We start from the raw sequence: 72089 nt of genomic DNA, 5'->3' as shown, positions 1-72089 counted from the left end.
GCAAGGCCCTTAACCTCACCTTCTCCAGGGGCACTGCACGATGGCTGACCCTGCGCTCTGACCCCAAGCTCATAATAGCCTGGGATATGTGAAAATCTGGGGGAAGTTGTGGCCTAATGGTTAAAGAGTTTGACTCCTAAACCTAAGGTTGTTGGTTCGAGTCTCGGGCCGGCAATACCATTACTGAGGTGCCCTTGAGCAAAGCACCGAACCCCCCCAACTGCTCCCCGGGAGCCACAGCATAAATGGCTGTCCACTGCTCCATGTGTGTTCATGGTGTGTGTGTGTTCACTGCTGTGTGTGTGCACTTTGAAAGGGTTAAATACTTGTTAAATACATGGGTCATCATACTTAGCTGTATGTCACGTCACGTAAATCTGGAACCTCTTCAGCCTGAACAGAACTAAGATATGGAGACAGATCGAATTTTAGACATTTTCAAATGTTTATTGAAGCTGTTATCACGGTGCACTTTTGCATAAATGCAAATTTTAAGATTCTGCCTTGTTACTATATTTAGAAATATGGCATTTGATACATGCCCTTTATCAGAGTGACTTACATTTACTTCATTCATGCAACTGAGCAGTTGAGGGCAGTTAAGTGTCTTGCTCAAGGACCCAGCCGTGGCAGCTTGGTAGGCCTGGGATTGAAACTCATCCTATAATTAACCACATATTTTTGAGATATTACACTAACAGGAAGTTCCTTTTGGCTGATTGACAGAAAGACAACTATCAGGTCATTGACATGAAAGAAGAATTCCATATCAATCCCACAAATATTCAACCACTCAACCAGAGAATGAGGAGGAGCTTCTCCCTGCAGGTCATTCAGGCCCTTAACCAGGAGAACACCAAGAGCCTGGACCCTTTCTGGACTTTTCAAGATTGCCTCAACACTGACTACAAATGACCATAGTCACACACATCACTCCACCATATTCAATACTATCTCTATTTCTAATTATATTTTCTGATATATATTTTGATAAATTTATTTCTTCTTTTTATTGTAGTTACTTTGTGCCTTATTTTAGTACTTTATGCCGTACTTTATTCCTTTATTTTATTTTTATTCTCTATTAATAGGCTATTTTTACATCAAGGACAGTCATAAAAAGCATTTCACCACTACTGTGCATGACTGTTTATGCGACAAATTAAATTTAAACTGAAATTTGTTCATAGAAAATGAAATGAACTGGATGCAAAAAATGGAGCATTATTGGGCTTGTAGCGACATTATCTCGCGAAGCAAGGTAAATATTTATAAGTAATTATAACGTGTTATAGTGACTCCTAAATATTTTAAGTTAAGTTGTAATTGATGGTAATGGAATTAACGTTACACTTATTTGGTCTGTTCGTCCGCCGAACAGACCGTATAATCTTTATTAATTCTATGAAGGAGGTATCTTCCCCGGCCGAGAAAGACGCACTCCCCTTTTACTTTATACCGTAATTTAAATTAAATTAACTTAATAGAGCATGTAGTTCAGACCAGGTGTTGCAGGTACCTTAAGTTTGTGAGCAATACTCAGAGACAATCACTTGTGGAACAAAAATATGGCGTTTAATGAATGAGACAAACACAACATGAAGCTAACTACACAAACAAACAAAAGAAGTAGAGAAAACAAAGATGAAAATAACATACACAAAAGAAATTAAAATTGGGGAAAGGGAGGAAGAGACTGGAAAAGAAGAAATTAGAGAAAGGAAGGAAAGGAATGGCAAGCTTAGACTTCAAAATTAATCACACCCTAACGGGGAAATCACTCACTCACTCATTTTCTACCGCTTATCTGAACTACCTCGGGTCACGGGGAGCCTGTGCCTATCTCAGGCGTCATCGGGCATCAAGGCAGGATACACCCTGGACGGAGTGCCAACCCATCTCAGGGCACACACACACACTCTCATTCACTCATGCAATCACACACTACGGACAATTTTCCAGAGATGCCAGTCAACCTACCATGCATGTCTTTGGACCGGGGGAGGAAACCAGAGTACCCGGAGGAATCCACCGAGGCACGGGGAGAACATGCAAACTCCACACACACAAGGCGGAGGCGGGAATCGAACCCACAACCCTGGAGGTGTGAGGCGAACGTGCTAACCACTAAGCCACCATGCTCCAATGGGGAAATCATCACCGGAAATTTAAATTCACCTTAAGATTCAATACAAGGTTCATACTTAAAATACGCATCTAAATTGGTTGGTAAAGGAAACGGTTACTTGCATTGGCTTGCCACACACAAGAGTCCGGATGCAACAGAAAAATCTCTGACGAGTCAGTTAGGGTGGGGTCAGATGTTCTTCCAAGTTCTCCTGAAGATCAGAGCAGTTGTCGTTCTTGGAAGTGAAGCTTGCCGGAAGTTCTTTGAAGGAAGATGGAGTCATCTCCAAGCTGTTCCGAAAGTCTGACCACGGATTGGTGGTGTTTGTGACATTTTAAAGGTCCCGAACTCCACCCATCTTTGGGGAGATGGCCAATACTATGGCCTGAAACTTAGGAGGGAAAAACTCCCTTTGTTTCATGTGTCTGTGGGCGTGGTTTGGGCTATAAGACTTTAGGGGACTTTAAAGTTTTATCCAAGGTGTATTAAGACGGTATGGCGCCTTTTGTGTTCAAATAAAATGCACCATTGTTTGAAAAATAAGTAACATAATTTTGTGGTCATTTGGATACTAAACATGAAGAGGAATGACGGTATAAAGGCAGCGGTACATTACATACACAGATCAGTAATCAATGTGTAACTGATGTTACTACGATATTGTGTTCTGATAAAGGAAAAGAAAACAAGAATGAAAACACAAAACAAAAATGCAAAAAAAACAGAAAAGTGAAAACAGATAATTTTGTATACATTCTGACATCAGACCTTAAAAGGACATACAGCATTAGAACAGGTATACATTAACATGCCAGGGTCGGTAATTAAAGTATAACTGATGTTAATACAGTGTTGTGTTCTGATACATAAATAAAATACACCCTTGTCAGGAAAGTAAGGAGTAAATAATTTTAAGTCTGTCAAGCCTTAACAGAAGAGACACATTACAACAGGGTTACAAGAATAAGACTCTTATGCCCCTTTTCCACCAAAAAGAACCGGGTGCTGGTTCAGAGCTAGTGCTGGTGCTGGTTCAAAGTTGGTTCCACTGGTGAACCGGTTTGTCTTTCCACCGGCTAGAGAGCATCACAGAGCCAAGTCTGATGTCACTGTATACGTGTCACGTGTCCCAGCAACGTTAGCACAGCAGCGGCAAACACAAACACATCAACAATGGCGGATGTTGCTTTACTGTTAATGCTCATGGCTTTGTGAACCTACATTAACACCCAAACGCGGCGAATCCAACGTGTACGTGCAGCTCCATGTAATCTGTATAAATGGAGGTTGTAATCGAGAAAGTACATAACGTTATTTTATCATTAACACAGAAAAAAGTTAGCCTTAGCATGTAGCTACTTACTATCATGTGTGCTGATAATGTATCATATTATATCGTAAAGTAAAAGTGTATTAAACATTAGTATACTTAAGGTACATTATCAAATGCGCTAACAGTAGCCCCGCCCACAACTCCTGACACAAGCGGTTCTTAAGTCTAGACCAGCAACGTTTTGGTGCTACTTAAAAAACACTTTTCCTGGTTTAGAGCCGGGGCTTTGGCTGTCGAAAAAGAAAGAACTGGTTCTAAATTAGGCTCCGAACTAGCACTCAAACTGCCTCGGTGGAAAAGGGGCATTAGAGTATCACTATAATTGGGGAGGAGATACCTACGAGTATAGGTTAATGTTGTGGGATGTGGAGCATCTTATTTACTTGTTTAATTAGTAAAAGCAATGTCCCATTGTGTGTGTGTGTGTGTGTGTGTGTGTGTGTGTGTGTTTTGGTTGAGGGTCCCTATGAGTTCAACCAGAGAAGCGACATGGGGTTATCTGGTTTTGTTGTAGGATCCAGACATTCTGGAGCCAGTTGTGTGTGTGTGTGTTATGGATTGAGGGTCCCTGTGAATTCACCCAGGGAGGCCAGGGGGTTATCTGGCTCTCAGGGTGGTGTATGTGTGTGTGGGTGTGACACTGTGGAACGCAGACTCTCAATAAAATTGTAAACTGGGTTGCTCATTGGCTGATTGAAGAGCAGATGTCGAAGGTTAAGAGGGATGCCTGGGACATGAACTCTAAATGACCTCACCCTGCATATATCAGTGCATATTTTAGTGCAAATTCTAGAAACCAGCGAGAAAAACTGAAAGGATTAACACAACTACTTGCTCCTCAGTGCATTTTGAACTTACTCTGAACTTTACACTTTGATAAGAAAATACTTTAGTCTATATCAGCGGTCTCCAATCTTATCCACAAAGGGCCGGTGTGGGTGTAGGTTTTTATACCAACCAAGCAGAAGCCACACCTGATTCCATTTGTTTAATCAGTCGTTCTTGGCTTTTAGTAGACTCTGGTGTGGTTGGTTCTGCTTGGTTGGAATGAAAACCTGCACCCACAGCGGCCCTTTCCGGATAAGATTGGAGACCCTTGGTCTATACAAATGAGGGCAGCATGAATCACACCTCCAGGTGCTGTTCTTGCCTGGAAATGAAGAACATTTGAGGAGCTCTTTTCCAAAATGCTATAAATCCATTTTAATAGTTTTTATGAAAATGACTTTTTTTTAACTAGACCCACACATTTTGTTTATATTCAATTTATCCTCTTAAAATGGTCTGTTGGCTCAGTCTGAACATGTTAAACATTCATTCATTCATTCATTCATCTTCTACCGCTTATCCGAACTACCTCGGGTCACGGGGAGCCTGTGCCTATCTCAGGCATCATCGGGCATCAAGGCAGGATACACCCTGGACGGAGTGCCAACCCATCGCAGGGCACATGTTAAACAGTGATTGTTAAATGAAACAACAATTTTGTTGAATATAAATTCAAAGTTTCTTTTTATTTTTTCCAAAACGCTATAAGTCCATCCTTTATTTTAAAATTTATTTATTTATTTATTTATTTATTTATTTTTATAAAAAGAGACATAAACCAACAAGAGAACATGCAACATATGACATCAGGGAAATAAATAACTTTATTAAGAATAGAAATAATCTCCTACACTCATTTTGAAGACTGCGCACAAACAAACATCTCTCGCCTCAGACCGCTGCCATGTTGGATTGCGTCGAACGCTCACCGAATTCTGACTGGTCGAGAGAGGACATATAGCGTTTTGGCAAAAAACAGGTTTGGCGCTTATCGCGGTTTGGAAAGGAACTGCATCTTGCAGTACATTTTAAATAAGGAAATATAGCGTTTTGGAATGAAACATTGATGGAGCAGTATATAGGTTCACAACACAGCAAAATGACATGACAAACTCGTTTTTTTTTTTTATTTTGGCGTTTATCGCGTTTTGGAAAAGAGCTCTTCATTTATTTCCAAACAGGGTAGTTAATGTTGTCCTTCATCTGCTGTTTGTTTAGGGTTTCCACAGTGGATCATCCAATCCACATGTTTGATTTCAGTACAGGTTTTATGCTGGATACGTTTCCTGATGCCACCCTCACGTTTTATCCAGACTTGGGACTGGGACTGAGAAGTAACTCCTCATTGGCTCGGTCGGTTCCTTGCCTCAGAATCGAACCCGTGCTGCAGTGGTGAGAGTGTGGGACCCGGCCGCTGGGCCATCAGGGAAAAACAGCATAGTTAACAATAACTACGTCACCACCACCCCAAACAAACAAACAAAAAAAAGGTGATATAAATACAAAGCATTATATCCGTGTTGGTGATTCTTTTTCCAAAGCCAAAGATTTCTCTCTGAAAGCCAAATAATTATGTCGCTTTGTAGAAGCCAACATTCTGTTTTCCTATTTAAGCTTAGACAAAAATATATAAAATTTAATGTGGCCTAGGGCTTTCGAGCCACATGCACCAAATTCGGATATGTTGTAGAACCTGGTCTGAAGTTTGTTGCTATTACTTTTCTAAGCGATCCGAGTACCGGTACTTCCGGTACCAGGTCTCAAATTGGCCTTTTTTCCCATAGATTCCCATTATAAACTTTGGAGGTTTATAACTCGGCAAACTTTCAAACTATCTACACCAAACTCGGCCAGCTCCTTTAGGGTGATACTCTGAACAAACTTTTAAATTGGTGTACCGACTGGTCTTCCAGTTGTGCCGCAGCCCCGCCCCCAATATATGCAAAATCAAAAAACTTTTTACAACATTGACATGTGACATATCAAAACACTCAGAACAATGAGGGGAACTTCCTCACGTGTATTCTGATGATGTCACATGATGTCACGTGAAAATAAAAAATTAGCACAACATGGGCATGTGATATATCAAAACACTCAGCCCGATGGAGGGGAACTTCCTCAGGAGTATTTGGATGACGTCACATGCTCGTCTCCACTTGCCTCCAAATGTTTTGGCACCCTAGCTTTCTGTCCTCTTGCCTCCAAAAGTAACACTGAACCTTATATCCACTCGCCTCCAAAAAGCACTGGCCTTTGCGAATACTTACCTCGTCAAAGCCAACATCAAAGTTTGTCGCGAGGAACTTTACAAATCTAGTTCATCTTGTTGTCTTTCTCCAAAATGTCTTGTTGTCTTTCTCCTACATCTTTTTTTTTTCAAAAGAAAGAAATGCCATATGTTCCCTATTCAGTGTAATTCTGTTTCTTTCCAAAACTAATAGTTTGAGCCAAGAGAATGTTAATTGTTACATCTGACTAAACTGCTGATAACCTGAAACAATCCCAAAGCTCTTTTTGCTTGTACAGCTGAGATTTGCTCTTACGTTTACTCTCAATCTGTTTAAACACGGAAGACAGAATGTGCTAAGCACTGTAACTGCTCCAAAATGCCAGAACAGCAAGTAAGAAGAAATTTGGCAGTGCAGTGTTTGCTTGGAGTCGAGTAAATGGTGCTTAGTGAACATATGGATTGCAGGAAGCGATGTTCACACAAACAGACTGCACATTTACCTGAATAAATGTCCTGTAAGTGTAGCTACTAGATAAATGGACCTATAAAGTTGTTTATTCTTGGTAGAGTCCTACAACAGACCTTTAGATTTACTAATCTGAGGAAAAGCAACAACTCCAAACTGATTACAAGTCAGATAACAAGTCAGATAAAGCTCCTCTGGAACTCATTACTGCTCTCCATCAGATAACTCAAATAGCTACCAGCACAGCATTTAGCTTAAGAAAGGACTAAAGCATGACAGGGCATTCTGGGAAAATAATTTACATTTACATTTGCAACATTTGGCAGATCATCATTATGAAAACCACAGAATTCCATTTCTTTGCTTCCTTCCTTCGTTCCTTCGTTCCTTCCTTCCTTCCTTCCTTCCTTCCTTCCTTCCTCCCACCTTTCTTTACTTTTATCCTTATAACCTTTTTCATAACATTTATTTTCCTTCCTTCTTTCCTTCCTCCCTTCCTTCCTTCCTGCCCCCCTTCTTCCCTTCCTCCCTCCCTTTCTCATTTCCCTCCTTTCTTCCTCCCTCCATCCCAACTAACCTTTCCTTCCTTCCTTCCTTCTTTCTTTCTTTCTTTCTTTCTTTCTTTCTTTCTTTCTTTCTTTCTTTCTTTCTTCCCTTTCTCCCTCCCTTTCTCATTTCCCTCCTTTTTTCCTCCCTCCCTCCCAACTAACCCTTCCTTCCTTCCTTCTTTCCTTCCTTCTTTCTTTCTTTCTTTCTTTCTTTCTTTCTTTCTTTCTTTCTTTCTTTCTTTCTTTCTTTCTTTCTTTCTTTCTTTCTTTCTTTCATTTCTCCCTCCCTTTCTCATTTCCCTCCTTTTTTCCTCCATCCTAACTGACCCTTCCTTCCTTCCTTCCTTCCTTCCTTCCTCCCTCCCATCTTTCTTTACTTATATCCTTTTAACTTTTTTCATAACGCTTATTTTCCTTCCTTGATTCCTTCCTTCCATACTTCCTCCATACCTCCTACTTCCTTCCTTCGGGTAGTGGAAGGTCTGTTGTCTCTACCAAGAATAAACAACTGGTCTGAATGTGGTCTGAATGTGGTGGTGGTGGTGATGGTGGTGTTATTGTTGTTGTTTTTTCCACATTACTATTTATTTATTAAATATGACATTTTATCTTTTTGGGGTTAGATTTAATTTTGCATCTATGAAACAAGTTCTTGTTCTCAGATCACACATCTGTCGCCACACATCTGTCGCCACGTCATGTGAATGTTTGTTATTCCTGCTTTCCAAAATTGCAGGATTTCTGATGTATATACTTTCCCCTGACTTATGGACTTTGCCTAAATTACACAGCCTGACTCGGTCACAGAGGCAGCAGTGTGAGTTGTGCAAGACGTGTAATCTACAAAAAAAAACTGCTTTTCAGGAAACTGCTTAATGGTGACTAAGTTTATTCCAGTAAATCTGAGAGAAAAGATTTCATCATGTTTGCTGATACAATGGATTCATCTGGATCCATGACAACTATTCTGTAAAAGTGACTCAATGCTTAAGAAAAGCTTCAGCAAACATCTGTGCAAACACACCCCAGGAGGCAGGGAGGTGAAGCCTATTGACATGCAGCATTTGCTCAATTTATAACACTCTTCCTGTATCTAGGAGTTAGGTGTGTGGTTCTGCAGAAGTTCTATACAGTTAATGTAAACATTTTGAGAGTGTGTGCTGTGATCGGAAAATACTCTACGACAGAGCGGTGTAACGAAGCTACATATTCTTGATGTCTTCACGGTGGCTTTTAAGATGATCAATGTTCTGGATGTTCTTTTATACTCATCTCCTGAATGATATGTCAAACTTTCAATATATGAGATTCCACACTTTGTGGAGATCATCAGCCCTCAGATGAAACCAATAAGATCCAGAGAAAAAGCTGATCTTAATTTGAGGTTAAACAGAATTGTTTCATTGATGAATGAAGTATTGATGTATTCGTCTAATCCTATTAATCTAATTCCTATTTTTTCTATCACAAAACCTGTAATTTTAGAAATAGGTTATTAGCTTTGGAACATCTATGTGACAAATCATTTCATGTTATTACTTATTATAGCTGTTAAAGCTGGCAAACAGTAACAGAAGTTTATAATATCAGAAATCCAGCTCGACAACTCTAAAGCATAAAAGCTTCGGACTTGAAGATATCACTGTGTCCGAAAATATAAGCGCTACCCAGTCATACTGTAACTTAGGAGCGTCTTAACTGCTCAATGTCTCAATTGTTAGCGCAGGTTTTATGTCTGTAGCTTCAACCAAAGTTATGGCAAGTTGCAAAAAAAGCTGATACTCAGTTTCACATCACAGCTTTTACATCCTCACTGAAAAGTTCATTCATTCATTCATTCATTCATTCATTCATTCACTAATCGATTTCTCTTTCTAACAACCCTTCAAATCCAGGATTTGATGATCCAGCATTTGACGCCTGCTGTAGCTATGTGTAAGTTTTACGCCTGCTGTTAAGGAAACTTTAGTTTATGACCTGTTAGTACAAGGGTCTTAAAGTTCCCTGAGAAATTTACAGCTGTTGTAAGGCCCCAGGGCATCTGAGGCAATGTTTGGGGATTAGTCTGTGTTCAGTTGAGCATCTGAAAAGCCTTTTTGTTGAGCAGGTCATAAACCAATGTTCTTCTCACCAGGGGTCATCAATTTGATCTTCACCAAGGCCTGACCTCCCTGACCCCATCCCAACCCCCTAGGTAACACTTCTCACTTTCCTACCCCTGACACTTATCCAGTCTCCCACTGTGCTGACAATGCTAATCACCATTATGATCGACTGCAGCACAAAGTACGAAACAACTGCAGATGTTTCTATATGTTATCAATGCATAATGAATAACAGCATGCCCAGGATGTTGAACACAATGACACGGTGTCTGGTTCTTATTCTGCCTTGGATTCACAGGAGCATTAAAACACATGACTATTGTCCCTCAGTCCTGGACTATGATCCTATACCACTGGTCTCTGTAATTCTCTTTTCTCCTAACAGACCAACCGCAGAGGTTCCAGCTGTGGTCACGGGTGGGTCAGGTCCAGCCCAGGCAAAGGAACCGAAAAAAGAAAGAGACAGGAGAGTCCTTGATCGATCCCAGCTTGTAATTAAAGCGGCACAATCAAAACTAAGGACTGAAAATGAAAAGGGACAATTCTATTTCTGGGCAACAGTTATGACAAAAGCTCCTTCAGGGTTTTGGTACCTTGGCATGTTGAAGGAATTACTCAGTAGTGTAATCGGGAAACCATTCAACCCTAAACCACTGTATATTTTAAATAGAAAAAGCCAGATGGACCATCTTGGATTGTCATCTGGGACAAAAAAAAAGTCCAAATTGACGTTTGAGCCCTAATTTATTCAGTGGAATAAATGAATTACAATCTGCTAACCGATGCTCACTCTTATTTTGATAGATTCAGTCTGTATTCAGTATTTATGACTAATATCTACATGAACGGTAGACAGGAATAGAAGAATATTTAGATCTTAGACGGTCCAGCTTGTGGAAATAGGTTATAATTTCTTTAATAATATCTTACAACTGGACGTGTATGGTGGATGCGCCAATGGTTTTAATGTCAGCGATATGGTGACATTTCCTGTAAGGAGACAGAGTACTTCAGAATGAGACGACCACAACTTGATTTAATTCTGTGGTTGTTAAGCACTTTGTGTTAATTATGCAACATAATATATTTATTACATGGTTATAAACAACATGGTAATACGATATTAACATTGCTTTATTTATTCTATTAGCACTACTCGACTGGTCCCACCAGGTTCTGTGTTATTGTCATGGTTTATTCATATACTCATTTTTATTTTAGCATATCCATTTCTTGACATGTGTTTGAGAAGCAGGAGATAGGAGTTGGGAAGTAAGCAGAAAACTAGTGGTTAAGGTGTTGGAATACTGATTGGAAGGTTGTTAGTTCAAATCCCATGTCCACCAAGCTGCCACTGCTGGGGCCTCTGAGCAGGGCCTTAAACCATCAATTGCTCAGTTGTATAAAATGAGATATAAAAAAAAATGTAAGGCACAACAGTGCATCCTGTTTTTTTCTTTTTATTATTATTATTATTATTATTATTATTATTATTATTATTATTATTATTATTATTTATTTTTTGCGTACTGTAAATAATGCTTTAATTTACCATTATTTAATAGAGATGGTGATTTTTATTTCTTGCTAAATCATTTTCCTTCTGTCTGTTTGACAGCTCTGTAGAATGCACAGATAAAATTTAATGATCTGGCTGTAAACTAGACTTTTATTTGTTTTATGGGAAGTTTCTCTGAAATTCCCTTTATGTAAAAAAAAAATGAAAACGAAGTAAGCCTTTGTTTTCTCCAGCTTTTTACCAGGTTGAAAAAGAAGATTAAAATAACATTTTAATACTATTTTTTTATATATATAATATTATATTGCAATATATAACAAACACTTTAATCTTTTATTAAGTCTCTGATCTCTGTACAGTAAAATATAAATGCCGGCTTATGTTAACCACCCACTGACCACCAGTGTGATTTGCACAAATTTGGCGCATGTACCCAAATAATTGTATACAGATGTTGAACATGAACATCAGGCTTGTGTCTTATTGTCTAAGCCAACAGTGAATCCAGATGCAGAAAGTCCCCCAGCTGCTGCTTTTCCCCCATGATCGAACCGAATGGATAAATAAATTCAGGCATGGGATGTCTAAAAGCACATTTTTAACATTGTGGTACTATTTTAAACTTGATTCTTAAACTTAACAGTCAGTAAACAGGAACAAGTGGACGTACAGTGTCTCACAAAACAACATGAATCTGAAACAGCCTGAAACTGAAATGGCTTCAAAGTCCAGAATGAGGAAAATATGTGATATCACCTGGTTGAGTATATCAGAAACTGCTGATCTGCTGTGATTTTCATGCACAATGGTCTATAGTGTTCACAAAAAGTTGGACGGTTAACCAAAAACGTCCAGTGAGAGGAAGTTCTGCAGGCAGAACAATGACGAGAGGTTCGAGGAGAATGACCAGGCTGATTCGAGCTGACGTGAAGATTATGGAACCTAAAACATCTACTTGCAGCTTTTGTGAGTAGAAAATCATCTCAGAAAGCACTGTATGTCAATTTTTTAGGTGGGTGAGCTTCAACAGCAGAAAACCACATCAGCTTCCTCTCCTGTCAGTCAAGAACAGGAATCTGAGGCTACAGTGGGCACCAAAATGGACTGTTTGAATGGATTTGCTTGTACTCGTGAATATTGATTTCTGCTGCATATAGTAGGGTCAGAATTTGGCATAAACGTCATGAATCCATTGAATCCATCTGTCATGTGTCAACAGTTCAGGCTGCTGGTGGTGTAATGGTGTGAGGAATGATTTCTTGGCCCTTATTTAATCCCATGAATACACCCAAATGTTTATTATCCCATCCTATCAGAGTATTGTACCTGACCACGCGCATCCCTTTAAGAACACAATTTGCCCGTCTTCTAACGACTACTTCCAGTATGTGCAAAGTCACAAAGAATAAGTCATCTCTAACTAGTTCCATGAACAAGACAATAAGTTCAGTGTACTCGGTTACAGTTGCCAACAGATCTGAAATCAATAGAGCACCTTTTGAGATGTTGTAGTTAACAGTTAGCTGATTCACAGCATGAACGTGTAAGCCATGGAACAAGACTATTATTTTAAAAAAAAAAAAAAAAAGGAAAATATATCTTCCAAAATTCATCGGACAGGGAAGGAGACGATTAGTCAGAGAATCAACCGAAAGGCCAAGCATAACTCTGACCAAGCTGGAGAAATCCACAGCTTGGATCGGTGAAGGAGAACCGGAGCCCCGGACACACCACAAAGCTGTGCTTTATGAAATAATGGAAAGGTTTGGAGTTTACCAGAAGCCATATTGAGGAATAGAAAATGTGGGGAAAAGATGTGGAAAGATGTTTTTGGGTTTCCAAAAACTACGTTTGCTGGAAACCCAACAATGATCATGATCTTGAGAAAACCAACCGTTCAATGAAGCATGGCGATGGTAGCATCACGTTAAGAGTTACTTTGCCACTGGTTTTTCTTGGATGGCCTCTTTTTAGGTGTCATGGTTGTTGTGCCATATTCTTTTTGTTTTAATAATGGATTTTTTATGGTGCTCTGTTTGATATTGTGGGGATATTTCTATAAACAACTGCTGATACTTTTCCAAAACTAGACTTAACTCATTCAGTAAATGAGGAAGCGAGGTATTTATATTGCAATCATGTGATAGTTTAATTGCTCACAGATGGAATCCATTCAACTAATTATTGTGACTTCTGATGGCAATTGGCAGCACTGGGAATAATTTAACAGCAACAGGCAGGAAAATGCATGCGATCACAAAGGCTATACTTTATTTTTATTTGTAAATAATATGTTAACTATAGGGGGGCACGGTGGCTTAGTGGTTAGCACGTTTGCCTCACACCTCCAGGGTTGGGGGTTCGATTCCCGCCTCCACCTTGTGTGTGTGGAGTTTGCATGTTCTCCCCGTGCCTCGGGGGTTTCCTCCGGGTACTCCGGTTTCCTCCCCCGGTTCAAAGACATGCATGGTAGGTTGACTGGCATCTCTGGAAAAATTGTCCGTAGTGTGTGATTGCGTGAGTGAATGAGAGTGTGTGTGTGCCCTGCGATGGGTTGGCACTCCATCCAGGGTGTATCCTGCCTTGATGCCCGATGACGCCTGAGATAGGCACAGGCTCCCTGTGACCCGAGGTAGTTCGGATAAGCGGTAGAAAATGAATGAATGAATGAATGTTAACTATATCGATGTCCCACATTTCAAGATTATGGGGTAATTAGTGGATTCATTCCTTTCATTCCTTGACACTTAAAAAGTTCAAGAAAGCCATGAGATTTGGTGTAATCCAAATATTACTAAATATTATGATGAGCAAGTGTAATGCTGTTGATTTTGAATAATCACTTATGTAAGTGAATAATGAAAATAATAATAAAAATATATGTACACAATCGCAACCCCAACTGTAACTTTAATGCTCTTTCTTCCACAAGACTTTATTTGTAGGTTTGTAGAAATTATCTGGCTCCTAAATCTTTTTATTTATTCTTTTTATTTGTTTATGTGGTTAAAAATTGCTTGTTCTTGATGCAGCTTTTTATTTTGCAGAAAACTACTTGAATTTGTGAAATTGCAAGCACATAATTCACAATTAATCCAATTGAAGACACATCTGTAATGACTTTCTATGACTTGATGAACTGTACTTGTGTTCGCCGCCCGTGAATTGAATTGGACTCTGCTGAATATACACTGTGGTAATGACACACGAAACGTCTTGGACCCTAAATCTTTGGGATATCTGTGGAAATTTTGAAAAATTAAATGCAAGTGGCTCTGAATATTATTAATATCCTAAGTGTCTGAAGGAGCGATACAGACGGTCTTTTCTCCCTGCTGCTATTAGACTGTACAATCAAAGCTGCTCCCAGTGAACTAGTCACATTAGTTTTATGTCTTTTGTGTTCATTTCTACAATTGCAAAATCTCAAATTCCTGGAGAGACTGCCTTAATAATACATGTAAACATACCATATAGTAATTTGGGAAAAAAGTATTGTGAGGTATGATTACTTCTAGGATAAACCTCCATCTGTTGTCAAGACTGTTGTTAGTTTAAAAGACACCATATAATATTGCTAATGAACTGTTCACTGAGTATATAGAGACTCGCAGTTTATCTGCTTACCACTTCAAATTTCCTTAGAAGTGCAGTTGAGCTTGACTCTAAATCTAATCATATGGAAAAGGCCTCCAGGGATTTCTGAAGACTTGGCTCAGCATTATTTCACAGATAAACAGATGGTTTAGGCATTAAACAAATCCATAACGAAGGAATCTGTAGACATCTATCATACTAGATACAACTACATAACCACTTGAACATTCAGATATGTGTGCTATAAATTTCAAAGCAGAAAATTGCAAAAATTTATGTTTTGTTTAGAAGAAATTTGTTAAATTGCTCCAAATTTCTGCAGTAAGCTGAAATTCAAGGGTCAAGATTCAAGAGTTTATTGTCATATTTACAGGAAGCATTCTGTTACACAGGACCTCTGAATTCATGTTAAACATATGGAAGACACAAAAACATACATTTGTAAGAAAAAGTATATATGTACACATTGGATGTTCATGTGTAACGGGCTGGCTCTGAAGTGATGAGGTTGACCATGATGTTATTCTCATTTATAATAGTGTGTAGGAAATTTGTAAAGCTTGGCATCTTGCAAAATCAAAAGGTAGTGGTGGAGGATGAGGCAGTGGATAAGAGTCATTCACAAGCCTGATGGCTTTTGGGTAAAGCCTGTCCATGTGTCTACCTGACAGTAGGAGTGTGAATAGACTGGGTTGGGGGAAGCTATAGAATGATGTGGCCTTCATGATGTGGCCTGGCCTGGTATAACATCATAAAAGTGTTGATAAAGCTGTTCTGAGCAGCTGTTCCATTGATGGTTTGTCCTGCTGAAAAGCCTTTTGTCCTGAGCTCTGCAGAATCTGCTGAAGATGCTCTCGATTGTACAACTGTAGACAACGTGCAGGGCCAGTGGCAACTCAGTGCTTAAGGTGTTGGACGACTGATCAGAAGGTTGTGAAACCCATGACCCATGAAAGAAAGGAATGAATGAATGAATGAATGAATGAATTAATGAATGAATGAATTAATGAATGAAGCAGAAAAATCAAACATTTTGGCCACAAGCATTATAAAAACCTCAGTAAAATCCTGGAGGGACTTTTTTAAACATGGTGTAACGTCTTTTACAAAAATCCACTGGTTTTGGCTTTTAAGGTTCTAGAAGTTAATACGTTTAAAACTTATTTCTGAAAACAAGCCTCCATGATTTGCACATCCATAACCACTTCTCACCTTTACAGCACTGATACAGAGATCATACATCTGTGTGAGTCCTAGTGTTGAATTTGTATATAAACTGTTGAATAAACATACAAATTAACACATGAATTCACTCTTACTGTGCAAACGAGACGCTCCAAACGGTCTGTTTATTCAGCTGGACCACCAATCACAAACAGTGGAAAGTGATAGGTTTAAATTTCACGCCTGCCAAATAGTGCTGTGCTTAAACGTGAACACTCTCAGTGTAGAGTGTGGGGATGTCTGGGCTGTCCAGATAGCACAGTCAGAAGGTCTATATGTTTGTTTCTTACAGTGAGGAAGATTTACTGAACTAAGACATAAAATATATGAGTAATATAATGGAAAAATAAGGGTTTAAAGTGTTTAAGCACCTCTTAATCAATCACAATTGAATATCAATCACATTTTTATAGTAATTACACACAGTAAATCATTTTTTTTAATGAATTTATAGTTCATTTTATGTTGTGGAATGTCCATGAAATTACTTCACTTACATCAAAGCAGGTATATATATATAACATTCTTTTCTGCAACAGACTTTCTATTTTTTATGAGCTTCAATGAGTCCAAATAAATAAATAAATAAATAAATAAATAAATAAATAAAAACAGTAAAACGTAGATGGCGATTCTTTATGAGTTTTTATTAGTTCTGATTATCAAACAGAACGAATTTCAGTAACATAAACCTACTTTATATGTAGTAATATATAAAGGAGCTGCTGTTATTGGAAATGAATCAACTCTTTTTGACCAATCAGGATCATGAATCATAAAACAGGGTAATGCTTTGAATCAGTGTGTTGGATTCTATATGTGGAAAGTTGGGCTATAGTTCTTAAGGTCTCTCTCTCTCTCTCTCTCTCTCTCTCTCTCTCTCTCTCTCTCTCTCACTCACTCACTCATTCGCTCTCTCTCTCTCATTTTTTGTGTTAGGGAGGAGGGGGATTGATGTGTAATGGGTCAAAGTGATCACTCCGCCTTTTGCGCACTCGAGCTACTCTTCATTCTCACTCCCTACTCCTCTGTAGGTGCACCTCGTCTTCAGCTCTGTGTATGCACTTGTGTGTTCGTAGTGTGTGTTCTCTGCTTCGGGATTGTGGCACTCCTGCGGGACTGAATGGACAGTGTGCGCACTGACCCGCACTGCTGAGCCAAACAAGAAAAAAAAGAAGAAAAAGCGCACAGGCTGACTGGTCGGACTTGCGCTTGTTCTCTCACCCTGTTCTCTGGCTTCTGGGCTTGTTCAAGCACTCTGTCCTCTTGTCCTGTATCTACAATCGGATCATGGAGCTCCCGCCGGGGATTTATGCACTCACCCTTGCGCTCTTGTTTGGTTACGCTCAATGCGCCCGCGAGCAAATACCGACAGGTAAGAAAGTCATGTTACTAACGATACTATTTTAAAACAGAATTTAATGCATGGTCCTGACTGTCCTGCAAGTTGCATGGAATTTTACTGGACGTGCCTTACAAGTTCATCTTCCTCCAAGCCACGACTTGTGTTACCACACAGTAAAAGTCGCACGTCCAATATGACCTGGGTGTGTTTCACTGTAACAACAAAAAAAAATAGCCAAGTCGTTATTTAAAATTAAATTTAAAAAGGTTAAAGATTTTGCAGCCTTTTTTTTTTTAACAACAATCCATCATATGCTGAAGTGTATGAGAGCAAAGTGTATATGCTCAGATGCGAAAATAAATAAATAAATTATATATATATATATATATATATATATATATATATATATATATATATATATATATATATATATATATATATATATATACGTGTACATATATACATATATATATATATATATATATATATATATATATATATATATATATATATATATATATACAAGTGCGCTTTATAAGCTGACAAACATTACTGTATAGCATTTCCTCTGATAGAGGTCAAGTCCCTTAAAACATTAAGATGGTTCAAAAAAAAAAAAAAAAGAAAAGAGGATGATCATTTTATTTTGAAATCCCCGATATATTCTCCTTTATTCACGACTAAATTTCTACCACTCTCTAAACACATTAATATTATGAAGTGAGAATTGTTTACTCTGAGTCTGCCCTGTACTACACGCTTGTCTTAAAAGGAGAAATCCAGACCAGAGTGAATGGATGTGATCCAAGTAGAACCTAGAGACTCAGCTGGAGCAAATCTGTGATATTTAGTGCATGAAATGTTAAAGGAGGCTTTAACCGTCTTACCTTGTGGAAAGCCGTCACTTTGGAAACATGTTTGTCTTTTTTTTTTTCACTTTCTCTGCTTAACTAAACACAGCTTGGGCGGACAGGAGAGACTTGTATTAAAGCCATAGCTGAACACCACAAAAGCGGTGCCTTATGTTGGCGCGAGAGTGCCTGATTGCTACAGTTGACATGAAGATGTACACCACGTGTGCATTGGGTCAACAGATACCACTGGGTGTAACTAATATGACTTAAGTGTTTGAGGTGCAACATTTGCCCAGCTACGTGCATTTTATACACTTGATATAGTGCATTTATAGCTTAAATTTCTAATAAATAAATAAATAAATAAATAAATAAATAAAATAAAAATAAAAGACAGAAAGTTATTTTAGGCAATTATTGCTAAAGAATAATATTCATTAAACGTTTTTATACATTTTTTTTTTCATCGTTGTCATACCGTGAAAAACAGTACAGCTTAAAAATATAAATAAACATGCTTAGAGAATAAGACTACATAATAATCAGAAGACTAAATCCTAATGATACCACAAGCATCCATGGAACCTATGGGGCAAAACTGTGAGTGTCTCTGGTTTGGATAGGCAAACTCCCATGAAACCCCACCCACTCCAATCAATCACAGTGACACTAGTCTGTGAGCTCATGTATAAGAAAAAGAGCAGATAGCCTGTATAAAGCAGTAAAAAAAAAAAAATGCAATTAGCATGAGTCATACTTCACACTCTCTTCTTGGTTGCTAAAAGTTGCTAGACCATGTACACAATGTGCAATGAAAGCATGAAGTTTTGGTGTTCTTTAAATTGAAGGAAATATTTTTTTTCTTCTTTTGTTTGTTAACATGTCTTACATGCATTATGGTTTTTGGAACCAATTTAAAATGCAGACTTTGTGATGTCATGCATCACTCAATAGATCAATAGCTACTATGTTGAGAGACCGATAATAATTATATCCAGCCATCGCTTAATATATGACATCATCATTTACATTTCCTACACATGCGCTGAAAAACTGAAGCACTGCCAAATGGCTCAGGATATGATCCTGACCTTATGACCATGGGAAAGCTGAATCTCCATCACCCTCTCTGTGTTCGCATACAGTTTTCATAGGATTTACAGACTGTTTGCAGCAGTAAACCGTATGCCTTCAAACCCCAGAGAAGAGCCAGAATATAACACTCTGGGCTCAGCACGCTGCGGCTGCTGGCATCTGAACCCTGCAATTGGCCTTCGGGGGGAATGGGGTGATGGGTTGCCACGTCCTTTATTGAACTCCTACTTGAGTAAATAGCTTTTAGTTCAGAGCGTGTCAGTGTTAGTGTTTGTTGGTTATGTAGAATTCTACAGAAACCATTACAGTTACAGAGTAATGATCTTGTAATAAGATATTTTTCACCATGGTTTTGAGCCAACGATCAGACGACAGATGATGGAGTAGGACCACGAGGCACTACTCTTGGCTCTGTGTTTAGTTTCTTACTTCTCATCTTTGCAGTCTGTCTATCCCATTCTGTACAGAGTGCTCAGATTTTCCAAAAACAATCCCTTATGAGTTTTCCTCTGGATGTCACTTTTAGACTATCCGTAAAGTGTATCAGTGGAGGCAGAAATAAATATCTAAATTATTATACAACACTATACTAACGCTTCCAAAGAACCTGGTAATAATGATATACTGTTTTGGAAATCGAATCCAAACCAATGCAACTTCTCTGTATAGAGTTAAAATTAATTAACAAGTAAATCTGAGCAGGCAGAAAAGAAAAAAAACACTTTATTACCGCTCTCAACATTACACTTTAAGTTGAGAGCTATTATTTTCAAGTTAATTGTAAAGAACTCTATTTCATAACACACAGCTCTTATTGCATTTATAAGCAATTGAACATAAATTGAACCTTTCCTTTTCTTTCTATTTGGCATACAAGAGAAAAGTTCGCACGTGAAAGAAAGTTAGCATTAACTGAAAGTTCCACTACCAGTCAAACGTACCGCCTTTAACCTTCAAATAACTGCCTGTTCCACCTTTTTTTGGTCTGACCACTGCTATAAAAAAATGAATCATTTTCAGCTGTCCACTGTATCACTATTGCAAGGAATCAAAAATAGTTCAATGTTAGAACGCTACAAAACAAGTGCATGTTCTGCTTGAATGCTAGTGAATATCAGTAGGTGAAGCTTTATGAATTGACTCCCAACAATGGCACAAATGAGGCAAGATATAAACTCTTGTACTGCTTGTTCCATTGGCTGGAGGTCTGTGATTTACGTTTGTTTGGGGCGTGTGGTAGTCTAGAGGTTAAGGTGTTGGGCTACCACCGGGAAGTTGTGAGTTCCATACCAGGTTCACCAAGCTGCCACTGTTGGGCCCCTGAGCAAGGCCCTTAACCCTCAATTGCTCAGTTGTATTAAAAAAAAGTAATGAAAAAGTAAAAAAAAGTAAGCAAAATTTGGAATTTTAAAGTTCTCGCATCCACTAAAGACAAACTCCCTCCTCATCACATCCTAATAAATCTAATCCATAAATCAAGACTAGGCTTGGATACTAGCTAGCATATTTCCGGTTGCATATTACACATCACTCAAGCTATGATGTTATTTTTTTCCACATTAGAACAAAATGCTTAGGCTATATAAACTTTCCTGAAAATAAATAAATAAATAAATAAGTGTGAAAGCATCCTTATACAGTGGATCAGGATTAGCTAATGATTTGCTAAAGTAAAACATGGAGCGTCTCGTTAGCAAAAGTACATTATCTTTATATGAATTTTTACAAAGTTTAAGATCCGAATCTTTTTGAAATTGTTAAAATCAATGAGTCGATTCAGTGCAATTAAAATAAAGGAGAAATTAACAGGAAGTATTTCCTCTGCATTGACTATGTAAGGAATATAACTTGTCCTGGTTTGCGTTACAGGAAGTGCTGGACTAATGAACCCTGACACAAAACGGACAAGTTCCTGTTATCACTTATGTTATAGCAGCTATAAGCAGACATTCCTTCACCAGTCCACCAGACAATCGGATGCAGCTTGTCATGTATTTAAATGTTAGGAAGCAATAAGACTATTTAATATGTGTTTCTGATCATTTATCTGTTCATAGATGTGACTAAAATATCTTTTGCAATTCAATTCAATTCAAGTTTATTTGTATAGCGCTTTTTACAATGGACATTGTCTCAAAGCAGCTTTACAGAACATAAACATAGAACAAAAGGTTAATATAAAGAATAATATAAAGATTAATAGAATGCAAAATTCAATATTAATATCAGATGGCTTTAGTTCACAATGTGTATGTATTTATCCCTAATGAACAAGTCTGAGGTGACTCAGGTGACTGTGGTGAGGAAAAACTCCCTTAGATGGTAAAGGAAGAAACCTTGAGAGGAACCAGACTCAAAGGGGAACCTCATCCTCATATGGGTGACACTGGAGGGTGTGATTATAAATATACAGTCAAACAAATATTGTATAGATGTAAAAGACCATATAGAGTTCACATCTCCTCTTTAGTATCGCAGAGTCTGACTGGAGCTGGTAGATCTCTAGATGCCTCAGGATTCTCAGAGTCCTCAGAGTCGGCCTCATCTCAGTGGAGGTCCAAAATCTTCATTGCATGGAAGATGATCGGAGCTGGTACAGTCTCTGGATGCCTCGGGATGGGTAGGAAGAGAGAAGCAATGCAGAGGGATTAACATATCTGCTGTTCATAAAATGTGCAAGTCTGATATAATAGTGCACAATATTCAACAATATCTTGTTGAATTCATTCATTTTATATTTGTACATCAGTTACAATCCGGTGGGGGCACGGTGGCTTAGTGGTTAGCATGTTCGCCTCACACCTCCAGGGTTGGGGGTTCGATTCCTGCCTCCGCCTTGTGTGTGTGGAGTTTGCATGTTCTCCCCGTGCCTCGGGGGTTTCCTCCGGGTACTCCGGTTTCCTCCCCCGGTCCAAAGACATGCATGGTAGGTTGATTGGCATCTCTGGAAAATTGTCCGTTGTGTGTGAGTGAATGAGAGAGTGTGTGTGTGTGCCCTGTGATGGGTTGGCACTCCGTCCAGGGTGTATCCTGCCCTGATGCCCGATGACGCCTGAGATAGGCACAGGCTCCCCGTGACCCGAGGTAGTTCGGATAAGCGGTAGAAAATGAGAGAGAGAGAGAGTTACAATCCGGTCATTAGAAACATGTTTAAAACTATGAAATCACTCAATGTTGAAAGACATATTTTTTTATGTAAACTTTATCTAATATTCTTTATAAATCTCACAAAAAAAAAATTCAAGAACATTGAATGCTGACTTGCTGCTATAGTCAGAGCTGCTGTTACAGAAAATGTACAGAACTTCACCAACATGACATATTTCAAGTTTTTTTAACCTAAACTGTTCCTGCACAGTGCTGAAGGACACGTCTGAGGTTTTGACAGCATGGTTAATTAGCAGTTTACCACAAAATACAGAGCTTGTTGTTACTGCCTTACTCTGCTTTTTTTCCTAATAAAAAATTCCCATAGCAACACCCAGTTTTGAGAAGGAAGTGATGGTAATTGTCAGCCATCTTCATTTTCTATGATCTTCTGTAATTATGATTATTTTCCATCCTGGGAAAAGTTAAATGGGGCTGTTTGGTGTGTTCCATCACTTTCAGAGGTCCTGAGAGATGGAGATTGGTCTGGCAGATGGAGATGGTGTCACCTATGAGTCATCACCGAGAAGCTGTTATTGTTAAGGCAGAGTTAGAGCAGCGTGATTGAAAGTGCATAACGTCAGCCGATACATGACACGGTTCCGGGGTTATGAGCAGAGACATGTGTGTTTTTTACCCACCATCAGCTCCAAGGGCCCACAGGAGAATAGAATTCTATTTTAGTCATGGACAGCTAAAAAGTCTGACCAAGGATCATTTCCTTTGGTTTATTGCACACCCAGGCATCAAATTAGGTTTTTTTTTGGGCCAGAGCGGAAACACATGGGCTGCCTACCTTGGTGCAGGAGGGTGTGTGTACGCGTGTGTGTGAGAGTTTCCAGACAAGCAGGTACAGTTTACTGCTCTCATGTACAAGAAGAACTTTCTTGTGGTTACATTAAAATTTTTCCAATTTGACACTTTTAGGCTGGCGTGTGTGAGTCAGAGTGTATGTGCATCTCTTTAATGGTTCTTTGAATAGTTAAAGGTTCTTACTTTCCAAATTTGGTTAAAGTCTGTACTTTTTGCAGTCTGTACTTTTTGCAAAACATTGGATCCTCATTGGATTCTCCATAGAACTCTTAAAGGTTCCCTTATGCCCCTTTTCCACCGAGGCAGTTTGAGTGCTGGTTCGGAGCCTAATTTAGAACCAGTTCTTTCTTTATCGACAGCCAAAGCACCGGCTCTGAACCAGGAAAAGTGGTTCTTAAGTAGCACCAAAACGTTGCTGGTCTAGACTTAAGAACCGCTTGTGTCAGGGGCTGTGGGCGGGGCTACTGTTAGCGCATTTGATAATGTACCTTAAGTATACTAATGTTTAATACACTTTTACTTTACCGCAATATGATACATTATCAGCACACATGATAGTAAGTAGCTACATGCTAAGGCTAAATTTTTACTGTGTTAATGATAAAATAACGTTATGTACTTTCTCCATTACAACCTCCGTTTATACAGATTACATGGAGCTGCACGTGCACGTTGGATTCGCCGCGTTTGGATGCTAATGTAGGTTCACAAAGCCATGAGCATTAACAGTAAAGCAACATCCGCCATTGTTGATGTGTTTGTGTTTGCCGCTGCTGCGCTAACGTTGCTGTGTAACGTGACACGTATACAGTGACGTCAGACTCGGCTCTGTGACGGCTCTCTAACCGGTGGAAAGGCAAACCGGTTCTTAGAAGGTTCGCCAGTGGAACCAACTTTGAACCAGCACCAGCGCTAGCTCTAAACCAGCACCCGGTTCTTTTTGGTGGAAAATGGGCATTAGAAACACAACCCAAAGAACCCTCAATTCTCCAGGGTCAGTGGTTCAGAGATTCCACTATTCCACATATTTTCTTAAGGGATCTTGAGGTTATTTGGGTTTGTTCAGAGGTTCTATTTGGAGCCTTATAATGAAAGTAGGTTGTTTGGAAGCTTTTTTGAAGGAAAACCTTATCTGTTCACACAGACCTTTCAAGGTTTCCTGCGGAGGGACAAACATAAGAACTCTTTAGGAGACTAGATAAATGTTTCATTTTGTCTCGTTACCTCAGAAGTTCAAGGTCCAGGGTGCAAAAAGTCCAGTCCGTGTCTATGCGATGTTCTACTTGTTCATCTAAAGATTAAAATGTTCCTCAAGGTTTTTTTGGAAAGTTCTGTGTCTTGGCTACTGAATTGAGTTCTACTCAGAACCATTTGCAACAGTGTGTACCGCACAGCTCTAGGGTGAAGTATTTGGTTTAATATTTGAAAGGTTCCCATATTTTTAAGATTCCCACTGTCAATCTTAGAGAAAATGTTTCTCGAAGGATCTAAGGAGATAAATGAGTTATTATGCAGAGTCTATGAAGAGTGTTGGTGTCAGTGTGTGTTGGAACGTTGTTGGAATAGTTAAGTGTTTTTTTGGCTCCGCCTAAGTGAATTTGGTTTGGATTATCACCCTGTCTTGTGCCCCCAGTCCCTTGGGAGAGAATCCAGGTTCTGTGTAGGACTGGTGCTAGGGAAAATAGATGGATTGATGGATGGATGTATTATTATTATTGTATTAGGTACTTTATGATATGTTAATATTTAACAATGTTTTAAATTAGAATTATTTTTAAAATGCACTTCTATGTATGTACTGTATGTAATGTCTTTTGTTTGGAAGATGGCATTACTGATGGCTGTGGTACAGATCAGAGTTGTAATAAGGTCGGATATGAGGGTAATAAATTAAAGTGGCAGAACACTGAGCATACTTTTCAGTAGACTGGAATGTGTCCCAGTGCTGTTTGCCACAAATAAGCATGACCTACTTTTTTTTTTCCAGGATGTAGCATGTTTCCACATTAATTATTTAGTTATTTAAAGACAATTTTGTTCCATGACACAATTAAGCTCCATATTCATTAAAGTATAAAAGAGTTTAGAAACTGACTGGAAAACAACCACAAAAAATTAAAGACAAGCTTAAATACAGACCCTAAAGGCTTTTTTTTAGCATTTGAATTTTCTGGGATTGGTTTTTCCCTTAATATGAAATGCCTCAGCTTCACAAGGCTTTCTTTAAATTGACATCTTATTCCATATACGGTGTAAATTCTCAGTAACTAATCACCATTTCCACAATTTCAAGATGATGAATCGATATGTAAATTATACTTCAAGATTTTTGTAAGATACAAAATGATTTTCCTGAAATGCATAGGGGAGGTGGTCGCTCAGTGGGTAAGGTGTTGGACTGCTGATTAGAAGGATGTGAGTACAAATTCCAGGGCCACCAAGCTACCTCTCCTGGGCCCCTAAGAATGGCCCTTAACCCTCAATTGCTTAGCTGTACAAATGAGTTGAATGTAATGTTCTCTGGATAAGGGCCTCTGCCAACGTAATCCATACAAATTCTATAAACAATTTATGAATAAATATATTCACGTATAGCCTTATTGGGGGCACGGTGACTTAGTGGTTAGCACGTTCGCCTCACACCTCCAGGGTTGGGGGTTCGAATTCCTGCCTCCACCTTGTGTGTGTGGAGTTTGCATGTTCTCCCCGTGCCTCGGGGGTTTCCTCCGGGTACTCCGGTTTCCTCCCCCAGTCCAAAGACATGCATGGTAGGTTGATTGGCATCCCTGGAAAATTGTCCGTAGTGTGTGATTGTGTGAGTGCCCTGCGATGGGTTGGCACTCTGTCCAGGGTGTATCCTGCCTTGATGCCCACTGACACCTGAGATAGGCACAGGCTCTCCGTGACCCGAGGTAGTTCGGATAAGCGGTATAAAATGAATGAATGAGTACAAAGTACAAACACTCAATAGCCAGAGAACCAGAGTTGGACCCTTGAACAAATTCTGCTATGATTTAGTATTACCACAGAAACTGAAGATAGGCTTCAAATCAAACAGTTTATAGACAAATCACCAAAGTTAGCCTTTTTATACAATGGCATAGACGCATGGAGCATGAAATAACTGTGTGGATTGCAGTCACTTAACATCGATAATATAGAGAAGTAAAAATACAGTGCTTGTAAACTAATCCCAGGTGAGAAGTTGCATGTGATCGGTGATCAACAGCTACAGTTGTAAACATGATTGTGATTTCTTTTGTCGGTTTCATTTTTTGTGCCTAAAGAAATAGATACATACATAAATAGATAATGTTTCACACAACATTACACTTTCAGTTTGTCACCACAGAGGAATATTTTACAACAGATGCTTGTCTTTTCAGAAAAGTGTCCAAATTGATCCTGATTAGAAAGCTTCTCTGAGAAAACAGGTTTCATTAAAGAATATCGTCTGGATAATCGAGAGCTCTTTACTTTGTACTCGGTGCTAAGATTTAATCGTTGAGAATCATTGACCATTCAAAGAACCTTTAAAAATGCATGGGCAAATCCTGACTAATCTCTACAATCAACCCTGCTCCACGTGTCTTTGTGCAGTTTGTCTTGTACCACAGAGATGTAATTGTCTCCAGCTGTGTTGGTTTTGGAAGAGAAAGTCTGTCAAACTCAAAGTCGTCTGCAATTCAGAGACCGAAACGGTTTATACTGCATTGCTGGGGAATTCTCAGCTCTGATTAGTAAAACATTTGTTGATTAATTTTCTAGAATAGCATCTCTGACAGCATCTCTGTAACATCTCTTTAACTTAAGAAAATTCTAACAAAGAATCTTATCTTAAGAGTGATTCAGGACCAATCACAGAGCAGCTCTGAGCAAGAAAAAGAATCCAACTTTTATCTTTTTGTTTTGAAGACTGTGATTGGTTGTCTAATAAAAAACAAACAAAAAAAAAAATCTGGTCTATTATAAGCCTTTAATTTGTCTCTATGTTAAGATATTTAAGTCTATACTGTGTAGGGATTACATTTGTGACCGATCATGTTAGTGATTCGCTAACATCTGTATGTTATAAATGTAATGTAACTGTAAATGTAAACATCTCCGACGAAGAGCAGAAATGTCATAGAGACAAATATCATTTCTGTCATATATATATATGATACGTCACAAAAATAAAATGGGGGAAGTCGTGGCCTAATTTTTAGAGAGTCTGAGTCCTAACCCTAAGGTTGTGGTTTCGAGTCTCGGGCCGGCAATACCACGACTGAGGTGCCATTGAGCAAGGCACCGAACCCCCCCAACTGCTCCCCGGGCGCCGCAGCATAAATGGCTGCCCATTGCTTCGGGTGTGTGTTCACAGTGTGTGTGTGTGTGTGTTCACTGCTGTGAGTGTGCACTTTGGATGGGTTAAACGCAGAGAACGAATTCTGAGTATGGGTCACCGTACTTAGCCGTAGGTCACGTCAAGTCACTAATCCCTACACAATGTAGTCTGTATCATCTTATTAACTCACTATCATTATTAAATATTATATACAACACATTTCTTCTCCCTCTTCACTTTTCGGACATTTTCTCTTCTGATAAAGAAACTCTTCATCCTCTTAAAAGTCCTCCTCACTTCTCCTAACACTTTTTGACTTTATGGGGTCTTTTAAGGATTAAGATGCTTTATGAATAACTTTTATCTTTACTAGGATCTTTAACATTAAGGGGAAACTCTCTCATCTCTAAGCGATTTTCAGAATTTTGTCCCTAGGAGAAACACTTTACACTGAGAAATTTCACAAATATTGGCCCTGATTTTTCCTAAAGAGAATCTATAGTTACAACATACTGTATACAGGAACGTCTGTGATGTGTGCACCATGTAAACAGGTTTAAAAAAAAAAGCACTGCATTTAGATGACACTTTTGGTAGGAGGTGTTTGTGGAAGGAGTCAGAGGAAATTCTGTAAGATCTGTAAGACTAGAAAGTCTTCAGGAATCAGAAGGACTCTGAGTAACATGACAAGCTGGACAAGCTTTGTGTGTGTGTGTGTGTGTGTGTGTGTGTGTGTGTGTGTGTGTGTGTGTGTGTGTGTGTGTGCGTGTGTGAAATCAGGAATTCAGTACCGGCTGTTGGTGACCGTCAAATGTACTGACATACAGTAAATTACATTTAACAGACAATTCTATACACCAAAATGAAATAAAGACCACAATTTACAATGAGTGTAACATCTGGGGGGCACGGTGGCTTAGTGGTTAGCACGTTTGGGGGTTCGATTCCCGCCTCCGCCTTGTGTGTGTGGAGTTTGCATGTTCTCCCCGTGCCTCGGGGGGTTTCCTCCGGGTACTCCGGTTTCCTCCCCCGGTCCAAAGACGTGCATGGTAGGTTGATTGGCATCTCTGGAAAAATTGTCCGTAGTATGTGATTGCATGAGTGAATGAGAGTGTGTGTTTGTGCCCTGCGATGGGTTGGCACTCCGTCCAGGGTGTATCCTGCCTTGATGCCTGATGACGACTGAGATAGGCACAGGCTCCCCGTGACCCGAGGTAGTTCAGATAAGCGGTAGAAAATGAGTGAGTGAGAGAGAGAGTGAGTGAGAGTGAGTGTAACATCATATATGATGACTGTTACAATACACAACATACAGAAAGGAAAAAATAAAATCAAATATGTTGTAAAAATGCATCACTCGACTCCATCATTGATTACTTTCTTATAACAACAGACCTTGAAGTGTTTCATACATTTCACACCACACAATGCCACCCAGGTGAGAGACTGTGTGTGTGTGTTTATGCTCAGATCTTTGCACCTCCTGTTCCTGAGGCCCTAATCCTTCACTTGCTCAGCTGTATAAATGAGATAAATGTACATCACTCTGGATGAGGCTGTCTGTCAAATGCTGTAAATGTAAACACAGGATTCTTTTTTTTAACCTCCTCCCGGTGAAGACACATACTGTATGTAATGACTTTCTATAAATGTTGCTGAGTTTGCTTGATGTCAGTAATCTTGATAAAGGAAGAAAAGCATGACTTTGTTAAGGTTCGGGTAGGTTAAGTCTGTCGTATTGTTTTATTCATGAAAGAATAGGTTCTCTTTAAAGCTAGGAAGACAGACCAAGTGATTAATGTGAGTCATGAGCGAATGTATATCCAGGGCACTGAAATGAATCTTCAGGACATGGCAGCAGCTGCATCTCCCCCCTCCCTCCCCCCACAAAAAAGATGGTTTAATGCCATCGTTTAAGTGTAAAGTTAAAAAAGCGCTTCTCTGTGATTGTACTGTGACTGAAGGATGAGTCATAATTTTGGGACAGAAAATATTTCCCTCATTATTTTAGGAAAAGTTAAAGGATGTTGCCTGCTGTGTACATTAACACTAAACAAACAGGGGAGAAGTCTTTTTTTTTCATCTGACTTTCTGCGTTTCTCATTTAAACCCCGATTAAAGTCACATTTGAATCCTGCCACAATGAGGTAACGTCGCATGTTTAGCCTCAGGCTAAGCATTACCTTTGTGATCCGGTCGCGAAGACGGAAGCGTCTGAAATGTTTTCTGTTACAGTGAACACAGATGTTTGGCAGTAATATTTTCTCCAGATGTTCCTCACCACCCCCACTCTACTTTTCAAGATTAAAACGAGAACGCGTGTAAAGGCCGTCTGAGTGCGTTCGGTGAAGTGGCCTTGTCTATTTGTGATGCTAAAGAATCGTAACGTAGATGGAACAGAGATCCAAAACTCTCTGAGACAATGATTCAAACTATTAATACTAACTGAATGCACTGAATTACGTTTCACTCTATCTCATTAAATATCTTGAAATATTTCTCTTCATTTCATTAGGTCAGTGTTACTGAGATTTTATTTTAAAAAAGAACATTTTATTAGGTTTGATATATTAATTGTGTTGTATTTACTAATGGATAAATTTGGTTAAATAATTTGGACTCAAGCATGGAAATAAATTCAATTCAATTTTATTGGTGCAGTGCAGGGGGCATGGTGGCTTAGTGGTTAGCACGTTCGCCTCACACCTCCAGGGTTGGGGGTTCGATTCCCACCTCCACCTTGTGTGTGTGGAGTTTGCATGTTCTCCCCGTGCCTCGGGGGTTTCCTCCGGGTACTCCGGTTTCCTCCCCCGGTCCAAAGACATGCATGGTAGGTTGATTGGCATCTCTGGAAAATTGTCCGTAGTGTGTGATTGCATGTGTGAATGAGAGTTTGTGTGTGCCCTGTGATGGGTTGGCACTCCGTCCAGGGTGTATCCTGCCTTGATGCCCAATGACGCCTGAGATAGGCACAGGCTCCCCGTGACCCGAGGAAGTTCGGATAAGCGGTAGAAAATGAGTGAGTGAGTTAGAGAATGGTGCAGTGCATTTTAACAGCAGACTGTCCTCAGATTTACAGGAACCTAGATGTAGATTTAAATCCCAAACAAACAAGCCAGAGGTTGGAGTGGTGAGTAAAAACTCTCAAAAAGAATCCTTCATAGGATCCAGAGTCACTCTTCCCCTTCTGGGTGACACTGGATTGTAATGGGAATGTAATTCTTTTTGGCACCCCATGTGGTACTCATTATGTTGCTTTTCCAGTGACGATGGATCTTAATGGCCTCCACCAGCTTGGCATAGCAGCGCTGTCTTCAGGGTTGGTTAGCACAAAACAGTGTACAGCAGTATTTCATGCATTTTCTACACCGGTATGTCGAAAAATGCCAGTTTTTTGTCTCCTGTGTTCGGTCAATGTCTAGATATTTTGCCACATCTAACCTTTATCTATGAATAGTTATTGTGGATGAATAATTGGCGTCCTTGCCGAACATGTTGACTTTCCAGACTTTTAGCATCTATTTTCTCAATCCCCATTTTTATTTTTTTTTTTACATGTGGGTACAGTGATTTAGTATGACTTGCACATTGGTTGGGGGTTTGATACCTACCTCCGCCCTGTGTATGTGTGTAGTTTGCATGTTCTTCCTGTGCTTCCTGTGGGATGTGGTAGCTCAGTGGTTTTAACCTGGGAAGAACCTGGGATTCGAACCAATGACTGATCGGAAGGTCATTGGTTACATTTCGAATCCCAATTCCACAAAGTTGCCACTGCAGGGCCCCTGAGCAAGGCCCTTAACCCACAATTTCTCATGTGTATAAACTGAACTAAGACAATGTAAGTCACTCTGGATAAGAGTGTCTGCTAAATGCTGTAAATGTAATTGTAAATGCTTCAGAGGTTTCCTCTGAGTACTTTGGTCCCACACCAGTCCAAAGGCATCTCTAAATTGCCTGTATTGTGCGAGTGTGTGAGTGTAATTGTGCCCTGTGATGGCTTGGGATCCTGCCTATTTGTCCTCTGCGATAGACACTGGGTTCCTTGCAACTCTGTGTAGGATAAATGCTACAGAAAATGGATGAATAAATGAATGGATTGATGGAATTCCCTTTACATGTAACTCTCCTGATTATCTGTTGTCTTCAGTCGACCCAAAATGCAGATTCTTAAAGCTGTTAACCTGCATAAGAACATGAGACAGCAACTCTCTCTCATTCTGGCTATCTCAGACTCGTTCTCAAGAGCTATTCGGAAAGGTTCATACTGTAGGTGCATTTTCACGTCAGAGATGATCAAATAGCCCTTAACCCTTTTAATACTCCTCTTTAAATATAAGCGCTTTATTGTGGTCAGGCTCATGCTGGAATACACCACTGATGGGAGTTGTTTTTTAGTTGCATTTGTTTTTTACTGTTTTTTATTGCTTTATTGTTATCATTTTTTTTCCTTTCATTTTTTGATTTCTATTTGATTTGATTTTATTATGGTGCACTTTTGGAAACGCTCCTCTTTTAAAGGTGTTATACAAATAAAAATGCTTTGATGTTGGATCACAATTTAGACTTTCATTGATTCATTCATTTTCTACCGCTTATCCGAACTACCTCGGGTCACGGGGAGCCTGTGCCTATCTCAGGCGTCATCGGGCATCAAGGCAGGATACACCCTGGACGGAGTGCCAACCCATCGCAGGGCACACACACACACACTCTCATTCACTCACGCACTCACACACTACGGACAATTTTCCAGAGATGCCAATCAACCTACCATGCATGTCTTTGGACCGGGAGAGGAAACCGGAGTACCCGGAGGAAACCCCCAAGGCACGGGGAGAACATGCAAACTCCACACACACAAGGCGGAGGCGGGAATCGAACCCCCAACCCTGGAGGTGTGAGGCAAACGTGCTAACCACTAAGCCACCGTGCCCCCAATTTAGACTTTATTTATGTAAAAAAATCTTCCAATGCTTTTATCTAGAACATTTTCCACATTGTAACAGCACCTCATGGACTACACTGCTTGCTTCTCTAAAACCCCTGTTCTGAACGGAAATATCCAGTTACTCGTGTTTTTGATTTAGTCTACTATACTTTTCTACTCATTTCTAAAAAGCACAGCATATTAAAGATGTTCTCTCACAGTGGTTTCCTGTCCAAGCCCTGATTTCTTCCCCCAGTGCTCTCTTGAGGCACAAGTTCTCTTTGCCTTATGTAAGTAGATCAAAGAGTCAGTAAGAAATTTGTGCAAACTTTACTAGGGAAAAATGATTCAGTTGATATGATTGGAAGACTGACTATTTGGAAGGTCATGAGCTCAAATTTGTCATTGTTTTGGTTGTGTTCACATTGATCATTAAATGTCATTGATCATTGAATATATACATTTAATATGTATATATGCAGACAAATCGCAAAAATGACAGAAAATTTTGAGCCATCTTGAATTTTTTGCGATTTTTCTGCAATTTGATAAAAAAAACGTATTACATGCCGTGATTGTGTCTGTCTTTTGTAAAAGTTTGTTGATTCATTCTTCAAATAAATTTTAAAGTGTGTACTTTTATTTTTAAATTTAATTAAGGAATTTCAACAAGTTAATCAACTTTTTCCAGATTTTTGTCTGGACTGTAACGTGATCTTTTTTAAAAAATGGGTTAATTTGCCACCTCTGTTCCAGACATACAATTAGTCTGATTGGGATGTTTGGTTATACCAAGTTATTACCCTCATGAGTCAGTCTCACATGGTCTAAATTATGATCTGTTGGGTTTTCTACTATACTTGTAATGAGGAGTCGTATGGCTGGTGATCCATTTGCAGCGTTATTTATTAACAACTCGGAAACAGACAGGCAAGGTCAAACACGGCAGATACGATGTCGTAGGACAGGCAAAATCAGAAACGAAAGAACAGTCAGGAGGTCAGGGCAGGCAGCAAACAATCAGAGAATCAAGGCACAGAAACTGAGTCAAAAACCGGAATCAAAACAAACAGGAAACGCTCAGAATGACTGCTAAAGCAAATCGAGACTTCGCACTGAGGTCATGTTCAAGTTCGTATTTATACACGCCGGCTGATAGGAAACAGGTGGTGCGGCAATTAGACTTCGCGATGGGTGCTGGGATGTGTAGTCCAGAAACGGTTAATATTCCGTAGACGCTTCTCTCCGTTGCTGTTCGGGAAGTGAGGCAGGTACACTGATCGTGACAATACTACATTTTGGCTGCTTACTCCAAGATGGATGACATGTTTGAACGATGAAATAATGAGCAGAATTTCTACAGAAAATCTTCTGTATATATTTCAATGACTAATTGCACCGCTGATAGCCAGCCCTTGCTCTATTTGGTAGTACTAGCAGCTCTGCATCTTTGAATTGAATTTCCGCACTGCTTTTTCTGCGTTTCCTAAACAACACTCTATAACCCACATAGACGCTTTAACATGTTATATAAAAATGGGAAACGTAAAGTAATTGACAAGCACATTTTCTTACTGTGAGAAAATGATTTTGGTACCTCCGGTGCTTGGACCCCTAATTATAGCGATTAAAATTCTCTTCTCTGTGTTTATCCATTTAACACTAGGGAATAAACTTCTTGAATCCATTCGCATAATGTTGACATAGGTTTGAGGTTTGGTTGCAGTTTGGTTTCAAGTAACTTGAGACCCTTTTTTATTCCATACTGTGGCCAAAAAAACTACATACATGCCATTATGGTGAAGTGGCACTCAAGAAGCGAGGGATTTTGGCATGGCTGGTGTTTTACATTGTGTAATATACACACGTCTGGTTACAGAAGTCAGAAAAATGTGTATAGTAACCATCATAGTCCATCAGAGTCCTAATTGCAATTATTACAGTTACCATTTTTAGGTGGGTGAACGTGTATGGGCAGGTGAATAATGTACAAGAGATCTAATTGTGGAAAGAATGATGGTTTAACAATTAGGAAAACAATACAATAAATAACTGTATGTAGGTGTTAAACATATAATCCTAACAATATGTCCATATTTCTCAAAGTGTACCAGACATTGGTGGATATCATGTGTTTCATGCATTTCTCAGCATTAAACATATTTGTCATGTCTCAGTCCACAGTGGTGGTTAAAATGAAGAACTTTAAGAATCTGTAGCGTTTCGGAAGTATTTCTTTTTTTATCTAGCCTACTAGAAACCTTATGTTCATAGGGTTGTGGTATCTCAATGGTAAAGGTGTTGGATTACTTATTGGAAGGTTATGAGTTCAAGTCCCAGGGCCACTAATCTGCCACCCCTGAGTGAGGTCCTTAACGCTCAATTGCTCAGCTGTAAAGAAATATATATATATATATATATATATATATATATATATATATATATATATATATATATATATATATGTGTGTGTGTGTGTGTGTGTGTGTGTGTGTGTGTGTGTGTGTGTGTCGTAGCTGTCAGGCGGAATCCTCATATCTCCAAAACCGTTATTTTTCAGGAAATTAAAAAAACGCCGTACCTTATCTGCCGTGCACAGGGTTTAGCTAGCGGGGGTCAAGATTTTTTTTTCTTTGAGCCCAGTGTTTTGAAGACATTTACCTCAGAAGACGTGTTGATTCGTTGCGACTCTTCTTGAGGAGAAATATGCCGCGAAGCTCTCCCACGGAGTGAGGAAGAGGTGGACAGTTGAAGTGTCCAATGGAGTTATGAGATTTGTGCTCAAGCTATTTTCAAGACTTTAGATTGGTTAATAACTTGTAAAAATAACAGACCCACGTGGGGACTGACCAATAGCATCGATATTTGAAAAAATATGAAATTGACCAAATTTGGACATACGAGGTTTCTGCCCGACAGCGACGATATATATAATATGTAAAATATATTATAGATATATATATATGTAAAATGTTTTTTCCACACAAATGTTTGTTTCTTCAAAGTAAACAATGATATCAAACCCATTTTTGCTCTCGCTCTCTGAGATGCCCCAAGTGCTTATTCGTAAGACTCTAAAATGTGAAAGTCTTATCTTCAACCACTAAAGGTTTGTGTAAGGTTATCAACAAAACACACGTCTAAAACACACAGAATTCCAACAGAGTCCTTTTATATTAGACTTGCAGACATTTCCATCCGATGTCCATTCTGTCAATGCAACAGAAGGACAGTGTACTGGTAATAAGGGCATAATAATACGTTGTGTGAATAAAAAACAACAGAATAAACATATGCATCGTTTGATGGTTAAAGGTGTAAATATAATAAATATAAAATATTTATTGTAGCTTAGTGCGCAATTCAAACTCTATGTTTGTTTATTCTGCTGAACATTATTGTCTCATTCCCATCATTCCCAAAAGTTTATTTGGGATTTAAAGTAAATGTGATTGGGATTTGAATCTATCGTGTCATATTCTGTGTAATGTTCAGTGAACATGACCCTGTATATTTCTTTTTCTCTTTCTCTAGAAAAACTTCTCGTCCTCACCGTCGCCACACAAGAAACCGATGGCTTTCTGCGCTTCATGCAGTCTGCAAATTATTTCAAATATTCAGTAAAGGTAAGATGACTCACTGTGAGAAATGGTTAGTCAGTTACTCATTGCCAAATCTGTTTCTCCTAACCCACTGCCCTCAAGTTAGTCTGAATACTTTGGAGCATTGTGTGATTTCAGAATGTCGGGATTTCAAATCATTTCACAGACGAACTAAAAGGAGTGAACGGGATCGGGAGCATCATGAACGTCTGGCTTCTAACTACGAAGCTCTGCTTCATCCTGCTGCCGTGATTGTTTAATTTCATTTGTTGCAAGTGGCTGCTTTGGATTTGAGAATTTTTTTCTTAAAAAAAAAAAAAAAAAAAAAAAAAAAAAATTGAAATAAATAAAAATCTGTAAAATGTTTCAGTAGTGAATCATGACCAGGTCGATCTAGGCTAGGTAGGTCTTGAGTTTTACTGCGGTGTTTCTTAACGTAGCGTGCAAATTGTGTTTGAAGACTGAGAGCTTGGATTCAGCTGGCTTTGCTTTGGTGTCTGGTCTGATTCCATAAATGGCAGCATTTAAGCAAACATCTCTCTCTTTGCTCCGGACCAAAGCACACGAGGATCTTTAATGCCAGTAAGAAAGCTCAGAAGATTGTTTAGATGAAGAAGAGATGAAGAGTATATTTGAATTGAAAGATTGGACAAAAGAGCTAGTTTAGTCTAGTCTAGATAGTTATTTTACCACAGAACAAACTAGATCTCAGGTCCATAAGTGTATGCTGGGCCATGTGGCAGCACAGTGGTTAAGGCCTACAGCTCAGAAGAGTGTGAGCTTGAACCACAGGTCCACCAATCTACCACTGCTGGGCCCCTAAGCAAGACCCTTAACCCTCGGTTATGTAAAATGAGATTAATTGAATGTCACTCTGGTTAAGGGCATCTGCCAAATACTGTGAATGGAAATGTTCTAAAGATAATGTCATGGTTCTTCAGCAGCCTGCAAAACATTTGGTGTTTCCATGTTTCTTTCTAAGAGAACTAAAAAGGGCAACAGAGGGGTAAATACTCATATTTTTTTTACCTGAAAATGATTTCATAAATAAACTGTATTATCTATCTGTATTAACTCTGGGTTGAGGAGACCATCTGGAGTTTCTGAGTAGGAATTCCAAGTAGAGCGAGCGTTTTATTTACGTATAGTCGAAATTCCAAGTGTGAATACTTACGAGAGACACCATATTTATTATAAGACCATCATTTCAAAAATAGATTTTTGGTGTTATAGCTTGAATTCTGAATAAAGCATTCAGATACGTGACGTTAAAATTATTATTATTAATTATTATTATTTAGTTACATAGTTTTACTACATTTTTTCCCCCCAACCCACTTAATATTCTTCTAAGTGTAAAGTGCTTTGTTGTGTAAAATAAATTTAAACACACAGATCTAAATCACATCTGGTCTTTTCCAGGTGTTAGGGATGGGTGAGGAATGGAAAGGAGGAGACGTGGGACACTCTATTGGTGGAGGACAGAAGGTCAGACTGCTTAAGGAAGCAATGGAAGCTCTGGCTGTCCAAGAAGACCTGGTGATCCTTTTTGTGGACAGGTACGGAGTGATATATGGGGCAGAGAGATGATGCTAATTTGAGAAATTTTGGCTAGCTTTTGGAGTCCCCTCGAGACATGAGATGTATATGTTAAACTGTGTTTTTAATCTTTTTAATGGCTCTGGTTGCAGATATGTATGCTGACACAATCTTTCTGACCAATCAGATGAGTGTGCTGAATTTGTTAGTATTATGACTATAATATGCTGTAGCTGTACCTTACTTGCTAATTTCATTCCCCATTAGTTACCTGCAGTGTGTTTGTTTAAGCTAAATGACAGTTATGTTATTCATTCATTCATTCATTCATTCATTCATTCATCTTCTACCGCTTATCTGAACTACCTCAGGCGTCATTGGGCATCAAGGCAGGATACACCCTGGACGGACACTCTCATTCACTCACACAATCACACACTACGGACAATTTTTCCAGAGATGTCAATCAACCTACCATGCATGTCTTTGGACCGGGGGAGGAAACCGGAGTACCCGGAGGAAACCCCCGAGGCACGGGGAGAACATGCAAACTCCACACACACAAGGCGGAGGCGGGAATCGAACCCCCAACCCTGGAGGTGTGAGGCGAACGTGCTAACCGCTAAGCCACCGTGCCCCCAGCTATGTTATTAATATTAGAAAAAGACAAACCTAGGGTAAAAAACTTACTCAGGCTTTCACACTTCAAGCCAAGACTCACAATAGCCTTACTGTGGGCTCAAGTTCGAATCGCACCTTCTATCCTTTCTCATTATAAACTGTGGGTCAGAAGAAGGTTAGGGCCTTTTTTCACTTTTCACGTAGACCAGATGTTTCTCGCTTAGAGCTGGCAGTGGGATCATTTAGATCCTGTGCTATTTGTGCTATTTGATATGTTACTGTGATTGCGATTAATATGGAGCTAATTTGCTGCTGGCTAAGATTACGTAAAAAGCTGTGAAGAGAGATCCTGATACAAAGCGTACACTATTTGACTTTTAGCAGGCAGCGTCAACAGCCTGCTGACGGTCACGATATTCAATCGACTCTATTGAGAATATACATTTGTCCAATGACTAGCACTTATGCTATATTTACTTGCCCGGGAAGATTAAATAGTCTTTCATTTTACCATCCATTACTCACATTAAATTATGGCCTGTCTAGCATAATGAGTGTGTCTGGCTGGCTGCAATAGACACTGACATCAATTATCATGATGCCAGTTTATAGAGGAACCCGTGTGTTTTCAGCTCTCTACATACCTACCTGCAACGTGGGCTGTTTTCTGTTGCTTGAGATGGATCCATAAAAACACCTTTCCTCAATTCAGAGAAAGTCCTTATTATAAAAGGTTCTGAGGTTTGGAGACTGCTAATTATAAATGCACACGTCTGAATTCAGACTTAAATTTCAGGTTGCTTTATGGCTTCAGAGTTTAGAGGAAAGCTCATAATGACAGTCTTTACTCGAAGAATATCTGAGGCTTGAGTTTAAGCGCGGTATTCATAAAAATTATAGTGCTGAGAATTCACCTTCGCTTCATCTGCTGATCTTAAAATGGTGAGGTGTCTAGTCTGTAATGCAGACCTGGCTGGTGGAGATGCATGTTGCGATACTGTGCCATGTTTTTCAAGCTCTACTGTATATGAACAAAATATTTATAAATGTTTTGCACGAGAATTCGCACAGGAACAGTAGAAAAACTTTGTGTAAACGTACATGATTTATTTACAAGACCAAAATAAAAAAAAAAAAAATAAGAAGAAACAAATATTAATTCATTTAAATGAATGTAAAGCAAAATTGTGTTATTTATTTTAGTAAAATAGATTTGAGGACATTTCATTGAACGTAAATGAAAGCAATACAAAACAAATCCGTGAAGGCAAACAGACTACCCATTTAATGAGAACAAAAGTAATGGCACCTTATGAAAGTAGAAATTAGTGTTTGTCTATGGTAGCTATGGAAGCTCTGCATTGAGCTTTCAGCGGTCTATGAGTTTTGCCTTATATGGTTTTGTGGGTGTGGCTAAATGTAAACCAGCCATCGAGTAAATTACTTGCATAAGACAATGAAAGAAAATTGTCTAAAATTTCCAAAATTGTAGGTGTTGATATTTGGCTTATGAAAACATTTACAGCTTACCAAGTTTTTACAATTTTTAATTTTTGTTGCCAGTTGATTTTTTTTAGGATTTTTATTTTATATTCTCTTGACGTTTTTGTACTTGGAGTATTTATTTCAAGCACAGGTCTAAGCTGTTGAGTTAAGGTCTTGCTCAAGGCCCTACTTGCGGCTAGGATGTGACCCCACATTCCTCTGGGTTATTAGTGCAGAACCGTTGGACATTGGCATGAAGGAATTAGTGTTAATTCTGTAATGATCTCAGACATGACTCTGACCTGTTAGTTCCTCAGGAGCTCTTGGTCAAACCTTTTGTAGAAAGGACATTATTTACATTGACATTATTTCCTGTCCAGTGTCACCCAAATGAGGATGAGGTTCACTTCTGAGTCTGGTTCCTCTCAAGGTTTCTTCCTCATATCATCTCAGGGAGTTTTTCCTCACCACCGTCATCTCAGGCATGATCATTAGGGATAAATGTTAGAGATAAATACAAACTTAATTTTATACTTCTGTAAGCTGCTTTGAGACAATGTCAATTATGACAAGTGCTATACAAATGAATTGAATTGAATTAAAATAGATGTGAAAATTTGGACACAATTGGAGGTATGATGTGTAGTTTTTTCTTCTGTATGATTAGTTCTGATGTAAGACAACTAGTTTGGTGACAGTCCAGATGTCAAGTGGTTCTTGTCAAATGTCAAGGTCTCCTTTAACTGTGAAAAAAATCGCAAATTTATGTTACAAAAACACATGTAATACATTATGTAACACCCTTATTATCAGCACGATGGTGTTCCATTCTGACAGCAGAAACAGACTTAAGGGACAAATGAATGATTTTCTGGCTGTGAGTTTGATCTAAACTGTGTCAGGACTCGTTAAATTTTAGCGTTGAAGATAAACACCTTCGCATTGTAGAGTCTCATGAACAAGCACTTTGGGCATCTCAGAGAGCAGAAATGGGTTTGATCAGGAAGGTGTATTGCTTGATACACTGGGTCTCATACACTGGGATCTTGTCTGCTCTCTCTATAAAATTCAGTTTTAGGTGTAATGGAGTAATTAATTAATAGACTAATTAACAGACACAACTAATACACCCTACACCTCAACTTCGGACTATCCACACCGGACTATATGTTCACACTGCATTATACACACTGGACTATACATACACACTGCATTTAATGCCATAATCCTAATAGATACTATCCGATGCACATCCATGTCACTTCTGTACCTGTACAATCTGTTTTGCACCTATTTTATATATCGTCGCTGTCGAGCGGAAACCTCGTATGTCCAAATTTGGTCAATTTCATATTTTTTCACATATCGATGCTATTGGTCAGTCCCCACGTGGGTCTGTTATTTTTACAAGTTATTAACCAATCTAAAGTCTTGAAAATAGCTTGAGTGCAAATCTCATAACTCCATTGGACACTTCAACTGTCCACCTCTTCCTCACTCCGCGGGAGAGCTTCACGGCATATTTCTCCTTAATAAGAGTCAACACTTAACACTTAAAAACGAATCAACACGTCTTCTGCGGTAAATGTCTTCAAAACACTGGGCTCAAAGAAAAAAAAATCTTGACCCCCGCTAGTTCTGGTGCTCGTCTGAGGACAGGAATTTAGCGCAAGACAATCCACTGCAACGCGGACTAAACCCTGTGCACTGCAGATAAGGTACGGCGTTTTTTTTAATTTCCTGAAAAATAACGGGTTTGGAGATACGAGGATTCCGTCTGACAGCGACGATATATATATATTTACATATACAACCTGTATCTGTACAATCTGTTTTGCACCTTATAGTATTTTATATATAATATATTTACATATATTTACACATATACATATATAAGTACATACTGCATATAATGTGTAGTGCTACTGTAAGGATGCCCAATAGTACACTGTGTGTACCGACACGTATGAGCATATTGCACATTGTACCGGCTATATGTATGAGCATACTGCACATTTCACCTGTTGATTTCATTGTTTGTTAATTGTGCATATTGTACACACATACTGTATTGTACTGACTATATGTATGAGCAAATTGCACATTTTCACATGTCAACTCATTATGTATATCTTTGTATAACTGTTCTGCAATTTCTGGAGTTTGCTCCTAAGAATTTCACTCACCAAAGCACATGTGCTGTGGTGATGTGACAATAAAAGTGACTTGACTTGACTTGGAGTAAAGCGTAGAGATTAGGGAATGAACTAAACAACCTTTATAGTCTAGATCTCCCTGTTTTTAATAAAATATTGGCTTCACTAGTAAGTGGAATTCTTCCTAAAGGAATCTTGGAATCTTGGAAATTTTTTTTTTGGAAAGAATTCTCGATATCATTATTTATGAACATGATTTTAATAATGATGGGTTTAGAGTTCCACCAGAAAGTTGTGGACCCCCGGGCTATATTTCACAGACCCAGATTGAGAACGTTGGGTCTGGACCACCAGATCTCATGCAGAATCTGAAGAAATTTGAAGTAAAAGCAGATTTCCTGAGAACAGTCTGAATAAAGTCATATGGAATTGTCAGACTGTGAAATCTGTCTGAAGAAACTTGAAGAAACCTCAAGCAATAAGACCTTTCTTGCATGAATTCTTATAGATTTGCTAAACTGGGAGCCATGTTGGTCCAGTAGCTGGTCACCAAGCAATTATATGTGTTTCTGTAGATGATCTCTCATTGATAATCTCTCTCTCTCTCTCTCTCTCTCTCTCTCTCTCTCTCTCTCTCTCTCTCTCTCTCTCTCTTCAGCTATGATCTAATTTTTGCCGGAGGGCCAGAAGAGATCCTGAGAAAGTTCGAGCAGTTCAATCATAAGGTGGTGTTTGCTGCAGAGGGTGTGATCTGGCCAGATGCACATTTGGCAGACAAGTACCCTTACGTCCGCAGTGGAAAACGCTTCCTCAACTCAGGAGGTAGGCAGCTGGGGAATGTTTACTTTGCACACTGGGATTTACAAAGCTTTTTATTCTACCATCTATCTATTACTTTGAATAGTGGCATTGATGGACATTGTGTTTTCAATATTTTGTTTTCCTTGATCAGTGCATGGGGGGGCACGGTGGCTTAGTGGTTAGCACGTTCGCCTCACACCTCCAGGGTTGGGGGTTCGATTCCCACCTCCGCCTTGTGTGTGTGGAGTTTGCATGTTCTCCCCGTGCCTCGGGGGTTTCCTCCAGGTACTCCGGTTTCCTCCCCCGGTCCAAAGACATGCATGGTAGGTTGATTGGCATCTCTAGAAAATTGTCCGTAGTGTGTGATTGCGCCCTGCGATAGGTTGGCACTCCGTCCAGGGTGTATCCTGCCTTGATGCCCAATGACGCCTGAGGCTCCCCGTGACCCGAGGTAGTTTGGATAAGCGGTAGAAAATGGATGAATGTGTGAATGAATGATCAGTGCATTCAAATGCTAGTGTAAGTGACAGAAATTATTGGCACCCATCTTTTACAAATATTAACCTTTGTACATACAGCGGGGTCCAAATGTCTGAGACCACACTGAAAAACAGATTTATTTGATTTTAAAAAATGGATATAAACAGAAGGCAAATATATGGAATTTTGAAATATCTATAATCTAAAAGTAAATGTTCAAAATTTAAATTCTAAATTTAGAACTGTTGTTAGGTCTGCATTTAGTTAAATGGAAGCAATTTTGTAAACTTTTGGAAATGGAAGTACTGATCCATTTGAAACACACACACACGCACACACACACACACACACACACACACACACACACACACACACACACACACACAAACATGGGAGGTCTGATCATTGTCAAGTTTGTGGATCACTGAAAAGTCTCTAAAAACATTATTTTAGTTTCTGGGCAGATGTGGAAAAAAAAAAAATTATAGTAACTGATGATGATAATGATGATGATGATGATGATGATGATGACGATGATGCCTATATTGAGCCATAAAGAGAATTACAGGTTTAAAATCGTCCATGATAAGAATAGGATAGAGAAAGTGTTTTCTTTCTAAACTGTTGAAGTCACACTGTGGTATTTCCTGAAGGACACCAGGCATACTGCTCTATTCATGTCAGCATGCTCAATGAATAGGGTATTCATCAGAGATGGAGTGTGTGGAGGGGGGGAAAGGCAAAAAGATAGTTGAAAAGGTCCACATATGAAGAGAGTGGGGGAAGGTAGTGTGTATGTATTTAAGTATGTAAGTATGTATGTATGTATGTATGTATGTATGTACTGTATGTATGTATGTATGTATGTATATATGTATGTACTGTATGTATGTACATATGGATGTATGTATGTACTGTATGTATGCATGTATGTATGTATGTATGTATATATGCAGTATATGTATGTATGTATGTATGTATGTATGTATGTATGTATGTATGTATGTATGTATGTATGTATGTATGTATGTATGTATATATGCAGTATATGTATGTATATATGTATGTATGTATGTATGTATGTATGTATGTATGTATGTATGTATGTACGTATGTATGTATGTATGTATGTATGTATGTATGTATGTATGTATGTATATATGCAGTATATGTATGTATATATGTATGTATGTACATATGTATGTATGTATGTATGTATACTGTATATGTATGTATGTATGTATGTATGTATGTATGTATGTATGTATGTATGTATGTATGTATGTATGTATGTAAGTATGTATGTATGTATTTATGACAGAGCACCAGTTTTGCCACCACACCCAATTCCTACTCTGTTGTTCTTCCTTAATCCTTTATCTTCACCCTTTCCTTATTTATCTCCTCCCAAACTAAATCTAAACCAATGGCTTGTCACAGCCTCCACACACTCATCAGTCGACGGTCAGCGAGGCTCGTAAATCACAGTATTTATGCAGTGCACCTATTTTAAACAGCGGAATTACCGCCTTGGTTATTTTGTTTAGTAATTTTGTAAACCCTCCACTGCAGATAAGATAAATGTATAGAATTAACGTGGGAGTGTTATTTGGTTTGGGCTTTTTGAGTGAGATGCTCAGCCATGTGAAACCCGAGGGCAGGTTGAGTTCTTATTGAGATTCGACACACTGGCGTAGTAAACGCTAAAGGGTCTGAAATACTACATTGGGTATCACAGTTATCCTTGTAAATATATTATCATTTATAATCCAAAGTTTCTCGGTTCAAACGTATGTCATTTAGTATTATTCACAATACTGTGCAACAGCATGCTGATAGTGGAAGCACTGAAAATTCCACTGCTAGGTAAAGGTTCTAGCTAAAGAGAGTGATGCAGCAGAGCTTTAGTTATTTTATCTGCCCAGCTCTGACACTTCCTTGTATGGATACTCGTCTGCTCAAACAGTGAAGATAATATCTACACCATTTCGCTCGTCATCCTGTAGACTGACTCGAGACTCTCATATACAGTATCTGCATTGAATTCTGGGATTTCCAGAAGTCCAGCATTTGCAATAACATCTAATATCTTAATATCTAATATACTGAAAAATAGTGAGTGAGAAAATAAGTGCTTATTTATTTTTAACAGCTAACTGGGTGGGGGTGGGGGGGGGGGGGGGTGGGTGGGTTGATTCCCGCCTCCGCCTTGTGTGTTTTCCATCTCTGGAAAATTGTCCGTAGTGTGTGAGTGCGTGAGTGAATGAGAGTGTGTGTGTGTGCCCTGCGATGGGTTGGCAAATGGGTAAGAAATGAGTGAGTGAGTGAATGAGTGAGTGAGTGAGCTAACTGTGAAGTTCGACGTATATTCATTTGAGTTTAGTGAAAATTTTTCTCTTGTTAAAGTCCGTTAGGAATAACTTTGTCCCTCTGTGATGCTACCGTGGCAAATGTCAGCTAATTTCTCATTGGAATAGCAGACATACAGCAGCAGTAACTAAACGCTAAACGGATCTCAGATATTTCAATGGTTTTTCCTTCAGGATCTGAAGCCAAGCCTGGGAACGTTGGGAACAATGCGGGTGTATTCACGCCTAGAGTCACTTTCTACCTCCCAAAGAATATTTTTTTGGGAGGAAGCTTGGCACAGACAGTAACAGATACCCGCTACATGCTGCTCCTCCATGCTGCCCACAAATATTTCAATATAAACATATTTAATGTAATTCAGGGTGGAGATTTCCTGAACCATTAAATGAGCAAATGTGAGAATTTGGTCCCAGCTCACAGGATGTCAGAAAAATTGACTGTAAAGTTCCTAGAAAAAAAAGAAAATGTTGTTAGAACACTGATAACACAATGCTTCTCAATTAGAAAGCAAAAAGAAAAAAAAAGAAAAACTCACATTATTTGATGTCAATTAAACATCGTTAAAGATTCTACAGACAGAAATATTGCAGCAACGTTGTAGGAATGTTTCCAGATGTTATACCTAAAACGTTTTCAGATTAAATGGTCCAATTTAGCAGATTAAATACATTTGATTGAAAGGGTTTTTATGTTTTTAAGGCTTTTGTGTGTGTGTGTGTGTGTGTGTGTGTGTGTGTGTGTGTTTGTGTGTTTACATGAGTAAATAAGGCAAAGAACAAGAGATTGCATGTGTAGCAGATCAAACTAGCTTTAGAATTTCTTCATGTCTGTGTTATAATAAGCTACTGAAATTATAATTCTAAAGGTTTAGATGTGGTAAGAACACTTCTTTTCCTACTGAGCAATAAAGCAGTGTTTTAATTACACAAGTGCTTTAAAGCATGTGAATGATTCAGTCACATTCTCTCTCAAGTTTTTCTGATGTTGCAGTTCGTGATGTGGTTTCATTTGTACTTTGGTGTTTGTAATACAACTTACACAGTGATTTTCATATCTTCATAGTGTTGTAGTATGTGGGGAGATCTTGGAAAACGTCTGATGTCATGTCTGCCAACAAGAAGTAAAATTTACTTCAAGAAAGCAGAAATATATAAATTCAGGATATTAATTAGAAATTGTTAATTGATCCCTAATGAACAAGCCTGAGGTAACGACGGTGAGGAAAACCTCCCTGAGATGATATGAGGAAGAAAAATTGAGAGGAACCAGGCTCAGAAGTGAACCTCATCCTCATTCATGTGACACTGAACAGGAAATAATGTCAATGTAAACAATGTGCTTTCTACAACAATTTGTAGTCGAGTGGAAATAAACAACCAAGAGCTCCTGAGGAACTAACAGTGAATGTTAAAGGGGCAGGGTGGCTTAGTGGTTAGCACGTTTGCCTCACACCTCCATTCGATTCCCGCCTCCGCCTTGTGTGTGGTGTTTGCATGTTCTCCCCGTGCCTCGGGGGTTTCCAATCAACATGCATGGTAGGTTGATTGGCATCTCTGGAAGATTGTCCGTAGTGTGTGATTGCGTGAGTGAATGAGAGTGTGTTTGTGCCCTGCGATGGGTTGGCAATCCGCCCAGGGTGTATCCTGCCTTGATGCCCAATGACGCCTGAGATAGGCACAGGCTCCCGTGACCCGAGGTAGTTCGGATAAGTGGTAGAAGATGAATGAATGAATATTTCTATTAAACTGGGCAATGTCTATATGTCACGGTCAGCACACCGAGAGAAACGTCTCCAGAATACTAAGCTCTTCCGGACGACACCGCCCAGAATCTATCACTGACACTGATTACACCACCACCTGTTCCTCATCAGCCACTCCTTATAAAGGCTGAACTTGAACTTGACGGGGGTGCGAAGTCTCGATCTGTTTCGGCGATCATTCTGAGCGTTTCTTGTGTATTTCCTAGTTCCAGTTTTGATTCTGTTCCTGTGTGTTAGTTTTCTGATTGTTTGCTGCCTTACGACTCCTCATTACACTATACAAATTCAATTGAACTGAATTGAATTAAACTGATCGTGTCTAGTGTGACTAAATCAGTTTGTAATCAGATGCCGTAAGGTAAAACATCCCCTGTGATTCTACACCAGTTCTTTTTTAAATGTAATTTTCTTCTTTTTGGTGGCTGCGACAATTTCACAATGTTGTGGCTGAGATTAAAAAAATAAATAAAAAAAAAAAGTCAATCTATTTTAGTTCATAAATGTAAATGTACACAGAAGAAAATCAAACTCTTTCTCTATTTCTCATGCTTCTACACATACAGTACACGGTGAAAAGCGTAACACCGTGTAGCGTAGTACAAAAATATGTTGTTATTTGAGGTAAAAGGAATATTTCAGTCATAGATGTTTCTAAATCTGAAGGACTTTGTAATTTGTTGCATTTATTTGACCTGAAGGCTTCCTCTGAATATAGAGTGGGTTTCTGTTTACCCCAGAATGAAAATGAAATATTGATCTTTTCTGTCATGTCGGTTACGTTCGGTTTCATAAATAGATGTTTAGACTCGAAGAAGCCACTTTAAGGACCGTTTTGGTTCCCAGGGATAATCTAAATAAGGGTCTTTGAGATAGTAAGCTTTCCCTTTCTCTGTTTATTTCCGCCCTTGTTTTTCATTCCTCATTTCTTCATTCCACTCTGTGCTGCGTGTAAAAGGCATCGAGGACGTCTTAATGACGGGTCCTGAACGGCACAGAGACCCACAGCATACCCGAACCCTGCAATTTTCCTCTGCAGCCTGTGTTCCCGAGGAAAACAACACTCAGGTCATGATTGAGGCTAAATAGCTGAGGCTCCGAGCAGATCGCCGGACTCTCACACACAAAGACCTTCACATCGTGTCCCAGCCCATGTCTTGCAGAGGTTTCTTCAGGCCCAGAGCCAGCTGTGCGTCAAGGCTGAAGCATTTTCACCACCGAAAATTACAGACATATAGAAACCACAATGTTTTCTGACCATAGCTCACTCTTTTCCTCTTTCTCACGCGTTCTTTTATGGAGTGTTTTAAAATCTGCAATGTTGTTTTCCAGGCTTTATCGGATTCGCCCCGTACATCGATAAGATTGTCAAGCAGTGGCAGCTACACGACATCGACGACGACCAGCTCTTTTACACGAAGATCTATGTGGATCCGCTACAGAGGGTGAGTATGTGTGTGTGTGTGTGTCTCTGTGTGTGAGTAAATCCAGAGCTAGTGAAAGATGCTGCTAAGACTATAATCCAGCTCATAATCTAACCACACATTACTATAACATGCATGACGACACGTCACACCCGCTGAAAACAAACACACAGGACAAAAATACACTTTACACAAGAAAAAAAAAGGATCGTATAGTCACTCTGTTCCTGCTCTTTCTTCATTGCTCTTGTTGTTTTTTTTTTTTTTTTAGGAAAGTCTTAATATGACTCTGGACCACAAGTGCCAGATATTTCAGAATCTAAACGGAGCAGTGGGTGAGTCAATTCACCAAAAATTCCTACATCTATTAAAAAAGGCTTGGCGTTAAGCCTGGATATACATGTAGTGATAGACCGATACACTGCTCTGTAGCGTCTGTGGCCTGCTCGAGTTATTTCTACCTCTCTCTATTGTTTATACTACTACAGAGTGCTTCTTTTGGCTACACTGATGTCAGAGTAAAGTTTAAAGACATTGTGATTTCTTCCAACATGTCTTATTTCTTTATAGACGAAGTTTTGATGAAGTTTGGAACCGAGAGAGTTCGGATCAGAAACATCATCCACGACAGTCTTCCTGTGGTCATCCATGGCAACATAAACACCAAAGTAAGCAAGCTTTTATGCTGTTTTCACGTGTTTTTTTTTTTTTTTTAATCCATCAATCCAATTTAGATGCCTTTTTTATTTACAGTGAAGTTTCCAAAATACATTTCAAAACTTGTTTTGGGGATGAAAAAACATATTAAGAAAAGTATGGAGTCGAGTTATTTATCGTAACTCCAGACTAGGTTTCAACAAATCATTTGTTCCAAACCTCCAAAATAAGGAGGTTAATTAAGATAAGATAAGATAAGATAAGATATACCTTTATTCGTCCCACAATGGGGAAATTTCTCTGTTACAGCAGCAAAAATATATAAAAAGAATAAAGAATAAAGACATAATATAATATACAGTATATACAAAAACAAAAATGTATAAAAAGTGTAGTGGTTACACTGAAGACATAATGCACAAATTTAATATTGCACATTTATTGTGATGTTCATCAGTATGTGATATTATGTTGTGCTTTTAACTGTGTGATAGTCAAGTCAGCTCAAAGATCGTAGGCAATCCAGAAAAACGATGTTCTTGTTGTGGCTAGTTTGTTTTTTTTCTCTGTAGAAGCAAACTCTAGCATGAAAGCAGACTTAATTATCAGCTTTCAGAACGTGTACAGTATGTGTAATAAAAAGTTAAACAACATTTTCTGTGGATACTCAGTCATGTCTGACATGTATATCCCTAAACAGCTAGGCTTTCTGGCAAGCTGTGCTCATTTCACTAGCTTTATAGCCAAGAATTTGGACGCATATGATTTCTCACAGGGATGTGGGTGTACTGTACATGCTTCCAAAAAATCCAGCTGATAGTTGACCAAATGTTGAAGTTGTAAGCCAAGAATTCAATCTTATTGTGAAATACTGGGGGAACATAGAGAAGGATATCCTCCCTCACCACCTTCTCTATCTACCAGACAACTGTTATGTTTATTTTTCCTCTGTCATGGCCTTCATGATAACTTAAACAAACCCTGCTTGAGGTTGAGTCATCGTCTCCGAACGTTTAAACATCTTAATGTGTTTCTTTTAATGACTAATCATCATCGACCTAGAAATGAACCTCAGTTTGTATTTCTCAGGGTCATCAAGAAACTACACCCAATATCCTATAAATGTACGCAGAAGCGACAATGAGCTATTGTCAGGGCGTGAAGTTAGCCGTCTGGTTTATGTCTCCAGCCACTTTATAAACAACAAGAGTTTCTCAGTTTCCCTTTTACCCTTGTTGACCTCATTGAAGCCCAGATCACAATATCCCAGTTCCTAATACGGTCATGTTTATGTGGAGTGGTTGCGGGATTCAAATCTGGGACTACCTTTAACACAAACAAGCTTAACTGGACGTAAATTCTGCAAACGCTTGCATCTGCTATCCATCTGTTGTTAGACTGGGTGGAGGATTCATTGTTTAGAGTTTGTCAGCACTGCTTCCAGTAGTGAAAATCTGTGTGGTAATGTCTTCCTGGCATCTGTCCACATCCAGCATCTAATCTAATCACACACAAGGTTTGAATACTGCTGTTCTGGCTAAGGAACCCAGGAGATCCTTTCCATCAGGCTCTACTTAGCCTCTATCAGTCAGTCCAATGGAAATCAAAAGCTTGGCATGAAGATAAGTATGGATTTGTAAAGGGGATGCTGTAATCATAAAAAATCACACCAGTACTTATTTTTACAGTGCCATCAGACCTGCCTTTATACTATAATGATTTAGCTTCATGTAATGGGGGCACGGGGGCTTAGTGGTTAGCACGTTCGCCTCACACCTCCAGGGTTGGGGGTTCGATTCCCGCCTCCGCCTTGTGTGTGTGGAGTTTGCATGTTCTCCCCGTGCCTCGGGGGTTTCCTCCGGGTACTCCGGTTTCCTCCCCCACTGTTCGTGAGTGAATGAGAGTGTGTGTGTGCCCTGCGATGGGTTGGCACTCCATCCAGGGTGTATCCTGCCTTGATGCCCGATGATGCCTGAGATAGGCACAAGCTCCCCGTGACCCGAGGTAGTTCAGATAAGCGGTAGAAAATGAGTGAGAGAGTGAGTTTCATGTAATTCGGTGTCATCTAGAAGAGGAATGTGTTCCATTGTGACCTTCATGATGTCTCAGGGAGTATTCATCATAATTTCCTACTCTAGTTTTTTCATGAGGGATCGAAATCTACATCTGAATTTCTGTAAAGCTGCTTTAAAACAATATTAGCTCTAAGCAACATTTGCAATAAAAGCTGAAATAAGACAAGGGAAATGAGATACAGGATGTAGAATTCATTTGGGAGATTTGAGAATTGTCTCAAATATGTATTTTCATGTGTTTTTTTTTATGCTTCTTGACATTGGAACTACAAGCATTCAAATTCAAAACTTCTAGTATCCAAGAGTGACGTTAACATAGATGCTGTTTTCATATTCGGCTTCGTCGTGTTTATCTAGACAAAATTTTCCCAACTAATTCTTCAATTTTCTTTCTCAGATTTATTTGAACTACTTGGCTAATTATGTCCCAAATGCCTGGAGCTACGAACAAGGCTGTACCATCTGTGACCAAGACATATTGGATTTGTCTCAACTCACCGTAAGTACCAAAAAGTCCGATTTCCTTTAAAAACATACTGAGAGAGAGGATTGTATATTCATCCTCGGGAGTGTGTACATTACACTCGGAGTAATCCAGGGACATGGAGCGTTCTCGAGATATACCAGAACTGTCATCACATCCAACAACAACAGCAACAGTGTCTGGAGAATTGACTCTAGGAACAGGAAACCCTGTGTTTCTGTGGTACATGAAATGGCTTTCTGGTTTTTACAGAGCGTTTACTTAAATGGGTGTCACCCAATGCTAGGCCACTTTTTAAGGGTTTCATACACAGGGCAAGTTTCAGCAGTTGGTCTGGCTAGCAGTTGCTAAAGGAGCAGTTCGAGGCTTATCAGCAAGCCAGCTGTCTGTGTCTGTTGTGTCTGTTGCGTAGTGTCTGGTACTTTTTTTTTTCCTTATTTAACCTCTGAGTTGCTCAGGGTGGCGTAATTACTGCCACATGGCACCGGCTGAAAGGTGAAGTAGTGCAGCACAGTTAAACTCTGGCTTGTGGTAAATATGTTTAGAGTGCAAGAGAATAATTCAAGACGATAAGAGACTAATTACAATGACAAAATGATTGTTGGTTAGTTAGCAGCATGATTTATTTATTTATATATAGTATATATTTATTTAAGGGGGGCACGGTGGCTTAGTGGTTAGCACGTTCGCCTCACACCTCCAGGGTTGGGGGTTCGATTCCCGCCTCCACCTTGTTTGTGTGGAGTTTGCATGTTCTCCCCGTGCCTCGGGGGTTTCCTCCGGGTACTCCGGTTTCCTCTCCCGGTCCAAAGACATGCATGGTAGGTTGATTGGCATCTCTGGAAAAATTGTCCCTAGTGTGAATGAGTGTGTGTGTGTGCGCCCTGCGATGGGTTGGCACTCCGTCCAGGGTGTATCCTGCCTTGATGCCCGATGACGCCTGAGATAGGCACAGGCTCCCAGTGACCCGAGGTAGTTCGGATAAGCGGTAGAAGATGAATGAATGAATGAATTTATTTATTTATTTTCACCCCACACCACACCACCTATGCATACACAGGAGTCTGAAGACTATGAAGATTTTTGCAGGAAGGAATTAGTGTTAAGTCTGTAATGATCTCAGAAATGACTCTGACCTGTTAGTTCCTTAGGAGCACTATTTACATTTACTTATTATTATTTCCTGTTCAGTGTCACCCAAATGAGGATGAAGTTCTCTTCTGAGTCCTGGTTCCTCTTAAGGTTTCTTCCTCATATCATCTCAGGGAGGTGATAGGGAGTTATAGATAAATACAACCTTAATATTAATCTTTTAAATTTTTATTCTGCTTCTTTGCTTCTGTAAAGCTGCTTTGAGACAATGTCAGTTGTTAAAGTGCTTTACAAATTCTCACTTTTAGACAACACTGTCTATGTGAATGTGAAGATTTGTAATTATTTCTTTATCCGTGTGATTGTCTTTCAGTTTTCGGTAATTTTATGTGAACATTTTCTGCTGTCTGTTTTTCTAACAAATAAGCACAAACACTCGAATTGGTAGAAATATTCATGTATTTCTCAAGTGTCGAGTCCATGTCTCGAGCTGACGAGCACACAGCCATTAAATACGTCCTTGTATCATGTCATCCTAACGGAATTACTGAGCTTACATGCGGTGCATGGAAAGTCTTACAGCATGTCCTCAGACTCTTCCTCCCTTTCACTCATTCTTGCTGTGTAAGTAACACACAGTCTTTGGCTTCAGCTCTGGCCATTCTCTCACTCCCACTATTCAGGGAATGTGGAGGCAGCTGATCACACATTTCATCCTGGCTGAATGCCACGTTCCAGAGCGGGAATGATCGCCCCATGTGTTCTTTAGATAAGTGTCATGGGAAAGCGGATTTGAACCCTCACCCAAGACAGACTCTCACTGGCCTGCTGCTTGACCCATTAACTGCAAGCTGCTGGCAGTGGAGGTTGGGGAAATATATTTAATGCATTTAAAACTCATACAGTATATAATAATAATATGAAATAATAAAATTACGCTTCTAACACAGAAGATCATGTGTAGAAGATGAGTTCAGGAAATTCCGCATGATGATGATAATAATAATAAAAAGAAGAAGAAGAAGAAGAAGAAGAAGAAGAAGAAGAAGAAGAAGAAGAAGAAACATCAACGTTTGCAAACAAACACCCTTATCCAGAGTGACCTACATTTATCTCATTCATATAGCTGAGCAATTGAGGGTTAAGGGCCTTGCACAGGGACCCAGAAGTGGCAGTTTGGTCTGCCCTGAGTTCCAATCTCACTACTTTTACACCACTAGGCTACCAGATGAATAATAAGAAGAAGATTATGATGATGATGTTTGGTACCTTTACTTCTGTGAAGTAATATAAATAATAGATCCACTCAAAATATAGCAGATTTAATGTTCCAACACTGAAGTTTATTTAATTATTTTTAGTTTATTAAGTTATATTAAAGGGGGGCACGGTGGCTTAGTGGTTAGCACGTTCGCCTCACACCTCCAGGGTCGGGGTTCGATTCCCGCCTCCACCTTGTGTTTGTGGAGTTTGCATGTTCTCCCCGTGCGTCGGGGGTTTCCTCCGGGTACTCCGGTTTCCTCCCCCGGTCCAAAGACATGCATGGTAGGTTGATTGGCATCTCTGGAAAATTGTCCCTAGTGTGTGATTGCGTGCGTGAATGTGTGTGTGCCCTGCGATGGGTTGGCACTCCGTCCAGGGTGTATCCTGCCTTGATGCCCAATGACGCCTGAGATAGGCACAGGCTCCCCGTGACCCGAGGTAGTTCGGATAAGCGGTAGAAGATGAATGAATGAATGAAGTTATATTAAAGGGGGGCACGGTGGCTTAGTGGTTAGCACGTTCGCCTCACACCTCCAGGGTCGGGGTTCGATTCCCGCCTCCACCTTGTGTTTGTGGAGTTTGCATGTTCTCCCCGTGCGTCGGGGGTTTCCTCCGGGTACTCCGGTTTCCTCCCCCAGTCCAAAGACATGCATGGTAGGTTGATTGGCATCTCTGGAAAATTGTCCCTAGTGTGTGATTGCGTGAGTGAATATGAGTGTGTGTGTGTGTGCCCTGTGATGGGTTGGCACTCTGTCCAGGGTGTATCCTGCCTTGATGCCCAATGACGCCTGAGATCCCCGTGACCCGAGGTAGTTCGGATAAGTGGTAGAAGATGAATGAATAAATGAAAGTTATATTAAATGAATCCTTAAGTGCTTCTTGTATCTCATGCTGCAGCCAACAATGAAAATAACAATTAATCTTAATCATTTTTTTATCCAGTTACAGTTACACCACTTTATAAATATAAAAAACGCAGCTTGTTACTTTGCTGTGGTAAAAACTTGAGCTGGTTGGAATAATGATTCTGGAGACAGAATTGCTTCAGCTGTCATTTTTATGGAACATCTGTAATAGTTTCCGTGATAACATGGAACTGATCTATACTTTAGAAACACTAGAATACTATAGAAATGATTTGAATAAGCGCATTAACATAACCAGCTAACAGTTACAGAAAATTAAGGAGCATCTTTATGACCAATCAGAATCAAGGAGCTGTTTTGTAATGACGACATGACGATAAACAACAAAAAATTACATTTTAGTCATTACCGTAATCCCTCGCCACTTCACGGTTCAAGTTTCGCGGTTCAAGTTTCGCGGCCTCAGTGCATCTGTGATTTTTTAAAGATTATTCATCGAAAAATAAAAATAACAACAGTTTCCCAGGATGCCAGACAAAGAGAGAAACTCTCTCAGAGGCTTTGTACATACCCACGGGCACTCAGACAAGGCACGTGATTGGCTCCCTGCACGAGATCTGAACTGATTGGCTGCGCATCATCGCATCCTCTCACAGCTTCTTCCCTTGTTGTACTGTATCTCACCGCTCTCGTTCACACTGTCAACTGTGTCTCGCGTATTGTGTTTTCATTAAGCCCTTACAATGCCTCCTAAGCGCCGTGCAAAAGATTCCACTAGTGAGCCCAAGAGGAAGAGGAAGATTATGACCATAATTGAAAAGGTCAAACTAAGGTTTTATAGTTAAATAGATTTAAGTAAAATATATGTGAGTGAGTGAATGTATAATATTAAGGTTTTATAATTAAAAAGATTTAAGTAAAATATATGTGTGTGAGTGAATGTATAATATTAAGGTTTTATAATTAAATAGATTTAAGTAAAATATATGTGTGTGAGTGAATGTATAATATTAAGGTTTTATAATTAAATAGATTTAAATAAAATATATATATAAAGTATAAATATACATATTTTAAACATTCTGGTACCCACACACACATATACGGAAATTCCTAGGGGTTGCACTCCTACTCCGCGGATTTTCACCTATCGCGAGGGGTTCCAGTCCCCATTAACCGCGATAAATGAGGGATCACTGTATATTTTTTTAAGATTACAACTAAACAGTTTCTCTTCTCCCCAAACAGGAATATCCAAGAGTACAGATCGGAGTGTTTATCGAACAGCCCACCCCGTTTCTTCCCGAGTTCTTGCAGCGGCTCTTGACTCTGGATTATCCCAAAGATAAACTGGATATCTTCATTCATAACAGTGTAAGAATGAACCTACATTCCATCTGAGAACAGCTACAGCTACATGCTAGTGTTTATGATCCTGTTGACATTGTTCTTGTTTCCCCTCTCTGTCCTGCTAGGAGGTTTACCATGAGAAGCACTTACAGCCGTTCTGGGAGGAGAACAAAAATGTCTTCCATAGTATTAAGGTTGTTGGTCCTGAGGAGATCTTGAGCCAAGCAGAAGCAAGGAACCTGGGAATGTAAGCTTTTCTGTTTACGCTGTATATTATCACAGCAACATTTTAAAATGATATGATAATTAAGAAGGCTGATGTATAATAAGTCTGAAAGGAGTTAGCTAAGCATCAAATAAGATCCTTTAATGTCCTCAAGCACCAGAACAAACTAAATCTCTTCTGTCTCAACATACTGCAATCTGACTAACTGAAACACAAAGCTGTACCATGTGTGTGTGTGTGTGTAAAACTTGTCTGTATGCAGAGATCTGAAGGAAATGACATTTATATTATTACCTATATTTAAAATTAATCACCCTTTTAGTGAAAGTGACGTGACATACGGCTAAGTACGGTGAACCATACTCAGAATTTGTTCTCTGCATTTAACCCATCCAAAGTGCACACACACAGCAGTGAACACACACACACACACAGTGAACACACACCCGGAGCAGTGGGCAGCCATTTATGTTGTGGCGCCCAGGGAGCAGTTGGGGGGGTTCGGTGCCTTGCGCAAGGGCACCTTAGTCGTGGCCGGCCCGAGACTTGAACCCACAACCTTAGGGTCAGGAGTCAGACTCTCTAACCATTAGGCCATGACTTCCCACTTTTACATATGCTATAACACACACACACACACACGCACACACGCACACACACGCATGCACGCACGCACGCACGCACGCACACACACACACACACACACACACACACACACACACACTCTCAGCTTCACACTCTGTACAGGTGCAGCAGTTTAATTCATATAACATCCTAGTTGTGGAAGCCATATGGAGTGTGTTTAGCTCCAGCTTCCGTAACATAAGTGACCTGTAGCAGCTTTACAGGCTTTCAAGTCATCCATAAAACTTAATCTAGCAAAGGTTCTTTCATTGTCCAGGCATGAAGCGTGTTTGTTTGGAAGCATATCAGAAGAAGATCTGCTGAAATGGAGGGAATCGAACCTAATGGCTCTTTTGTGTTTCTGAGCAGGGACTTGTGTCGAAGAGATCCTGAGTGTGATTACTATTTCAGCATCGACACCGACGTCATGCTCACAAACCGACAGACTTTGAAGCTGCTCATGGAACAAAACAGGTAATTCTCCTGATCCGCACAAGTCGTCTTGGTTTCCTCTAACAGAAGAAAATGTATGACTCAAACTGCTGAAACCACAGGATTGTGTCTACCTTCCAAAAATAAGTGCACCCGCCCTGCTTCCTGTTACCTCAACAGACTGTAGAGAAAGTTTGAAGATTCGCACTGTCCGAGGTCTAGACTCCCATTAAACAGTGTGGAATAGTACAAAAAAATCACACAAATATTCCTGAGCATAGCTTCCTGACCAGCATGTAATATATATAACCTTATATCTATATCACCATATAGTAACCTATACTCAGATATTTAAAGAAGCTCTGAGAAATTCCCGCTGAATGATGCACCGAATTTGGAAACGGCAAATTTAGAAACCTTTTGTCTCGCTTGGAAACTCGCTTGGAAGATGGACTATAATTTGCTGAAGGGTATTTTTTCCAATTGCACGTTTTCCTCACCGTGGTAACATTCATCATGGGAACGTGTCAAGCTGTTGTGGCAGATGAAAATTTGCGGTTTCCCTTTAAAATATGTTTTTGTTGATATTTGGACATATCAAATAGAAGAAGAAGAAGATTTCTGACATTTACATTATAGTACAGTGAAATTATTTCTTCTAAGATCCCAACTTTGGAGGTTGGGGTGAAAGCTAAAGGTGAGCCATTATACATTGCCCCTGGAGCAAGGAGGGTAAAGGACCTTGTTCAAGGGCCCAACAGTGGCAGCAAATACCTAGATTAGTAAAATGAACATACTTATTCACACCTTCACACCTTTTCAGGTCCCATATTTCAGTGTTTTAAGGTCAGATCATTACCGGGCTTTTATTTAAATGGCATTGATTTTTATCCCGACTGACACATGACCTTTGGCTGCCTCTGTCGTCTTCTTTTCCTTTAGAAAAATAATTGGCCCTCTTGTCACTCGTCACGGAAAACTGTGGTCCAACTTCTGGGGAGCGCTGAGCTTGGATGGCTATTACGCCCGCTCCGAGGACTACGTCGACATTGTGCAGGGGAAGCGAGTGTAAGTGAACTTTTGGGAAAGACTTAAGCTATATTACAGAAATTTATACCAGATTACTGTGGTCTTTAACAACGTTCTACGATTAGAACGTAGAAAAGCAGTGACATATTTCCTGCTCGACTCAATTCAAGTCACTTTGCCCAAGTAAATTTGGCAAGCCTCACCCACGGGCAGTTTTATAGGAGCGGGTTGGGAAGACGATAATTGTTGATTATGTCATGCAATCTTACCGCAGACCGAATGAGGGAAATGGATAACATGTGTTTTTTTTTTTGTTTTTTTTTTGCTACCAGCACACAACCATGGACTCGGTCCATACAACACAAATAACAAGTTGAGAAGATTAAAATGAAAAGCCGGCCTGCGATCAAACAATGTGATTTATAGTGGTATTGAAATCTCCCTGTGTGTTTTTACAACAGCGGCGTGTGGAACATTCCGTACATGGCCCATGTTTACCTCATCAGAGGCGAGACTTTAAGGAATGAGCTGAAGGAGAGGAACGTTTTCGTCCTGGAGAAGCTCGATCCTGACATGGCTTTGTGTAGAAACGCCAGGGAGTTGGTGAGAACGGTGGCACAGGAACTTACAATACAAGGATTAAACTTAGCTAGGAGTATTTTAAACAATATTAGGATAGTAGTCTCATGTCAGTAGGCCTCATTTAGCAATCTTTCAGTAAATAAAAGTGTGAACTAAAAATTTGTGAAAATGTGAAATAGTGGCTCCTGAACATGGGGTGTGTTCGGTTTATAGCTCAGTCGCTGCAGCAATACAATCTGCTACAATAGACACACAGGGTGCCATTACTTTTGTGACATTGGAATATATGCGTTGTCGTTTATAGTTTTTTTTTTAACACTTCCTTTTAAGGCATTAATACGAAATTAATTTTACAGAATGTCCGTTCAGGTAAACATGTGATTTATACCTGGTGTTGTAATCTGTATAGAAAAGTAATTCATTAAAAATTAATTCATTATACGATATAATGATTTTACTCAGTCAGCAATTTTAGTGAATGATTTATCCATAGATTTTTTTTTTCATATCCAGCTTGATAAATGAGGCCTAAAACCGTCCACTATTCAGTGTTAGTTTACGAATGTAATGTTTCTTACTGCCTTTAAACATCCGCTGCACTCCTGTGGCTAAGAATTAACTGGCAAGTAACTGAGTTTACAAATTGTGCTGTTTGTGTCCGAGGCATGAACTTTGTGTGTTTATGTTACGTTTCGTGTTGCGTCTGAGGACTTTTATTTTTTTGTTTGTGCCAATGTTTCCATGCTATACCTGTGAGAATGGGAATGTCCAGCTGGCATTCTGAGCCTCTTTTGCTTAACCCTCCCTACTGCCGCATTAACCTGTTAACTAGTACGGTTCTGAAGGATGTCAAGTCATTTTTTTTAAGACAGAAACAAGAGTTATTTAACAGAAACTTGACTTTGCAATACAAACCATACATACAGTACACTTAGGATCATGAATTAGAGTGTTAAGGGTTCTCAACTACCTACACCCTGTCTAGTAGCCTAGACCTACAGTAGTAAGGGTCAGGTTCAGAATACATTTTGGAGATTGTCCATTGAATCCCAGAGAAACTGTAAATAGAAAAGTGTAAATAGGTTCCACTCTGAACACTCGGATAGGAACAAGAAATCTTTAAGAGTTCCCCAAGGAGACAAACCAAAATAAGTTCCCTTTCAAAGGACAATGACACTGCGTTATGGCTGATGGTATGAATGTTCCCATAGTGTCAGTCGTGTTGCAGCATCTCATCCTCTTTTGCTGCATACGTAACCTGGTGTAGTTTCATATCGTCGCTGTCGGGCGGAATCCTCGTATCTCCAAAACCGTTATTCTTCAGGAAATGAAAAAAACGGCGTACCTATTCTGCAGTGCACAGGGTTTAGTCCGCGTTGCAGTGGATTGTCTTGCACTAAATTCCTGTCCTCAGACGAGCACCAGAACTAGCGGGGGTCAAGATTTTTTTTTCTTTGAGCCCAGTGTTTTGAAGACATTTACCTCAGAAGACGTGTTGATTCGTTGCGACTCTTCTTGAGGAGAAATATGCCGCGAAGCTCTCCCGCGGAGTGAGGAAGAGGTGGACAGTTGAAGTGTCCAATGGAGTTATGAGATTTGCGCTCAAGCTATTTTCAAGACTTTAGATTGGTTAATAACTTGTAAAAATAACAGACCCACATGGGGACTGACCAATAGCATCGATATGTGAAAAAATATGAAATTGACAAAATTTGTACATACGAGGTTTCTGCCCGACAGCGACGATATATTACTCTAAAGCGTTACTTAGATTGTCCCCGCTGTTGAACCCATATAGGTCACAAGCATAATTGTATGACAGAGGATTTCTCTCCTATGTCAAAAGATTTCAGTTCTATAACAAAAATTTCCAGGTAGAATAATATAATAAAGCCAGAACCATGAACCAGGGTTTGGACTAAAAATTGTAAGGTTTTGAGTTTGAATGCCAGGTTCACCAAGCTGTAACTGCTGGGCCCTTGAGCGAGGCCCTTAACACTCAGTTGTATAAACAAAATGTATGTCACTCTGGGTAAGAGTGTCTGCAAAAGGCGATCGTGTAGAAATTCTTAAGGATTTTCAGCAAAGGTTCTATATAGTACCCTATAATAGAGAGCTTCTATATCAAAGATGGTTCCATGTAGAACCTGTTGAGGATGATTAGAACCCTAGAATAATCTATGGAGAACCATCCATTCATTTCTGAATGCTGAGGAGTTCCACTTCTTGCTTCTGAAAAAAAAAACATCTTCAGATTCTAACTGGGTTTTTTGATGGTTCCTCATAAAAGATGGTTCCTTCTTTGGTTTGTCTCTTTTGGAGTGTCCTCCAGGGTTCAGCTTAGAACTTAACAGACAATTTTTTTCCTCAGAGATGAACCACCACAGCCAATAACCATTATCTGTCCAAAGAATTGGGACAAATTTTATACAGACAACATGTTTCAAATGGTTAATATATGACAAGACAAGTCCAATGAAATGAGTAGATCTGTTAATAACTGGTGACTGTCTTGTGTGTGTTGGTACCTAAAACAACACAAAACCTTGACATCATCCAGAACCGATTTCATAACCGTGCTTCCGTCTCCTTCAATCAGCTTCAGTTAAATCACTCCATCACTCTCAGCCTGGCAGAGTGTGACGCTTTATAGATTGGATTTGATTAGATCTCTCCCCGCATGTGAGAGAAACTCAGGCCATTGTGGTTTACAGGCACTGTGGCTTTCTCACAGGGAGGAACTTCCTCTCTGCTGTAAGGGTGCTCGAGTCTGAGATGTCTCCATCGTCGCTTTCTGTCTAACTCTGTTGTGTTTAGAATGGACCTGACAGATTTTACATGGTACTTTTCCTTCGTTCTAGACAATACACAGAGAAAAAGACTCTCCTTCTCCGGAATCATTCCATATGCTCAGATCCCCAAAGGTTTTCTTATGCTTTTTGATTACTTTACATTATATACACTCTCTATCTATCTATCTAATATCTATCTATCTGTCTATCTATCTATCTATCTATCTAATATCTATCTATCTATCTGTCTGTCTGTCTGTCTGTCTGTCTCACCATATTGTTCATGTTTAATCTATCTATCTATCTATCTATCTATCTATCTATCTATCTATCTATCTATCTATCTATCTATCTATCTATCTATCTATCTATCTATCTGCCTGTCTGCCTGTCTGCCTGCCTGACTGCCTGCCTGCCTCTCTCTCTCTCTCTCTCTCTCTATCTCTCTCTTTCTCTCTCTCTCTCTCTCTCTCTCTAGATCTATCTATCTATCTATCTATCTATCTATCTATCTATCTATCTATCTATCTATCTATCTGTCTGTCTGTCTGTCTGTCTGTCTGTCTGTCTCACCATATTGTTCATGTTTAATCTATCTATCTATCTATCTATCTATCTATCTATCTATCTATCTATCTATCTATCTATCTATCTATCTATCTGCCTGTCTGCCTATATCACTTTATGATTCACTTTTTTATGATCTATCTATCTATCTATCTATCTATCTATCTATCTATCTATCTATCTATCTATCTATCTATCTATCTATCTCTCTGTCTGTCTGTCTGTCTGTCTGTCTATCTATCTATCTATCTATCTATCTATCTATCTATCTATCTATCTATCTCAAGATTCGAGACATTTCATTATCTGGAATAAAATAAAACACTGAGCTCACACCTGAACTTCAACACTGGTGTTTTGTGACACACACACTAGCATATTAGCACTGCATTATATATACACTAAACTAAATAAAACCATTGTGTCAAAAACATTTATTTTACATCAATTTGCCTGTTTGCTCAAATTCAGCCAAAGTCATATCTGATGGCTTTTCCCAGACCACAGTACATATTATATGACCATCATGTTAATTTGTGTGCTCCGACCACATCAACACTACACACCTGCTAAATATATTGTCTCTAAATGTGCATTCCCAGGGAAATACTCCAATTTCATAGCATTAAATGACATTATATGCAATTAGATTAGATTGTAGTGTGTTTTAGTAGTCGAAGCTTTGCAGAAACACCGACTGGTTCGTTTACCACTGAGATCATTTGGAGCGCAGTCTAAACAAATCGCTGCAAATCCTTTGTGAAAGCGATGCTGCTAGCTAAAAGATGACAAGCTACAGCTGGGATTGGGAATCAGTCTGGAGAGAAAGCACCTGGGTTTTAGTCTAGACTTTTTGTTCTAGTGCTTTTTGCGAGTAAAGTAAAGATCAGGAAGCAAGGAATTATCACTTGCTTCCAGAAATTCCCTGCGATATCTCGTCCCTCTCCCCATCCCATTCCTAAACCCCTTAGGCCCTCAATAACATAAAGCTTATAACTCCTTGACTTATCTCAGGCTAGGCTTTAACCCCTGCTCAGACAGAAATCCAGTGCCAGTGACGGTTTCAATGAGATATCTCATAGCTCAATGCAATAGTGACACATTTTTAATGGAGCAGGTAAAGCGTAGACTGAGAGTGTCTCAGAGACTCACATACCTATAAATGTAAGATCCCATCATCCCCTACTTCTAAGGGCGCTTTCATATTTATTAGTCCGTTTACAGAGTCGGAGTTCTTTTTAGTTAAAGAATGAAAAACCGTGAACAAATCTTTGCCATGTAAAAAACGCAAAATTCATCAGAAGAGGTGGAGCTTAATATAGTGTACCCCCTGTAATAATCAATACATCATCCAGCATATATTTTGCCTCTTTGTTTGTTGGTCAGAATATTCAGAAATGCATCACACTTCTGCGGCACTACAATACTGCCCCTTGTCGCAGTTTGTGTCTCACAGTACGAGTCGGTTCAGAGTCGGCTCACTTTCACACCACACTCGAGATGCCAACTTTGCTTGGTTATTCTCAGGCCATTTTCTTTTTATTGTTGTTCCTGAATTAATTCTTGACTTAACTAAAGAATCTAAAGTCACCAACATGTCAAAGATACCATTCAAACGGACTAATATGAAAGCACCCTTAATGAATGGGAATCAGTATTGCTGGAGTTATTACCATTCCCTTTCTTTACTTTTACCTCACGTCACCTCTCTTGCTGCTCACTTCTACCACAGATCAACAGATAGTTATTAAATTCTCACTGAATCTTATTATTAGTGTTGTTTATTTATTTTGACTTATTTTTACTTGATGGTTTGTATAATGTCGGCCGTATTGTTTTCGGCTGAAATGTAACATGATATGTTTTGTATGCTACAGGGAGTTTTCATGTACGTTACAAACCGTCACGAGTTTGGAAGGCTCATTTCTACGGCCAACTACAACACGTCCCACTTCAACAACGATTTATGGCAAATATTTGAGAACCCGATGGTAAGCGTCCATACGTCTTACCTCATCCTATGCTGTTTATATGAAAAGAATGAAAGAAAGTCTGAAAGCTGTCAGAAATATAAACTAATTAATTCTTTGCGTTTCTCTGCATCATTGGTTAGGAATGCACAGCCGGAGACTGTCTAGTGATTGATTACTTGTGTGTTTAGATAATATGACAGCTATACTTGGGTCCTCTTTAAGGGTCTTTAACAAAACATTAAGCAGTAATCTGTTTTGTTTTTTTTACCTAGGACTGGAGAGAGAAATATGTTCATCCAAACTACACCCAGATCTTCACAGATAATCATCTGGAACAGGTAGAAACATGATTCTAAGACATCGTTATATGTAAGGAATTGAATACATCCCACATTTTTACTACATGTAAATCGCCAAGCCTCAGCATCTCTGTGTGTGTGTTTAAGTGTGTGTATATATGTGTGTGTGTATAGCCATGTCCAGATGTGTTTTGGTTCCCTGTGCTCTCTGAGCAAGCTTGTGATGAGCTGGTTGAAGAGATGGAGAATTTCGGCACGTGGTCTGGTGGAAAATATGAGGTCAGTCGTACTCTGTTTTGACATGTACCATCAGATGATCAGAGCAAGAAAGTCTCAAATAACCAAATTATTTTTCCTGGTAGTTTCTGTGTTGTTTTGAGGTTTTGAGGCTTTCACAAGTGTATTTAAACTGCAGGGTTTATTCATGCAAGTGCTGATGACTGATAGTTGTGTAACAGGATCTGGATCTTGTTTGTTTTTTTCTATTGATTCTTAATGTAGCTTGATGTGGGTCTAGAATTATCCAAGGTTCTGTTCTTAAATGAAATGAGACAAAAATAACACATAGATTTATTTTTTACATGCTGGAGTGTCTGGATTAGATTAACGTAAAGCATTATGTTTTCATTGCACAAGCAACAAAATTTTTATTTATTAAAAAAAAATATTTATTGTATTGTATTGTAAAGTCTGTGCCTAGAAATAAGTACATTGTAAAATTAATACATTGTAAAATTAACATTGTAAAATTAATATATAAAAGTAATTATTTTATTAATTCAGAACTTGTTTTGTCATTTGTTTAAATGGTCATTTTTATTTATTTATTTATTTATTTATTTATTTATTTATTTATTACAGTATACTTTTATTTATAATATATATATATATATATATATATATATATATATATATATATATATATATATATATATATATACACTATAGACACTAATACATTTACCTCTTTTATATACATTTTTGCACCTTTTAGTTATTTTACCTTTTTTTTGCAAAAAGGAAAATGATGGAATCATTATGAAGATGAAGAAGAAGCAAAAACAAAATGTAAATAAAGAAAAAAAACAAAAAAAAAATCCAACTTGGCCTTGAAAAAAAAATTTGTTACGCTTATTGTTACGACCCCGAAGGTGATTATTTTCCTATAAAAGGTTCCCATAGAGCTTTTATTCCTCTAATACCACAGCAATTTAAAAATGCTTTTAAAAACAAAGTGTTTATTTACTGCATAATTCAATGCCGTTCTTTTATAATATCCGCTGATAGTTTCTGCTAATGCTGAAGAAAGTACATGAAACAAGCAATGTATAATTACATCAACACTCTTGGACCAATAAGATTCATGAATTCAATTCAGCACAATGGTGTAAAGTGTTTTGTTCATATAAACATAACCTTTAAGTTGAAAATCAAAATAACTGATGCCCAGCACATTTCTCGTATAGAGACATCTTTTCCAGTCCAACTTTGCAAATTATGCCTCCACAGGACAAGCGTATTGCTGGAGGATACGAGAGCGTCCCCACCGACGACATCCACATGCGACAGATCGGCTATGAGAAAGAGTGGCTGCACTTTATCCAAGAGTTCATCTCACCCGTCACGCTCAAGGTCTTCTCGGGATATTACACCAAGGTGAGGAGACACGTGTGCACCGTACACTGTTAGATTCTTCCTGACCCTGAAAAGTAATGTTAAGTGAATCAGGTCTGTATCCGTGAGACAGTCAGAAACTCTGAGTCTCGGCAGTCTGTCCATTCGCCTTTCAGCTCTCTTTTTTGCTCGGTTTGTCTTAAGGAATTTTGTCTACAGACAATTTTGAAAGGGAAAAAAAAGAAAACAAAGGAGCTCATTCTTTGGTGATGTTTGTAATAATGTTCATTGTGGAATGTGCGTGTTTTCACTTGACAAGACTTCGAATGAAATGCTTTCCTTGAAATGTGTGCCTGTGTTGTGTCTCATACAGGGCTACGCTATCATGAACTTTGTAGTGAAATACACTCCAAACAGACAGGCGTATCTGAGGCCTCATCACGACTCCTCCACCTTCACCATCAACATTGCGCTCAACCATAAAGGCCAAGATTTCCAGGTATTGTTATTATTATTATTTTATTATTTTATTTTATTTTATTTATTTATTTATTTATTTATTTATTTATTTTTGAATGACATTGAACTGAGTAAACTAGGATTGACTACAATACTGTAGATTACAGTAAATTAAAATACTTCACATTTATGCATATGGCTTATATTATAGGTGACTGTAGTCAATTTGCTTCTGCAAAATTTCTTATAGAGTGAAAATTCTTTGTAGTCCACTGCAAATCTGGGAAACGACTGTATATGACAACACAGGGGAAGTCCTGGCCTAACGTTTAGAGAGTCTGACTCCTAAGGTTGTGGGTTCGAGTCTCGGGCCGGCCACGACTGAGGTGCCCTTGAGCAAGGCACCAAAGCCCCCAACTGCTCCCCGGGTGCCGCAGCATAAATGGCTACACACTGCTCCGGGTGTGTGTCCACGGTGTGTGTGTGTGTTCACTGCTGTGTGTGTGCACTTTGGATGGGTTAAACGCGGAAACAAATTCTGAGGTCACCGTAATGGGTCACCGTACTTAGCCGTATGTCACATCGCTTTAACACACCATACACACGTTGGATTCAACATGTTGCACCATGTTGATGGTTTGATTTTCTAACCTACAGCTAGTCCTCGAGTAGCTCATCCTCGAACAAGGAGATGCGATCCGATGACCTCGTCGTAACTAAGTCGAACCATGACCTAGCCTACCCAGCAGTCCTAATGAATGGTGATTATAGTATAGTGTAATTGGTTAATAATGTAACAAATTACAGTTGATTACAGTAAATTTGGTTAATGCAATATAACAGAAAGTTTGTTCAGTAAATAATATTGCTATAAAAACTTTAACAATGATGGTGACTAAAATGAAATCGCTAAAGCTACGTATCATACAAGCATTGAAGTATGTGAAGTATGTCATGTGACGTTACGTTATGCACTCGTAATGAGTAAATGTTTTTACTTTATTTCATTTGTTCTTTTAAATTATTAACTGAATTGTTAATTATAACACAGTTATAATGAATTTCTTTAATTATATATATATATATATATATATATATATATATATATATATATATATATATATATATATATATATATATATTTTTTTTTCTTTTTAATTAATTGTTTAATTTCTTTTAAACAATTTCTTTAAGAAAAAAAATGTTTGGGGGTGCTATGGGGGAGGTGCTATCAATAACAACCCCTGGGCATGGGGCAACGTGATTCACACCCCAGTTGATATCTCTTGGCACTTCTTGGAGTTTTGATCACTAGGTGCAATAATAATAACTTTATAAGTTAAAATGGTGCAATATATATATATATATATATATATATATATATATATATATATATATATATATATATATATACGTATATATATATATATATATATATATATATATATATATATACGTATATATATATATATATATATATATATATGCATATAGTTGTGAATGAGTTGTTTTATTTTGTCTTCTGCTAAATAAGCTGCTAATTAAGCTTAATGCTAATTAATGCTATCTTGTTTGCAAACATTTATAAAATCTTAAATTCTCCTTTACATTTTTTTTTGATCTTCCAGGGTGGAGGCTGCAGGTTCCACAGATATAACTGCTCCATAGAGTCTCCAAGGAAAGGCTGGAGTTTCATGCACCCAGGCAGACTAACACATCTTCATGAAGGACTTCCCACAACCAACGGCACGCGCTACATCGCAGTGTCATTCATCGACCCTTAACTTTCTCTTCTGAGGGACGGGTTTTAGATTCTGTTTATTTTGTTGCCTTTTTGTTCTTAGTGTAGGAAGATTGCGTGTCTCAAAAATGAATTTGGACGGTTTCGGATACACATACACATTTTTTTTTGTGAGAAAGTAGTGTTTATAATAGAAAAATAACGGGAAATGATCAATTTCATCCCTTTATTATCAAATGATCAGCGATTTTTTTTTTAAGAATTTTTATCTTTTTTTATCTGATTCTTCAGGAGACAAAACACCTGCTGATGTAGTTGATACGGTGCTGTTTTTATTATTATTGTTTTTTTAATTAATCTCCACCTCAGAGAAATATATTTTTTATTTTTTATCTGCAAATATATATATAAAAAAAAAAAAACAAGCAGAGAAATGACTACCAGATTTGATTAGAATTCCGGTTGAACTAAAGTTTGAAAAATTAAGTAGATTTTTACTTGAAGTGTGAAGTTTCCTGGATGCAGCATGAGCTTAGTTTGAATTAAATTATATTCATGGATGATAAACACCATTGAAAATGTTTGGTCCTGGACTAGGACTAAGCTTAGTACTGTATGTACCCAGACACTGGCCTACAACACGGTACTGTAAACCCCGAGTCAAGAGATGTCCGTCACTTCCTCAGTTCCTGAATCAAACGTTTTGGAGATGTCAGATATATATTTTACTTTCACTGAAAGTTGTTGCATTTTGACTGAACTTTGAGCCTCAGCCACATCCGTTTTAAATTATTTTGAAAGAAAAAATGTTTAAAAAAAAATGTAATAAATGAAGACATTCTTTAAAAAGAAAAGCTGTTTTGTTTTAATCATTCCACACTTTATTTGTAGAAATTAAACTCACACACTCTCACTGTGTGCACACACACACACTCTCATTCACTCATGCACTCACACACTATGGACAATTTTCCAGAGATGCCAATCAACCTACCATGCATGTCTTTGGACCGGGGGAGGAAACCGGAGTACCCGGAGGAAACCCCCGAGGCACGGGGAGAACATGCAAACTCCACACACACAAGGCGGAGGTGGGAATCGAACCCCCAACCCTGGAGGTGTGAGGCGAACGTGCTAACCACTAAGCCACCGTGTCCCCAGGTTTTGTGATTATTATTATTTTATTTTATTTTTTTGTGAATGAAAATTGTGTTGCATTTCTGCCATTTCAGAAGAGAATAATTACTCTAATCGAATTGACATGGGAATATGTTTAATAGTTTAGTATATATAAATAGTATACATTAAAGTGCATACAAAATACACATACATGTACAGCTACGTTTATTTGTAAGAACGTGTAGTAAATGATCTGTTTTTCAAGTTGGATCACATGACAATCAGGCCAATCACAGAGTTTTAGATATAAGGGTTCTCTGATCCCTGGTAAGAGCTAAACATTTACAATTTCAAAATCTTTCCATGTACTTGATGTGTTTCCATTAACAGTGGATGTTTAACATTGGACATTTAACCACTGGGGATGTCATAGTCTAGAGTTTAAAGTGTTGGACTACCAATTGGAAGGTTGTGAGTTTAAATACCAGGTCCACCAAACTAACACTGCTGGGCCCCTGAGCAAGGCCCTTAACTCTCAATTGCTCAATTGAATAAAAAAAATAAAATGTAAGTCACTCTGGATAATGCTGTCTGCCAAATGCTATAAATATATGTGACAGAAAAAGATATTTTATTATTATATTATTGAGGTATTAAAAAATATATAGAATTATCTAATTGTTTGTTTAGTTCACTTGGAAATAATCATTCTGGAAATTTTAGGTATATTTCAGTGAAATGTTACATCATGAAAATCTGGAACAGTAAAAATAACAATAGAATAGAAATAATGGAATAGAAAAGGAAACATAAATCGTTCTGTTTCCATCAAGTGACATTCAGATGAATAATAATGTAAAAAAAAAAAACGTCATGAAGCCACCAAACCACACTCGCTATTATTTGCAGCTGAAACATTTTATATTCCTTAATAAAAAATTGATCTCTGTATCAAGTGTCCTATCTTAGCCAAAGACTTAAAAATGTCTATTTAAATGTCAATCTAACATATACATATATATATATATTCTCCAAGAATTCGTTTTCTTGGAGAAAGATATATCTTTCTCCAAGAAAACGAATATATTTCCAAAACGGAAACGTTTTCAAAACTTAATTTAACATCTGGCAGCAAAGATTATGGTGTTTAAGTTCGGTTTGGAATCAGACAGTAGCTGTTAAAATGTCTGCCGTACTTTGTCACCGCCACGTCATCATCAAAACAAAGAAGAGCGTCTGTACAGTTTCTACAAATGACATCATACAAAGTTTTAAAATGTTTGGATGACCTCAAAAAGACATTTACAGTAGGCAACAGAACAGAAGAACTGAAAATGACAGAATCAGCGGTCATTTTTAGACACCGATTTTGAAGCGAGCGACAAGACGAGACTGATGAGGACGATACTGATAAACAAAGTGAGTAGGTTATAAAGGGAATGGGAATGAAAGGTTTAAATATGGATTTCTTCATATTGGGGGATGTGGTAGCTTAGTGGTTAAGTTGTTGGACTACAATACTAATCCTAATACTTTTAATCCCAGCTCCACCAATACCCCTTTTCCACCAAAAAGAACCGGGTGCTGCTTCAAAGTTGGTTCCACTGGCGATCCTTCTAAGAACCGGTTTGCCTTTCCATCAGTTAGAGAGCCATCGCAGAGCCGAGGCTGACATCACTGTACAGTATATGTGTCACGTTACACAGCAACGTTAGCGCAGCAGCGGTAAACACAAACACAACAACAATGGCGGATGTTGCTTTACTGTTAATGCTCATGGCTTTGTGAACATACATTAGCATGCGGCGAATCCAACATGTACGTGCAGCTCCATGTAATCTGTATAAACGGAGGTTGTAATCGAGAAAGTACATAACATTATTTTATCATTAACACAGAAAAAAGTTAGCCTTAGCATGTAGCTACCTACTATCATGTGTGCTGATAATGTATCATGTCGCGGTAAAGTAAAAGTGTATTAAACATTAGTATACTTAAGGTACATTATTAAATGCGCTAACAGTAGCCCCGCCCACAGCCCCTGACGCAAGCGGTTCTTAAGTCTAGACCAGCAACGTTTTGGTGCTACTTAAGAACCACTTTTCCTGGTTCAGAGCCG

The 72089-nt window shown here is 38.8% G+C and overlaps 1 protein-coding gene across 2 annotated transcripts; it reads left to right on the top strand.

The window, feature by feature from the left end:
• Nucleotides 1-16996: 16996 nt before the first annotated feature.
• plod2 (procollagen-lysine, 2-oxoglutarate 5-dioxygenase 2) lies at nucleotides 16997-69705 on the top strand. Of its 2 annotated transcripts, XM_060869564.1 has the most exons (20): nucleotides 16998-17356; nucleotides 36024-36115; nucleotides 37514-37650; nucleotides 42551-42714; nucleotides 48635-48747; nucleotides 48998-49061; nucleotides 49297-49394; nucleotides 51856-51957; nucleotides 56412-56537; nucleotides 56639-56760; nucleotides 57733-57837; nucleotides 58738-58863; nucleotides 59286-59427; nucleotides 62268-62330; nucleotides 64643-64756; nucleotides 65011-65076; nucleotides 65212-65316; nucleotides 66547-66693; nucleotides 67025-67150; nucleotides 68739-69705. In XM_060869564.1, the coding sequence occupies exons 1-20, from the start codon at nucleotides 17272-17274 to the stop codon at nucleotides 68892-68894; spliced, it is 2253 nt and encodes a 750-aa protein (XP_060725547.1). In that variant the 5' UTR covers nucleotides 16998-17271; the 3' UTR covers nucleotides 68895-69705. The 2 variants fall into 2 exon arrangements, with proteins under 2 accessions (XP_060725548.1, XP_060725547.1); XM_060869565.1 differs by lacking the exon at nucleotides 62268-62330 and having other exon boundaries at nucleotides 16997-17356.
• Nucleotides 69706-72089: the final 2384 nt, after the last annotated feature.

This window comes from Tachysurus vachellii, chromosome 5, assembly GCF_030014155.1.
Source record: "Tachysurus vachellii isolate PV-2020 chromosome 5, HZAU_Pvac_v1, whole genome shotgun sequence".
Classification (NCBI taxonomy): Eukaryota; Metazoa; Chordata; class Actinopteri; order Siluriformes; family Bagridae; genus Tachysurus; species Tachysurus vachellii.
This window is presented reverse-complemented; position numbering and strand designations above follow the sequence as displayed.

What these genes read in the sequence shown, in the direction of transcription:
- plod2 (XM_060869564.1), top strand. Translation starts at nt 17,272, where the DNA reads ATGGAGCTCCCGCCGGGGATTTATGCACTCACCCTTGCGCTCTTGTTT. An exon ending in ATGTGGATCCGCTACAGAGG is followed by an intron (nt 48,748 to 48,997) that starts GTGAGTATGTGT and finishes TTTTTTTTTTAG; the next exon opens with GAAAGTCTTAATATGACTCT. An exon ending in ATATGCTCAGATCCCCAAAG is followed by an intron (nt 62,331 to 64,642) that starts GTTTTCTTATGC and finishes TGTATGCTACAG; the next exon opens with GGAGTTTTCATGTACGTTAC.